General features: G+C 36.1%; 1 protein-coding gene across 1 annotated transcript; it reads left to right on the top strand.

Annotated features, from left to right (window-relative positions):
- The first annotated feature begins 23,086 nt into the window (after positions 1 to 23,086).
- On the top strand, positions 23,087 to 32,046 carry LOC141393105 (uncharacterized). The gene is made up of 3 exons (XM_073966054.1): positions 23,087 to 23,128; positions 23,338 to 23,423; positions 30,476 to 32,046. Exon 3 carries the CDS (start codon positions 30,478 to 30,480, stop codon positions 31,525 to 31,527), a length of 1,050 nt encoding a protein of 349 aa, XP_073822155.1. The 5' UTR covers positions 23,087 to 23,128; positions 23,338 to 23,423; positions 30,476 to 30,477; the 3' UTR covers positions 31,528 to 32,046.
- Positions 32,047 to 72,089: the final 40,043 nt, after the last annotated feature.

The raw sequence follows: 72,089 nt of genomic DNA, 5'->3' as shown, positions 1-72,089 counted from the left end.
ACATTTTTGGACAATTTTATAGAATTGTTTTTAATGGTGTCAGGTAGATTTTAGTCAACGCACCAATGTGCTATCTTTACACATAACAGATGTCGGCCATAAATAGAAAGGGTCGGTAATAAAATAGTGTATGTTTCTTATCACCCGCAACGCAGTGTGTGCGTGGTGTGCATGATGTATTTATGTAAACAGCGTACATTACTAAATGTATTGTCTGTGTGTGTTAGTTTTAAGAGTTGTAAATGTTTTGTAGAATAGTAAATAAAATTTGAGTTTCTTTCGAACCATCGAAGAAGATACATCACCCGCGTGTTTTCGTTCTTGGGTTTTTCCTTAGGTTTTCTTGGGCTGCATTGTAGTGATGAGGCTAGGAGTCGCCTCATCATTTGGTGACCCCACAGTGATTGTTTCGTGTTTAAAAAAAGACACGTAATAGTTCGCGCAGATAGATAATAGCGGGATAAGCGCGTAGAAAAAAAGTTACTGCGTTGTATTTATCCGCTAGGATAGGATCATAGTGAAATGTGATAGTGTATCCGTCTATTTAGTATAGTGTTAGTGACACGTAGTGAAACTTAAAAAAAAGTGACTACGTTAGGTTGGTAACATGTTTATTTAAAGAAACAAAAAAAAATTGAATTTGTTTTCTTAAAGGCGCACAATATTTTTTCGTCAAAATGAATTTTGGAGAATTCATTCAGCATCAAAAGATGTTGGGCGAATATATTGTGTCGCTATACTTAAAAATGAGCAAAATTGCTCAAACAAGTGTAGCAAGAGAAACTAGGGAAAAGTGTGAAGTCATTGTTAGTTCTTTCACAGAAGCCAGAAAGGATTTTTTAGACAATGATAGGGAGCTCCGGCATATGGGAAAATTTCCATATGAAATGCATAGCATATTCGCCTCAGGTGTGCGATATGCAATAAAAAAGTTCGACTATTTAGATCGTCAGATTAGAATAGATTTGGGCTTAGAATCAAATAGGGATTCGTCGGAGTTGCGAATTCTTTCTAGATATAAATATATAGCTGAGATGGACAGCTTAAGTCCATTGGAACAGTATGAAAAAAGAAACATACTGCGCCATTCAAAAACATTGAAAGGAGGTTTAATTAGAGAGTTTGAATATTCATTAAATGCGCTGGAGACTGAGATAAGGAATGAGTTTCTAAGTGTAGAAGATGTCAAAGACAGATATGATATTGCGTCATCAGTACTGATGCAATATTTGAATGAGTTTCCTAAAGAGGATAATCTCGTAGAGAATTTCAATTTTTTACAAATTTGTTACCGCATGGTGAGATTTGGGAAAATTTCTAGAGTAGCACCTAAAGAGGTGAAGGTAAAAGATTATGAAGAAATCAATGGGAAATGGTTTCCCAAGATAAATACTAGACAGGTAGATAGTAATTCAATTAGGAAAGTTGAAAATGTGACTATTCCTGAACTTAAGAAAATAGTAAAGTTTACAGGTAGTGTAGGGGAAACTACGGAAAGGAAAAACGAAAACGTTCGCGCTGATGTTTCGCTAAAGTTCGAAAGTGAAGTCAACCAACTGCGTGAGAAAAATGAGCAGTTGAAGGCCAGATTGGAGCAAACAACCAAGGACTGGCAAATTGCTGAGAAGAAGGCTCGTATGTACGAGTCACGAGCTGCTGATCTTAACGCCAAATACGATGCTGCGACTGCTTATACGAAGGAAGCCGGTGTTGAACTCTGTGAGGTGCATGCAGAATTGGAGCTTCTACGCAAACAAATTAAAGAGGATGCACAGGCACGTATTGAGTTGGAAGGCAACATACAACATCTGCGTAACGAACTGACCTTCAAGGAAAAATTTCACTCAGAAGAAATTAATGAATTACGCACTGGTCTCTCTAAACAATATGAGACCATATTACAACAGTCGTTGCAAGAGTTGCGTGAACAACACGAAAGAAAAATGCGTAAAATGAAAATGCTGTACGAGCAGAAGATTAAGGATCTCCAAGCAGAAACCAATCGTGAGTCCGTTGCAGCTTCACGTGCTATCGAAGAATTAGATGTCTCTCATCAAAATATTGAAAGCCTGTATATTGGCATTAGTAAGTTGGAATCTACAAATGCTGCATTGAACGGCCGAAATTGTGATTTGGAAAAATTGCTCGCCAATGAAAGAAGACGCCACGCTTCTGAGATTGCCAAAGTGGACGCTGAATTACAACAGCTACAAGAAAGTGTTGTCTACGAAAAACTATTGTATGACGAAGAAGTTAGTTGCCACACGGAATGGGCTGTAACCAGCAGGGAGAAAGATCACATCGAAATTTCCCAAAGTGATCTTGAAGAAATGGTACTGAAGAAAGGTACTAAAGAAGTACATATCGGTGGTTTCCAATTTAAACCTAATGCCAATGACAAAGAGAATTACGTCAATTTCCATCGCTCAGGCACCATTGAGGGTGATATCAACAAATTGAGAGTTAGTGCAACATATGAACCTCCGATCAACATGGTTATGAAATCACAAGAAATACAAAGTGGCGCTAGCAAAAAGGCATCGATGTTTAATGCCAATGAAGAAGTTACCGGTTATCGCACAACCAGAGCTGACGCTAGCAATGTTTCAGGTTATCCTCTACGAAGAAAATGGATTTACCATGTAATTAAGCAATGGAAAAGAAGTCCCCGTCCGAGCTGGTTGCTGAAGGTGTTGGGTGCCATCACCTAGAATTAAGTTATAATAATTGTTGCATTCATATAATTAGTTTTAGAATCTAAGTAATGCCTTCAGCAGTTACAAAATTAAATGTAATTGCAATATTACTAAAAAATTTAGTTTGTAAAAGATAAGATACTAATACATACAATTGTTAAAAGATTAGGATCTTTTCACGGCGGGGAGTATGGACAATTTTATAGAATTGTTTTTAATGGTGTCAGGTAGATTTTAGTCAACGCACCAATGTGCTATCTTTACACATAACAGATGTCGGCCATAAATAGAAAGGGTCGGTAATAAAATAGTGTATGTTTCTTATCACCCGCAACGCAGTGTGTGCGTGGTGTGCATGATGTATTTATGTAAACAGCGTACATTACTAAATGTATTGTCTGTGTGTGTTAGTTTTAAGAGTTGTAAATGTTTTGTAGAATAGTAAATAAAATTTGAGTTTCTTTCGAACCATCGAAGAAGATACATCACCCGCGTGTTTTCGTTCTTGGGTTTTTCCTTAGGTTTTCTTGGGCTGCATTGTAGTGATGAGGCTAGGAGTCGCCTCATCAATTTTATTCACAATAATGCATTTTGACACGATGATCAACTGTTTTTGACGTTACACCGTTTTATTCCGCCATAGTCAAAAGTAAGTTGATAGGATCTATTGAAGTGTTTTATCATTTTTTCTTTAACTTTAAGTGTATTAGCAAGCAAAAAATAGTGCAAACTTGATTAAAAATGTCTGGTGCTGACTCGATGAGTTTCGAAGATTTCGAAAATTCGGGTTCGGAGTACGTTCCATCACCATGTGTGTCATCAATTTCATCGCGCTTTTCCGAAGATACCTTACCTGGACCATGCGGAATGGTGGCAATAGAATCGCAGATCGAAATAGTAGAAAATGAATGCAGATCAACTGTACAAGATATGGAAGTAGAAAGCAGCCATGAAATGAAAATATCTACTAGAAAACGGATTGCCAAGAAATCTAGCTGGAAAAAACAAGTAGGTAAAGTTCAGAGAAATTCTGGAAAATCATATAAAACTGTGAAAGGAGTTATGAAGCCAGCTAAAACACTTAATGCACTTGAATGTCCATGTCGGTTAAAATGTCATCAACATTTCAGTGAGAATATTTTGCGAAGTATTTTTGAAAATTTTTATAAAATTGGTGACCATGATTTGCAAAATGCTTACTTATGTGGACAAATTGAAGTAATTGAAAAAAGAAGATCGTATAAGAAGTTTATTGGGGAAAGCCGACGTTCTTGTTCAAGAATTTACAAACTTCCTGGAATAAATAATGTCGGAACGCATGTCTGCAAAAGATTTTTTAAGCAAATTTTACAAATAACCGATGGTCGGATTACACGTGCACTTAAGCATAGAGCACCTGGAAGTGACACAACTACACCAAAATTGGGCCAAAGAGGAAGGCACTTACCTCACAATAAGACCAGCGTTGAAGCTACAGAAATAGTTAAAGAATTTATCAATAAATTTCCAAGGTATAGCTCCCACTATTCAAGAAATAAGAATATTCAAAGAGAATTTCTCGCTCCTACCTTAAATATATCGATTATGTATGAGTTATATCGTGGAACGGTAGAAATGGACAAAGCTGTATCTAAATTCGTTTTCACCAAAATCTTTTCACAAAACTTTAATTTGCATTTTCGAGCTCCAATTTCCGACAGCTGCAAAAAATGCGATTCTTTTAAAGTCAAAATCGAAGCCGCAGCTAATCTTTCTGAAAAGGAAAGGATTACGAGAGAAAGAGATGCACATCACCAAATAGCTGAATCAGCTAGGACTGGAATGCAACTGGACTCGAAACTAAGCAATGGGGAATATGCAGTTATAGCATTCGATCTGATGAAAACTCTGCCGACACCAGTAATTTCCACAGGGGTAGCTTACTATAAAAGGCAGCTGTGGACCTATTGTCTTGGTATTCATGACCTCATCACGAACAAATCATTCATGTATACCTGGAATGAGGGAATAGGTTCACGTGGACCACAGGAAATAGGGTCTTGTATTATGCATTACGTGAAAGCCAATGTAAAATGTAAGAAGTTAATAATGTATAGCGATCAATGTGGTGGTCAAAACCGTAACATAAGAATGAGCACTATTTGCACATACATGGTCAATAATTCGGCATTCTCAGTGGAACAGATAGACCACAAATTTTTAGTGTCTGGACATTCATTCCTACCATGCGATCAAGATTTTGGTATTCATTGAAAAGGAAAAAAAAATATTATAAGGACATTTTACGCCTGATGATTTGGATCGTGTAATCCTCACTGCAAAAAAAAGGGAACCATTTCACTTGGTAAAGATGACAACAGATGATATCAAAAGCATATCCTCAATTGAGAAACTAATATCAAACAGAAAAATCTCCGAAGACAAGACTTCAAAAGTTGAATGGCTGAAGATTCAGTGGCTTCGATTCCAAAATTCGAAGCCATTTATAATTCAATACAAATATTCAAATGAAATAAATGTTTTGTTTCAAGAAGTTGATATTTTAAAAAGGAACTCCAGCAAGTACGTAAATTTTGAATTGGATCCGCTTTATCCAGGAGGAAGATTCATTGAAGCTGCAAAGTTTAAGGATTTACAGAAACTCAAAGAGTTCATACCTCCTATAAATCATGCATTTTATAATAATTTAAAAACAAATTCGAGGGACCGAAGATGAAGATATTCCTGGAAGATCAATAATTATTATTAATATGTATCAATTAAAACTCTCACAGTTATTTTTAGTATTCATCTGAAGAAGTTCTGTTGTTTTAATAAATGAAGACAAAATGGCCTAACCCTCAATTCCTATCAATATATTTTTTTTTAACGAATGCCAAAACGGCCTAAGCCACTTTATTTTTTTATTAACTGTTTAAAACAATCTCTATCTATGTAAACTAATACCTAATGATTAACCTAAACCAAATATTACAACTAATATGTATTTATGATTAATAAAAAAATATAAAAATATTTTAAAAACTTGTTTTCTTTCAACTTCGTTTTTCTCAGAACCATTTCATTGTGGGTTAGGCCGTTTTGGCGCTGAGCGCCTCATATAACAGTTCATTTTTGAGACATTTTATTTTAGGCCTTTTTTCTCAGGACGTAAAAACCTTCTTGTAAAACATTAGCCGCATAGATCTACCTTTTTCAAATGAACTTACTATAACGTTTAGAATAGACAACAAAGATAAAAACGAGCACCACAAATACTATTGATACAAATTCATCTACACAATAGCAGTTTCTTTCGTGTCATTTAATATCCTTCAATGTTTCAAACCTTCACAGCTGCATTAATATGGGAAACTTTATTACGTTTTTAAATAAGTTCGATATTTTCTTTTTGTTTGAAACTCATGTCGTTCACAATAAAAGATCAAATTTTTCATCATACTTCCAAAATTATTACCTTCATTGGGTTGATGCAATTAAACTAAACCGGTTTGGTAGAGCAAGTGGTGGCTGTTTATATGGCTATAAAAAAGAAATTAAAAACAAATTTAAAATCGAGTTTGTAACGACTATTGCTTACCCCTTATTAAAGGTTACTTTCCATGGAAATGATTTTTACCTAATACCTGTCTATTTAAATTGCACCAAATGGAAGAATGATTTTGACCAGTTTGAAGCCTTTTTGTCGAGTTTTGCTCCATCAAACTTTTGCATTTTTGGTGACATGAACGCGAGAGTAGGAAACAATCAGATCTTAGATAACAACATACTGCAAAATATATCCCATATCTATACTCATAGACATTCTAAAGATTCAATCGAAAATTCGCGAGGTAAACAATTGTTAAACATGATCGAAAATATAGGTGGCATTATTGTTAATGGCAGAGTAGATGGGGACATTGACGGAGAGTATAGTTTTTCTGGTATAATGGGTAATTCCTTAATAGATTATTGTATCTGTTCCTCTTCTTTCTTACAGTATATAGATAAATTCAGTATTTCTTTTAAATCATATTCAGACCACATGCCACTATGTCTTGAGTTGAAAATATTCACTCCTACAATAAACGAAAAAGCTGGAAAGTGTTTAGAAAGGTTATATTGGAATAACAAATATAAAGGACAATATGTTCAAGCCCTAAACACTATTTCTCTAGATCAAAGTGTTATCAATAATACAAGTATCGATGAGTTGGTGAATTTTATTACTAATTCAATTAAAACAGCCCAAAGTCGAAAAAGGAACAGAAAGTTCTTTGAACCAAGGCAAAAATGGTTTGACTGGTCTTGCTATCGTCAAAGATCAACAATGCTTAAACGTCTAAAGTTATGTAAAAGAGAAAATTCCCCTATCAACAGATCACTTTATCAGTCTGCGAAAAGCAGCTTTCGTAAGTTGTGCATAAAAAAGAAACATGATTATCTTAACAGTAACCTACAAAAATTAGACCATGTAAATAGTAGCAAAGATTGGTGGAATCTATGTAAATCCTTGAAGAACTCTACAAACAACAGTAAAGGAAACCTAGATTCTGATGACTTTAAGCAATATTTTAGTTCGCTTTTAGACAACCCCGATGAATTTCAAAGCATAAATTGGTGTATACCACTTATTACAGACCCCTTTCTGGACTCCCCTTTTGAGCTCATTGAACTACACAATGTTGTAAAAAATCTGAAATTGAATAAATCTCCTGGTCAGGATGGTATTCCCTATGAATTTTATAAATAGGCTCCCCGTACCTTCCTGCAAAAGTTAATAAGCGTTTTCAATAAAATATTTCTTAGGGAAGAATTTCCATCGTCTTTCACTGAATCTATACTAATACCATTACATAAGTAAGGTGATGTAAATATCGTAAGCAACTATAGGGGTTTGTCTCTCATCGATTGCATATGTAAAATATTCAACTCAATACTGTTAAATAGATTAACAAATTGGCTATCAACTCATAATATTTTAAATGAATTCCAGGCGGGCTTTAGAAAGAACTATTCAACAACTGATAATATTTTCAATTTAGTTAGTATTGTTAACCTAAACCAATTAAAAGCCAAAGCGACATATGCGTTTTTTGTTGATTTTTCTTCGGCTTTTGATTTGATACCAAGAAATAGCTTATTTTATAAACTCTGCGACTTAGGACTATCAACAAAATTCGTCACAATACTAAAATTGCTGTATAGCAATACTAAAAGCAAAATATGGGACGGCAATACTTACTCGGAACATTTTACCGTAAGCTCCGGTGTAAAGCAAGGATGTATCCTTAGCCCAATACTATTTTCTTTATACGTCAATGATTTGCCCAACATCCTTCCGGGTGGTATAAATGTTGCAGACGTCAATGTTAAATTATTACTATATGCCGATGACATAGTATTGCTTTCTGAATCGCCCAATGAACTGCAAGGAATGATCAATGTCCTACAAGATTAGTGCTCTCTATGGAGCTTAAAAGTAAATTTATCAAAATCTAAAGTAATGGTTTTTAGAAAATGTCCGAAATTACCTTCTAACCTAAAGTTCAAATACAATAACCATGACATTGAAATTGTTAATAGCTACACATATCTTGGTGTTGAAATCTCATTTAACCTTTCTTTTAAGAATCATTTGAAAAACAAGCTTTCAATGTCTAAAATGGCAATTAATTCTAATTGGTCAAATTATATGAAAAATCCTAGAATCTCTCAAACAAACAAATTAAAGATATTTGATTCCTGTGCGAAATCAGTAATGGGTTATGCTTCGGAAGTTTAGGGGTATACTAAATATGATGATGTTGAGAAGTTATTTCGTTTTTTCATCAAGAAAATCCTGTATCTCCCTAACAATACCCCAAATTATATGTTGTATCTAGAAACTGGTTTAAAGTCCCTATTTTCCCATACACTAAAAATGCATTTATGTTACATCAATAAAGTCTTAAACCTCGATGCTAATCGACTACCTCGGATTTTAGCTGAGAAAATATTAGAGTTGAACACGTCATGGGCTGGTGAATGGTCATTATTGAGTCAAAATTTGAATTTTTATCCTGTTGACAACAGTCTTCCATTATGTTTATATTGGAACGATGTTATTGATATACTAAACATCAAAGAAAAAGCCGATTTTGAACTGTCTGCTAGAAGTTCCCAGTACCACGATTTATATCCACAACTAGAATATAATATGATCCCAGAACTTACTTCTAATCTTGCTGCACGCGCAAAAAGTTTGATTTTCAAAGCTAGAGCCGGTCTACTTGATCTGAATTCCAGGTCATTTTCAAATCTCACTGATGGAATTTGCTCAATTTGCAACACGAATGAGCCTGAAAATACTCTACATTTTATTGGAACATGTCCAATTTATAAGGAATTCAGGAAAATCCATTTTAAAAGCACTACTCTCAATGAAATTGAAATCATACGTATATTAAATGGCACGAACTTTTCTGCTCTATATTTATATTTAGAATAGAAAATTAATATTGAATGAATTTAACTTTTAATGTAATTTTTAAAACTAAATATTTATAATAGGCAAACAGCATTATGCTATGCCAAAAATAGATTTTAAAGAAATGATATTCAATTGTTTGTTATACATAATTGTTAAATTATCAATCTATTAATAAATAATAATAATAATAAAAACAATTTTGTTGAAAATGTACGTTTGACTTTTTGATTTCAGTACATTATTTAGAAACCGAATTCGTGTTAACCTAAAAACAATAGTACATTATTGAGTACAATTTTTAAAATCCAGGACCTTATGTTACAGTTTTAGCTCTACTTGTTCAGCCAATATCAATAGCATTACATGTACAAACCTTTCATACATTTAAAGGCGGATTTAAATAAATATTCTGATCCAATCTCAATAGTTATCCTCATAACAAATTTCATTTATCGATTCACCCAATACCAATGCTTCAATACTTAGTATTATTTAATACTTCTAGTACACTTATTGTACGACCACCTCTAACAATGAACCTGACAAATCCATAATATATCAAAATTTCACTTCTATTCCTTATCCCAATACCAAATTTATTGCAATTTTGTACTTTCCACGCACTAATGGTATAATTCCACCTATATCCCATCATGCAACACCAAACTGGTACCAAATTTAGTACCTATAGTATTTAAAAGTTTCAAACATTACTTCCTTTTATCCAAAACTATATACCAACCGCGATTTAGTAATTTTCGTATACATTAGTACGAATTTCCAAAACTTCCTCTCTATCTCTGTGCCATTTAGTAATCTTCGTACACTTATTGTACGTATATCCACAACCACATCCATATCTCAGCCCTACACACCAACAGCGGCTATAATACCAAATATCCGAATTCCACCTCTATTCACAATATCATTAATACAATTTCAGCTCTACCCCTTTACACAATAACAATTTGGACCAAATTCTGTGCCATTTAGTAATTTTCGTACAATTATTGTACGTATATCCACATCCATATCTCAACCCTACACACCAACAGCGGCTATAAACCAAATATCGGAACTCCGCCTCTATTCATAATACCATTAATACTTTTCGTATGAAAATACGAATTTCAAAAACTATCTCCAACAGTAATTGCGAATTTCAGGATTCCACCTCTATCCGCCCACCCAAATTTAAATTGTACCAAATTTAGTACCATTTATTACTTTTCGTACCCATCAGTACGAATTTTCAAAACTTCCTCAATCCCACACTCCAACAGTAACCTTAACTCGAAATTTCAGGGTTCCAGCTCTATTCGTTCAACCAAATATAAATTGTACCAAATTTAGTACCATTTAGTTCTTTCCGTACCCATAAGTACGAATTTCCAAGACTAACTCAATCCTACACTCCAAATTTAATTACATTCTAAATTTCAGGATTCCAGCTCTATCCGTTCACCCAAATCCAATTTGTACCAAATTTAGTACCGTTTACTACTTTTCGTAGCCATAAGTAAGAATTTCCAAAACTACCTCAATCCTTCACTCCATCAGTAATCTTAATTCCAAATTTCAGGTTTCCATGTCTATCTAAATCCAAATTGTACCAAATTTGGTACCATTTAGTACTTTTCGTACACATAAGTACGAATTTCCAAAACTACCCCCATATCCCAATCGTACACTTCAATGGTAATATAAATTCCAAATGTCAGGTTTTCAGCTCTATCCGTTCGCCCAAATCCAAATTGTACCAAATTTAGTACCATTTAGTACTACTCGTACACATAAGTACGAACTTTCAAAATCATTTACTTATATCAACACCACTTCCCAACCTTGATTCCTATACCAAATATGAAGATTGTAGCTATATCAGCTCAAAATATACAACTGGTACCAAATTTAGTAACTTTTCGTACACCTATAGGTCGAATTTCCTAAAACTCTTTGGTACATCTTTCTTACTCTCCATCAGTTACTCTCATTCCAAATTTCAGAATTCTAGCTCTTCCCGTTTGCCTAATACAAAGGGTGCCATATTTAGTACCTTTTAGTACTTTTCGTACCCTTCTAGGTCGAATTTCCAAAAACCCTGCCTTATCTCACCCCTACACGAAAATAAATTCTCCCTCTCAAAATGTATTAAATTAGGTTTACCTTGCTGTTATCTACCCACTGATATCCAAGTCGAAATTACAGTCAATCCAGTATGGAACCTTCAAGATACGTTACATCGGGAGGTATACCAAAACATGGACCCATATCGTTCCTGTTCTTCGCCGATGTTTTCTATCCGTTGTTAATCTGGAATACAAAGTGAACTTACTTCAGTATGAACATGTAGCAAAGCCCTTCAAAATAACTAAAATCGGACGGTATCGTTAAAGACCTACCTATTAACAATTTTCAGAATTTGACTTATGTACACAATAAGACCCGAAGTACTAAATTATCGCAATTGTTGTCCGATAAAACTGTTTGTAAATTGAGTTATGGGAAATTAACAATATTCTAACAACGCAGAACAGAAACGAAGACACGTATCGCGGCGTATTCCCCAGAACATGCTCTTCACGGTTATGGGCTCCAAAAGACTTGACGCCTTGATATCAAAAGTAATCATTTTGTCCAAACCGTTAGAATTGTTGATTTACTCGTTTTCAACTTTCAAACCAAAAACAACTTTAAAAAATTCGATTTTCCGGAAATCATGTCTTCTTTTTTGGTCTCTTTTTTGGTGTACTAGGACAAAAATTTCCTTCGAAATACATAAAATCGGACCGTAACATTTTACGTAAACCTTTACACCAGTGAAGACTATATAACAAATGTAAGGCATTTCGTTTCGGTAATGTGGTAAAGTCCTTCAAAATACCGAAAACCGGTCCTTTAAATACCGAAAATCGGATATAGCCCATTTGAATACCAAACATCTTAAGAGTAATATTAACTTCTGTGCCAAGAGACAGATGGACAGATATACAGACATCTTTATACTTTATAGAGGTTCCGAATATTTCCATGCATTACAAACGGAATGACAAAGCTAGTATGTTATGGTGGAAAGTGTTCTTTGTATACCACCTCAAAAAACACACAAGTAAAACCAACTTTAAGTTCGGCTAGGTCTAACAGAGAATCAGAAATGATTGAGTAGACATAGAAATTAATATATCCACCATCTTATAGAGGTAACGTCTGATACGAGTATGGGGACTATATTGTATTAAATATTCATTTAATCTCTTCTCATCGAAGAACAACAGGATTTCTCATGGCATACTAATAGGCTCTTTCATAGAGAGACAAAAGGTCAAATAGATTTTCTTACAAGCTCTTCTGTTGTAAAAAACAGACTTCCGCATAAAAGACGCTTGGTTCTTCTAATATCCTCCAAAAGACCAAAATTTCCTCATATCATACGAATGGGCGTCTTAAAAAATATTGGCAGGAAGTTCATCTTAAAGAATACTTTAACTATTCTCATATAAATCCAGTAAGAAGTGTAGTAGGATCAGTATCACTTCTACAAAAGTCCATTTGGTCTGCAGTGCGATTTCTCTTAAAGTACTTTTCACAGAAGACATTAATGACTTCTATTAGAAAACAAGACGAGAAGACCAGTTAACTTGTATGATATGACCAGTAAATCTTCTAGAAGATCTTACCCAAGAATATGTGAGATATAAAACCATTAGTCCAAAGTGTATTATAAAAAATTAATTGACACAGAACTGTTTCCGATATGCAGTTTGTAATCAACACAGGGATTAAAAGGTTTAAAAAAAGATTTAAAAATTTTTTGAATTAACAAAATTTTGATAAATGTAGGGCAAAATTTGCTAGAATCCGACTCCAACTCCGAAACCCTGGACTAATCATTAAATTTCAGCAAATTGGGATGTACCGTTCTATGGGGGTTAATGAAGTCAATGGTTTGTAGATTTAAAAATGGTTTATACCTTTTTGCGGACATTTGCTGTTTTGACAGTAATTGTCAAAAGATTAATTTGGCTTTAAAGTGCTGAATTTAAATTTTTTGGAATACGTATTTATAAGAGTTGTGTTACTTTTTTCTTATATGCTAAAACCAAATTTCATTTGCAATTCCATTGAAAAAATTTAACAAAATGCGATTACTTCTACGATCTTTATTACAGAGGTTAAGAAAAAAATTGGTTTCAAATTCGTTCGTCTTCATAAAATTGACCGATGCACGCAAAAATAAAAAAAAAAATAGATATTTAAAAATGTCTTATTTGTTTTTATGAGAAAATGTATGCATAGACCGTTGACAGCAATCTATATTTATTCGTAGATGTTTATATATTTACTAAAATCAACAAATAATAAAAAAATCTTGAAGTAAATCCAAATTATTCTGACCCAGAGACCACAAAAACCTTAAAAAATAAATTAAAAATATCTATAGAATTTAAACAATGCGTAGAAATATATGAAACCAAACATTTAAAGATACTGACTTAATTACTTAGCTGGCCCATTACAGAACATTTGTTTCATAAGCCAAACTAAGAAAAGATCTCCACATATCTCTGTTTGTTACTTCGCTTTTTGCAATACTTTCCATTTTTTCACTTGTTTGCTCCATCGAAGCCTTGGCTTGTCAGTTCTGTGTGTAGCGCCATGTGGCCCGTATTTATATGCTTTTTAGCGGGTTCATCATCGCTTATTCTTATGATATGGATTAGTCAACAAAGTCGTTGCATCTGGGCACGTCCTTGTATAGCTGATACAGCTCGTGGTTCATGTGACGTCGATATTCACCGTTAACGCAGATTGGCCCGTAGATCTTTCGAAGAATTTTTCTCTCAAACACACTAAGCACTGCCTTATCTGCTTGCGAAGTACCCAAGCTTAAGAACCATACATTAGCATGGGTAGTATCAGTGTTTTGTAAAGCGTTGTTTTTGTTTGACGAGATGTGGCCATGGTTGAACAACGAAGGTAAAGTAAATACTACAACAAACACAACTCAACAACAACCACATAGAAATTTGTTTTTGTTTGTAATGTTAGTGTCACCCGTATATGTAACAAAACGAGGAAACGAGTCTATAAATTATTGGAATGTAAAAACATATATTTTTTCACATTTGATTGAATATTTGGAAAAACATGAATGGAAATCAGTTACATTATTAATTTGAATGTTTCCATATCATTCCACTAAACGCATAATTTCTCACAAAAAGTAGAATTCTTGCAAACATATTTGCGGTCGCTAAAAATTCATTGAAAAGGGAGAAGTTGTTTCAAACTTTTTTTTTTTTGAAATCAAGAAATCACATGTTTATTGGGCTTTACCTTTTTTAAATTTAACAAAATACCACAAATATTAAAAAATCGTCGGTGTCATGCTGAAGTGTTCCATACGCCATTTTTGACATTTTGAGATAAAGGTACCTTACAAGGTTTTGAACCATGCTCTTTCAGATTTTTTGGTCGGTTTTTCTCTTTCTCTTATAGTTTCTGAGATATTCAGATGCCAGTATGTTCCATATCCGCTTTGTGACCCAAAAAATCTTGTCGTTTTGTTCCATATCCATAAAGCCTGGCGTATGGAACAAAACAACTTTGAACTTTTTAGTTCCATATCCATGTCGTTTGGCGTATGGAACAAAAAGAGATAAAAACGAATTGTTCCGCACCAAACAATGATGGCGTTTGGAACAAAAAATTGCCCATTTTTGCCAAGTTACGAATAATGTGGCGTATGGAGCAAATTGTTTTAAAGGACTTGGTTTAAAAACTGAAGAATAATAGTTTCTAAATCCAAATAGTTTTGAATATTGTATTGTTATATGAAAACGAAAATGTATCAATCGTTTAAACAAAAAATCGCTAGTTTAAAAACAATATTTTGATGTAAGTCCACAAAAATATACTTAAAAACGTCCATTCGACTTGAAGCTAGTATGGACACCGACTATAAAAATGGTATTATAAGAAAAACGCCTTTAAATGTTTTATGTTACCTTAGAAATGCAAAATATCAATCCGTGTTGTCCGATCGTAATTTTTACCACAAAAAATAGTGATAAGTGGAGGCAATCCCTTAAATAAATGTTAAGGAAACCTATAATAATGGTCCTTATTATATTTATATGAAAAACATAAACATTTCATTTAAAGTCCTGATTTTTAAACTTCACAGTAGCACTTCATGTAAGGGAGGTGGAACACGATTGATAAAAAGTGTTTTGGTTGAAATGTGACAAAACGTGTTCCATGTGATACAAACTGCCAAAAACATAAAAAAAAGATTACATGGAACAAATCAGCAACCTTTTACAATTATACAAATTGGCCATAACTTCTAGACTATCACAGATATCTGACTAAAATAAACTACTAGTTTAGTTAAGTAGGACTGAGCTCTTAAATTATTGGATTATTGCACCATTTTTATCCTGTATGGCCGTAAACATTAACTTAAGTTTTTCTCGAATCAGGCAAATGGCGTATGGAACACTTAAGCATGACACCGACGAAATGTTGTACCGCCTCTATAAGCGGTGATATAGTGCGAGCTACGTCGATCTAACTTGAAGGAGGTTACATGTCATCGATAAGAAGAATAGAGAGACATTTTTTTTCGGAACTATATAATTTTTCCTCAAAAAATATATATCGCTAATATACATCGTAAATAGAAATAAAAGTAAAAATGTCGTCAGCTGGGTATTGCTGTTACCTTATATTATTCTACCATGAGATGTGGCTTTGTTTTTAAACTTACTGTTGCCCAATACAATATTTTTTATTTCACAATTGATGTTGTTTGTTGTGTTTATGGCGGTGCCAAGGTAGACGAAGTCTTTTACTACCTCAAAATTATAGGAACCAACTTCCACTGTTGGTCCGAGCTCTATGGACGCAACACCATCAACTTGATTTCTTGTTTTATTTTAGCAGATTCTCTTCTTAAAGGTATATCGTCGGTGTCATGCTTAAGTGTTCCATACGCCATTTTTGACTTTTTGAGATACAGGTTGTTTCAAGGGTTTTCCGGTATGCGCTTTCTGAATTTCTAGTCGGCTTTCTCCTACCTGCTCTAGTTTCCGAGATATACACGGCTCGACAGGAAAGCATAAACTTTTTTCAGTTATGAAATTAATATTTTAAAAACATACAAGTTTAAAAACACATTTCAAAAATCAGAATTTGAATTTTCGATTTAGAAGTATTTAGTTTTTTGAGGCAAAGATGGAAAATTTTTTTGTCACTTTGTTCCATGTGATTTACAATATTTCACATTTGTGTCACAAGTGCGGATATGGAACAAACCGACAAAAATTCTTTTTTTTAAAAAATCTCTATAACTTTTATATTCCAATACATATTCCTCTAAATTTTTGCAAATATGTTCTATATACTATTATTTATATTTTAAGTCAAATATATAAATATTTGCTTTAGCCAGCTCCACACAATTGTGACGCAAAACATTAAAATGCGATTATCTCAAAACGGGCAAATGGCGTATGGAACACTTAAGCATGACACCGACGATATGTTACTCCTTTTGCTGATCGGCCCGTGATGTCTTTATCGTCAGCATAAGCTTTACGTGGCTAGGAATACCTGTGAACGTAGGGTGCTGTCAAAAATTCCAATCATCTGGTACGGGTTCTTCCTGCCAGATGGTGGTAACTAGCTGATCCATGCACTTTATCAACGTCTACTGCTGCCTTATTATTCTTCAGGGCGGTATACATTCGATACCATCTTCTGGGATTGAATCTTTGGTATCTTATGGGTGAACGCGCGGCAAATGTTAGCTCAGTACCTATAACGGGAGTTGAAGGCAGTTCCCCAGGTGACACTACGGGGAGGTCAACATAAGTCCTGGGCTTTGCCATCTTGAAGCCGTTCAGGACCGTTGCTTGGTATCTTTCATCCGCTACGTCACCAAATTAGAGTAATAAATAAAGAAATAGAGAGGAATGAAAATGTGTTCCAGATATATCGCTCCTTGAAAAAGTCGATACTTCATTAATATTGGAATGGATGAATGAACTTTATTAATCACTAAACCAACTTTTATTCCATTGAAATATAAAATCACGTGGCTCTTAAGTTTATTTTCAATTACAAATCTGCTTACAGTGACTTCAAAAAATTGCCTCTATTTCTGATAAATTCAAATTTTAAAATCATTTTGTACGTGAGGTTTTTTCACCAAATCACAGTACAATTAAGATTTTATGTAATGTTATGTAGAAACTCATCACGCTATGATGCGGGGATATGAGGTTGCAACAAAGTCATAATCCTAGTGGACATATTTCAAAATGTAAAATACTAATCAATAAACCCTTTACCGATAATAGTTTCCGAAAAATGGCTGCAACATTTTAAATATTCAGAACAGTTTAATATATTTTATTCTGTTTAATCCACTTCTCAGCATAAGCGTGGCCGTCAAAAGTGAAGAACAATGAAAGTTGAAGTTTTTTATTTTATTTTTCACATTCACTGTAACTTCAACTTACATAATTTATTAGTTTATTATTCAGTTCATTTAAATTATTTTATTAAAGTTAAATAAGTGGATTTTTTGTTAGTTGAAGTGTTTCGGATGTAATTATCATTATTTGTTGTTGGTGTTTTTTTTTTTTTGTTATTTATTTTTTACTCTATAAAATTCCTCATCATCATTCCCCTTAATGGCGGCCATGATGAAAATATTCATTGAGATTTAATTGCAACAATTGTATCCTTTGTAATTTGTGGTAAATCTGGACTTAATTGATTTTAATAAATTATCATATTTTTGTTGTTGTTGAAGCCAAATGAAAAGTGTCATTAATTTGCAATAGCAACAATAATAAAACACATTCACAAATTTAATTCTTAATCCGTGTGAAATATTATAAATATGTAATTCATTTGAGAGGAACTAATTAGAAATACAATTTATGTCAGTTGCATGAGAAACATTTGGAATTTATTTATATTAAAATTGGAGTTCATGTGTATTTTCATATTTCATATGTATTTTCAAATTTATACTATAATTTAATCTTGAAAATTGTACCATGAAATCGCTTTTAAAATCGGGTTAGAATGGTGGGGTGAGTCGTTCAGTTACTTTTGCTCATTGCCTTACTCAGATTAACAAACTATGTTCAAACAAATATAAAAATGTTCAAATCAAATATTTAAACCAAATATTTCCTCTATACATTACAAAGATATGCAATACATTTTATTTCAAATGCCATTTAAAGTTCCATTCAGTCAACAAAAATGTTAACATCGCATTCACCAAGAACAAAATTTCTGCAACAAAAACACATTCATTACAAAGTAGCATCTTCGTTTGTGCCAGTCATGGCTGTTCTGTCGGCATTGGCAAACAAGCCAAAGAAACAACATCAGCCCTAGAGAGTAACTTAAACTTTGCAATCGCGATAAACGGAAATGTAAGATTTCCATTTATATTTCCCGTAAGACATCATTGTAGCAGCGGTATGGCTGATGGCATTAAACGAAAAAAAAAAAAAACGAAACGGAATAAAAGGAAAATATACAAATAAGCTAAGCTAGCAGAAGACGTAGCCGATAGTGAGTGATGTCATGGAAGAAGGAATGGAATGCAAAAAATATACCCGTAAAAGCGACAAATGTTTCAAGCAAAAGTGATAATACCAAATGGAAATCTAAACTTACAAATACGAAACAGAAGTCAGGAGGCTGGCGGCAAATCCGGTAAACGAAGGGGAGGGCGAGATAGAAGACACAAACACTCACTTTGAATGAAATTCGAAAGACTGAGACTTAGTTAAATTGGAATATAACCTTAAGGTTAAGATTACAAGGTAATTTGATTCAATTCCTATGATAGGCGCGTCATGTTTATGGTGAAATGGGAAAATGACACAACTAACAACAACAGCAATGATAGGGAATTTTGTGGTTAGCATATGCAATAGAGTTGCCAAATCTTGTTAATATGATATTTAATATTTTCTGTTCTTAAAGGAGGGGTCACACTCTATACATATGAAACAAATATGCGAAGGTAGCGAAAAATTTAAGGCAGGTGTATCTACTTGTTGAGAGCTCACCTGAATTGGTGCCATTTCCTTGCAGGTAGGTACTTAGTACCTTTGTCGATATTACTGACAATATCGTCAGGAGGCCTTTTTAATGAAGGGACCTTTCTAGCTTATTTTCCCTAAAACGCTAAAACACATTAAAATTTCGGTTGTAGTGGGTTTCTACAAAAATATCCAAAATAAGTTCAGGTTGTTACCGTAGGATTTAGAGGTTTTGGACCATTATAACAGGAAGCATAGATTTCCTACGAAAAATACAATATCGCTATAAACAGGACCACAAGAAGTTCCTTCGGTAATAATTAGTCCAAAATCTGTACTTAGGCGTAAACATTGAACTTTTGTGAGAGAGGTACCCGAAAATGCTATCCAATATAGACCCGCTTGGAACTTGGTGTACATATAGGATAAATCTGTATCAAATCGGTCGTTGGCTGGCTAAACAATTAGCTAATTTTTGAAAATCAGCTAGAAGATCCAATAATAAGGCCAGTAAGACGAAACTCGGTTCTGATTGGCATGGTTAAAAAAGTTAATGTTAACAAGTAAAAGAGGCCTATATTCGGACTGGGCCGGTCATGTGATACCCTACACCACTTCCCCTGGGCCTTGTTTTCCGCGGAATTTATTTATATAATTGCGAAGTCTCCCTTGTTCCTTCGGCGATGTTGTGGGAATATATGGAATGAAAAAACTACCAAACGCATTTAGAAATAGCTTTTGGTGACTTTATCCGATTCGATCAATGAAAAAAATCAATATTTCGAGGTATTACATTAATTCTAATTAAGATTTCGTAAGTTGTCCGAATATGCTCCCAGAATTTTAATTACTGATTAAAATTTAAATTTGGATATTTTTCTGACAAAAGTTATGGTCAATTTTAACCGCCAAATTCTATCCGATCATTATCTACAGTCAATGGCACTATCCTTGACCGAAACTGTTACCTCGTGCAAATATTTGTCAGTATTGAACTATACTGCGACCTCTACCGTGATTATGGTTACCCTTCCCACATTTAAAACTGAGGGATCCCTGCATATACTAGGCTGTAATTCTGTTAACTGACCACGAATATCAATATAATTAGCAACAATGAAAAGGCCAAGCTCTCCTCTTCTAAATAAAACTTACAAAAATTTAACATATTTTCCAAGTCCGGTTCTATGGGGGCTATATGAACAGTAATACCCACAAATTTCTGGTGGAAAGTTTTATGCCATCAACGAAGACTAAACATAATATTTCAGTAAATTCGTTGGGGTATTGAGATCACAACCTACAAAATACGGGGAATCGAGAGGTACTGTTCTATGGGGGCTGCATATATCAAGACGAGGACCTACTCAGACAAATTTCAGGTAGAAAATTGTACACCCAAAACGAGGACTAAATACCAAATATCAGCAATTTCGGTGGGACATTGAGGCTGAAACCTTGAAAATACTTAAAATCGGGAGGTACCATTCTATGAAAGCTATATGAAGATCTGGATCAACCTGTTTCAGGTTGATAGTTTTATACCGCCAACGAAAACTTAATACAAAATGTCGGCCATTTCGGTGGGATATTTAGGCCAGAACCTTCAAAATACCGAAAATCGGGAGGTAACGTTCTATGGGAGCTATATAAAGACGTGGACCTATACCGTCAAGTTTTATGTGGAAAGGTTTATTCCCCAACAAAGGCTAACTACCAAATTTAAACCATTTCGGTGGGATATTGAGGCTAAAACTTGGAAAATATCGAAAATCGGAAGATATTGTCCTATGGGGGCTATATGAAGACGTGGATCTATACCCACAAATTGCATCTGGAAATTTGTATGCCCCCATTGAAGACTAAGTATACAATTGCAGCTATTTCGGTGGGATATTGGAGCAACAACCTTCAAAATACCGAACATCGGGAGGTGCGGTTCTGTGGACCTATACCAAAAAAAAATTCGATGGAAAGTTTTATGCGCCCAAAGAAGACTAAGTACAGCCATTTCGGTGTTATAATGAGGCTAAACCCATAAAAATATTGAAAATCGGGAGGTACCGTCCTATGGGGCTACATCAAGACGTGTTTCGATATAGCCCATTTTCAATACCAAACATCCTAGGAGTAACAGAAACTTCTATACAAAATTAAAAAGCTCTGTCTTAAAATGTCGCACATGGCTACTTCACCTTAGAATTTTATGCTGATCAACAAGAAAATATGTAAAGTATAGGGTCTCCAAAGAATATTTCTATGTGTTACAATCGGAATGACAAATTTAATTATACCCTGCCTATTATGGTGGAGGTTATAATAAGCACAAGTGTGAAAGCAAGGACAATTGTTCCACAAACATCCCAGAAGGGACAAGCGAGACTCCTCTCATATCATTGAGTGCACCCCGGTTCATATTAGTTCAATGATATGGGACCTAATATTTACTAATATTTTTTATAATATAATAATATTTTTTATTTAAGGACATTCTAAGCTTCGCAAACTGGACGCTTGACAATCGCCTTGAAATCAAAACGGAGAAGACGGATCTTTTACCATTCACATGAAAATGCAAATTTCTTGACTTCCATCCACAAATTTTGGCCGTTATTGCATTAAAGCTTTCTCCAGAAGCTAAATACGTCGGTGCAATCCTGTACCATCAATTGGTATGAATAAGGAATAACGAGAAAGAAAGATATTTTTGCACTCTACTCCTGCAATAACTCCATTGGGAAAAGTCGGGAAATCAGACAACAAGTCATACACAAGCTTTATGTGACCGTGATTCTGCTCATTCTAAACTACTGTACACTTGTCTGGTGGCACTAGTCTGATGGCCAAACTATAAAGTGTGCAAAGGGCGGCGTCAATTCTGTTTACCGGAGCAATCAAAAACATCCTCACGCTGCTTCGATCGTGATCCAGGTTTGACTACGAGGACGATTTTAAGCTCCGGTAATTGATAGTCAGCTGAATCCGGCAACAAGATTCGCATAAGCGATTGCATGCCCACCTCTTTCAGGTTTGACTCACTCTCCGTAATTTTTCAAAGCAGATGCATTTGTGTTTATAGTAAGTGGATTTAAGATGGAGGAAAGCATTGACGCAGGTATCTGTTGTGAAAACTTATTAATCAAACACCCAGTTAAGCTTAATTATAGCAGTCATGACTTTAAAGCAGACATTTTTGGTATCAGGAAAGCAGCAGAATTGGTTAATGAACACGAAACCACTCTTATATACTCTTATAGGACCGGTTACTATATGTGTTGACAGTCAGGCGGCTATCTAAAAAGTCATGGATCATTAGCTCTCAAGCTAATTTTCAATAAAATTCTCTAAATGCCACAATTAGGGTCCGATCGATGATAAAACTTTACCAGTTCAGTACTGTGGCTAAAAGTCGCATCGGATTTTGATATAGCTTTAATATACATATTTGGCCGATTTTGGGTATTTTTTGGCCCTATATAGCTACAACAAAATCTGATCAGCTTTTCTAATTTTTTTTAGAAACCGATTTTTCATCGATCGGACCATAATCATGGTGAAAGAATTTTGGTGAAAGTGCGCCTTTGGTCCTGAATAAGTAAGATACATTGTCCCGCAATTTCCCTGCTCGATCAATCACGGATGCTGATTGACGCACTGGCATCTCCTCTACACTTCCCTTAGCGGATACGGTAGTGTGCGGATCGCCGCTGGGCAGTGGTTGTTGTTGGTTTGCTCACCTTGGTACACCTGTATTTTCTCCCTCTCACGGGAATAGTCTGTAAATGTATTTGTAATAGACAAGGGATCCTCTGCGATCACTTAGATCCTATGCGATCACTTGTCGTTTAGCATTGAAAGCGAAAGCACCAAGGCCTCTGTCGCCACATTAAATTACAAAGGTAATTTTGTTGTTGTAATGAAAACATACCAAGCTTAAACTCAATAAAACCTCCTAATTATTTTATACAAAAGAATTGATACCGCTGTGTTTTTATTTCTTTTTGTTTCTCCCACCATTGCTCCACATAAACATTTGGTCGCATCGAGTCGGATTTGCAAAACCTGAGAAGTTGCCCGGAATAATTGTTTTTTCTTTTCTTTTACAAAGGAAAAAAATCACCAACAACGCATCCCCCCTCATAACCTGCATCACAAATTCATCTCCTCATATCATCATCATCATCCAAAAACAAGGTACGTAAGTTCAGTGAATTGTTTTTGTGAGCTTTACAGTGCTATTTTTCGGAAAAAAGTGAAAAAGTGTTGTTTTTTAGTTTGTTCCGCGGTACTGGTCGCCTTTGTTTCACCCTATTACGCGGTATCGTCGAATATACAGTCCACTAGAATTTAATTTCCATACAAATCAATTAAAATTATTTTGAAATCGAGTCGTGTTTGCATTAATTTCCATTTCGTCGCGAAATAATCGAACGTTTTCATTAATCTGTGCTAATTTCTTAATATTTAACACAAAAAAATATACTTTTCTAATTGAAATAATCTGCCGCTGTAGTGTGCCTTTTTTTCTTTTGCTTATTGCAATAATTCCCCACACATTTGTTCTGTTGAGAGATCATATTTTCTAATTCTCCCAACAATAATAATATTCATATTCCCAGTGCCCTTTGTTATTGAAATTCCAGCATACCACCAACATACTTATCTCCCCAGCTCTCACTGTTGGTTATTTTTCTGTTTGTCGTGTAATACAACAACAAGAATACGCGCCTTTTTTGTTTTTTGATAGCGTCCGTCTATGCCAGTGTTCACCAGCGAGCCCGTACTGAGAGCAACTGAGCATACATTACCGTGTGTTTTGCATTGAAAGTTACGATAATTTGCTCTCAGTAGCAGCTCGCTGGTGAACACTGGTCTATGCCCTAATAAACATACCAACAATATTTGCCTCTCCAACTCTCACTGCTTGCTTGGTCGTTGTCGTTGGTCTGTTTGTAGCGAGGTAGTTACATACACACATACCCCCACTACTTGTGTGTTGTCTTTCCCTTTTGTGTGGTATTCGTTATTCACCACGGCACAGTGGGTCGAAGTGGAATATTATGAATTTTAAAATTTAATTTTTTTTAAATATTTTTGCAATTTTATTTGAAATAAATATTAGTGATAAAAACATTTTTTGCATTTTGGAACAAATTCACCCTACTTTCGGCAAATAATAAGCGCATTTTAACGAAGCCGTTTGCGAGAGAAAAAATCGGTTTTTTATATAATTTTAAATAAAAAATCTTTTCTTAATTTGGAAAAACTGCCGTAAGCGTGTCCTAATAAAGTATTTGAAAATATATAAATTAAATTCGGTTAAAGATTCGTGCACCCTACACCAGGTACATATTGAAAAATTGATTTTTGTCGTTATATTTAATATTTTTAATCGAATTTCACCGTTTAAATATTTATAGTTATTATTTGAATATTTATTTACACCTTTTAGTTAAAATTTGCCCCAAATTTTTCGCTTCGTTAGAGAAAAGTGCAATTTCGGTTGTCATTTTCATTTTTCTCTTTCTTATTTTTGCTGATTTTTCAAAATATTTGTGCTTTCTTCTTTCCACCGAATTCGTTTGTGAATTTTCTTTGGGTTTGCTACAGTTTGTGTGGGTTGATCCTTGAATTTAGGTTCATTTCGTGACTTTAAGCCACCGTTTTTCTGAATAAATCGTTGAGTTTTACGTATTCTATCTTCAGTTTGTTGAGATTTATTGATATTTACAGTAGAAGTATAGTCTGACAGAATGTCGATCTCCGCACTGACTCAATTTATTCGCGCTTCTGACAACGTTGTCAAATTTATTGCAAGTTTTAGGCTTAGCAAGCCCGAAAATCATACGGTTTTCAATCTTGAAATTCGAAACACCGAACTAAAGGACTTGTGGCGAAAAGCAAAAGATACTTATGATAAGTATCTTGATCATTTGATAACTGTGGAAGGTGTTAGTTCCCAAGACATTGCTTCTGCCGATGCAAAATTCCAGGCCACTTATGAGAACTTCGAGGAGTGTTTGTCGGATATTGAAGAAAAGCTGCAACGACTTAAGTCGGAGAAATCTCCCCCTCCCTCTCCTATGTTAGGAAATAATAGCACACCTCACAATACTCAGTTGCAGAATGCTCAAAACCATGAATCGTTTGGTAGGGAGTCCAATCGGTCAGCAATTTCTAATTTGAGAAATGAAACTGTTAATAGCTTGAATCCCCAATGTTTGACCAATGCAGTTTCGCATGATATTCAGAATCCCATAAATACTCCGATTTCTAACTGGAGTTTGCCACCTTATGTCTCCGATACAATGCACCATCTCAGTTTACCACCGTGCGATATTGATGATTTTCATGGTGACTTCCTCACTTGGCCAACATTTCGTGACCTTTTTACAGTTATGTTCATCAACAATTCCCGGCTTAGTGACATAGAGCGGCTATGTCATTTGGTTAAGAAAACAAAAGGCGAAGCTAAGGAAATAGTGGCTAAGTTTCCTCTAACTCAAAGAAGTTTTGCTCTTGCTTGGAAAGCCCTTAAGGATACCTATGACAACCAACGAATCCTAGTCAATAATCATTTAAAAATTTTGTTTGATCTTCCATCGTTAACCCATGAATCGAGTTCGGGTCTAAAAACTTTACAGAGAGGCATAAACGGCTGTTTGTCTGCCATGTCGGTTTATGATGTTCCTACGGATCAGTGGGATCCAATCTTAGTTTTTATTTGTATTCAGCGTCTGCCAAAACTTACCGTGACACTCTGGGAACAGAGTCTCACCGATAAGTCGTCCTTATCGTCATGGTCTCAGCTCGATTCTTTCCTCACGGAAAGAATTCAGACGCTCACCTGTTTGCGTGATATAAAAGGTATAGATTCCTCCAAATCTTCGAATCAGCGCAACGTTAAGGCCCATTTAGCAAACACGTCGTCGGATGCGGTAAAATCTTCTTCTAAACATCGTTGTGTCTTCTGTTCTAATCAAAATCACACTCTGTACTCTTGTCTTCGGTTTAAACGGTTAACCTTTGATCAAAAACAAGCTGCTGTGAAGAAGCTTGACTTGTGTTTCAATTGTCTATGTAGAGGACATTCCGTCAATAAGTGCACTAGCACCCGTAATTGCAACGTATGCCATGAAAGGCATCACACCCTTATGCACAAACCAAGTAGATCGGCCCCTGCAGGTAATCCCATTTCGAATGCAACTCCTCCCGCCACCAGTACTCAATCAAATTCTGATTTAGATAATGTTGCCTCCACCTCTACTGGTGCCAATCCGACTGTAATAAACCGTCAAGTTAATTACACGTCTCACAATTCTAATGTTCTTCTGGGTACTGCGATTGTAAATATTGTTCATGAAGGAACTTCTTACCCTGTTCGAGCTCTCATTGACCCAGCGTCTGAGGCTACGTTTATAACGGAGAACCTTCAGCATAGATTAAAATTATCGACACGATCTACCATTGCAAACATTTCTGGGGTAAATGGTTCGTCATCTGTTACCTCCACGAAAAACTGTAGGATTTGTATAGGATCTCGTATAAGTGCTTCAATTTTGCTGAAAGCCGATGCTTTTGTTCTCCCTAAGATTTCTGGTAAACTTCCCTCCTTTACTGTTGACCCTGCTGTGGCACGGAATTTGCCTAATCTTCGTTTGGCTGATCCAAACATTTTTGATAGTCGCTCGGTAGATATGTTGTTGGGTGCGGACGTATATCCTCAAATATTGTTGCCTGGGGTACAACACAACATATTAGGTTCTCTGTTGGCGCAAAATACTGTCTTTGGTTGGATCCTTTCTGGTCCAATTCCCTGCTCCCCTTTGCAGACCTTTACAACTACGTTGAGTTTTAGTGAGGAAGACAGCCTCAACAAAACCCTTCTGCGGTTTTGGGAACTAGAGGAGGTTCCCAAACGCAAAATACTTTCGCCATCAGACAAGTTTTGCGAAGAGAACTATAGGTCCACAACTACGAGGAACTCAGATGGTCGTTACGTTGTAACGCTCCCCCTTCGTGCTGAATTCCCTCAAACATTGCAAATTGGTGATTCGCGTCAGAATGTCCTCGGTCAATTTTTTAGAAATGAGAATTCCCTTTTGCGCAAACCTTCTCTCAAAGAAATGTACGATGCCGTTGTTCGTGAGTATATTGACTTAGGTCACATGTGCTCTGTTTCCCCCTCACAAGCGCCACTTGTTTGTTATTTACCCCATCACCCAGTAGTTAATCTTGAAAAGCAAACATCTAAAGTCCGTGTCGTCTTTAATGCTTCAAATAAAACGTCTAACGGCGTAAGTCTAAACGACATTCTACACGTGGGACCTACTCTCCAAGCTGATTTAGTCTTATTAATCTTAAGATGGCGTTTATTCCGGTTTGTGTTTAATTGTGATATAACGCAAATGTATCGTCAAATACGCGTTCACCCACAACATACACCCCTTCAGAGAATATTGTTTAGAGATTCCCCCAATGACCCCATTTTGGATTATGAATTGCAAACTGTTACGTTTGGGGTAAATTGTGCGCCCTATTTGGCAATTCGTTCTTTGCTCCAACTTGCTGATGACTGTGAATCAGAATATCCTTTGGCCTCAAAAATTCTCCGCAGATGTATGTATGTTGATGACGTCCTTGCAGGCGGTCATGACCTAGATTCCACTTTGTCTGCTCGAGACCAACTTATCTCTTCATTATCCACTGCTAAATTTGAATTGAGGAAGTGGACCTCAAATGAGAAATCGGTGCTTGATAGCTTGCCCCCCAGTCATCTAGTCGACGCCCAAGTTTTATCCTTTGTCGAGGCAAGTAGCTCAAAACCGTTGGGTATAAGATGGAACGCAAGTTTAGATGCTTTTTACTTTTGTGTAAATCCCATCCCTCAGAAAATTAACTATACGAAGCGGGAAGTTCTTTCACATATAGCCAAATTATTTGACCCCGTGGGTTGGTTATCTCCCGTTATTGTCGTAGCGAAAATCATTATGCAGAAAGTGTGGCTGGATAATACGGGATGGGACGATTCGCTTCTTCTTGCTACGAAAAACTCTTGGCAAACTTTCGTTGACAATTATCCTAAAGTGAACTCAATCAAAATTCCGCGTTGGGTTCATTATGAACCACACTCTGTGGCAGAATTGCATGTGTTTTCTGATGCTTCAGAGAAAGCATACGCGGGGGTAATCTATATTCGAATAAAAAATGCGCATGGTGAAATTCAGGTCCATTTGCTAGCTTCTAAAACAAGAGTAGCGCCTATTAAGTCGGTCTCATTACCTCGTTTAGAATTGTGTGGGGCTGTACTAGCATCGGAACTTCTAAAACCTATTTTAAGCGATTTGGAAATTCCTATTGATAAGATATACTGTTGGACTGATTCGACAATTGTCCTAGCGTGGTTGCGCAAAACTCCCACCACCTGGACTACTTTTGTGGCAAATAGGGTTTGTCGAATACAGCAAAACGTAGTAAATGGTCACTGGTTTCATGTTAGGTCAGAGGACAACCCGGCCGATTTGGGAAGCCGTGGAGCCACGCCTTTAGAACTAGCTAATAGTTGTCTTTGGTGGAAGGGACCCAGTTGGCTAAGTCACGATAGTTCTATGTGGAACCTTCCGAATGTCACACCCCTCGAGACTGACTTAGAAGCTCGTAGCATTAAAGCAAATTTTTCATTTTTTTCGCAATATGAAGACATTTTAGATAGGTTTTCTTCGCTTGATAGAGCGTTGCGAGTATTGGCTTACATGTATCGCTTCATACATAAAACTCGCCCCCAGAGTCGACCTGCACATTGTTTTACTAGTCAGATTCCATCTGGGGAAGAAATTAAAATGGTTAAAGTTCGTTTAGCCATATTGGCACAAAAGTTTCATTATGCAGAGGAATATAAACATCTTCTAGATAAGAGTCCTTTACCATCCTCTAGTTCCCTTCTGTCGTTGAACCCCATTTTAGACGAGTCTCGTGTTATGCGTCTAAATGGACGGTTAGCAAACTCTCCCACCTTATCAGAGAATGAAAAGTGGCCCATTGTTTTACCATATGGTTGTCGATTCGCACGACTTCTTGTTGAATACGCTCATTCAAAAACTGTTCACGGCGGAAATCAGCTCATGATGCGTATTATTCGACAGGAGTTTTGGATTCCTCGTGTCAAAACTCTAATCCGCACAGTAATTAATCGTTGCAAGGTGTGCTGGCTTGAGAAAAATCGATCATGCTCGCAGATTATGGCTGCACTGCCTCCCGAACGAACATCGATAAATAGGCCTTTCACTACAACTGGGGTAGACTTTGCTGGTCCTTTTAATATAAAGTCATTTACGGGTCGTGCTTGTCGTATGGCTAAAGGATACGTGTGCGTCTTTGTTTGTTTTTCGACCAAGGCTGTGCATTTAGAGGCAGCATCTGATCTAACGTCGTCCTCTTTTCTGGCTACCTTCTATCGTTTCATAGGTCGTCGTGGCTGTCCTAAGTCCATATTTTCGGACAACGGGACTAATTTTGTTGGTGCTTCTCACGAGCTTGAAAAAGATTTTCGAACCTTTATTCGTGAAAGTCGTGATACCGTTTGTTCTGCTTTAGGTTATGAGGAACTTACGTGGCAGTTTATACCAGCTGGCGCTCCCCACATGGGTGGTCTGTGGGAGGCAGCTGTAAAAAGTTTTAAAAAGCATCTGTATCGCCATGTAAAGTCGTTTTCCTATACGTTCGAGGAGTTTACCACCATTCTAACTCGTATTGAGGCATGTTTAAACTCTCGACCCCTGTGTCCAATGTCGGATAATCCTGAGGAACTAGTAGCACTCACTCCTGGCCACTTTCTCATTGGGGCACCCCTCCTTTCTCCACCGGAACCCTTGCTTGAAGAATCACCGCTGAGTTTAGTTAATCGGTTTAGGAAATTGAAAGCTTTAACGCACCAATTTTGCATCAGGTGGAAAGAAGAATACTTATTTACTTTAAATAATCGTTACAAGTGGAAATATCCCCAGAGGAATGTTGAGGTCGATGACATGGTTGTAGTTCGAAATGAGAAATTACCACCAACCTCGTGGAAACTAGGACGTGTTGTAGAAACTCATCCCGGCAATGATGGAAAGGTTCGCGTCGTAGATGTTCGAACTGGTCAGGGTATTATTAGGCGACCAGTCGTTAAGTTAGTAGTTCTCCCAAACTAAGTTTCTTCTAAATAACTATCATCTCTTGTGTGTTGTCGTGCTCTCCCTTTGTAATAGCCATGGCATCCAAAGAACTTTTTCCCGAAGTTGTCTTGTCCGACTATGATGATGCAATGATGTCCGACCGAGAAGTCGAGGCAGAGATGATGGTCACCAGCCCGGCTATGCCGGAACCGAAGGTCGTTCCAGCTGTTGACGACGTCCCCGCTACCACCACTTCTAACAAACCCGATAAAACGGCTGATATGACGCCTCCTCAAATTGCTCCACCTCCTGGTGTAGCTGCTAAGACCGTGTCTAAGCGCGTAGCATCGTCATCGGTTAATGCGCCGGTCCCCTGTCGGTTATGTACCCAGCTTCACCCGTTGACCAAATGTACCGTTTTTAAAAGAATGTCCCTCGAAAAGCGTGTGCGCGCTGTAGCTTACCACCGCTACTGTTACAATTGTCTGCGTTCGGATCATCTTTCAAAATTTTGTCCGGTCCCCCAACGATGCAAGTATTGCGCTAAAAAGCACCACACGTATTTGCACGAAGATAAGAGTACCAATGTGACTCCGACACCTTCGCGAGCGGTCGTTCCCCGAGGTATCTACGCAGTGCCACCACCCCACATCTTACCGACGTCTGTCTTACCGATAGGTCGCGTATTATCATTGTCCCCAACGGTGTTGGTACGGCTCTGTCTACCGGACTCCACTATCCCGGTGCGTGCACTATTAGATCCTTGCTGTCCGGTAAGTCAGGTTTGCGCGTCGTTGATCACCGAACTGCAATGGCCGACCACGAAAGTAAACGATATGACATATGCAGATTTTTTGATAATGTCGAGGTTTGATTCGGGTCAAAAACAATTTGTGACTGCACGTGTCGCAAACATAACTAGAGGCATTACACCACCGATGTCCGTCCCTACCAACATACGGGAATCCTTTGTTGGATTGGAACTCGCCGATCCCGCCTTTGATCGTTCTGGGCCACTAGCTATGGTATTGGGTCCAGAAATCTATTATAAAATTTTGTCCCCCCGCATGATAACTCAACCGGGTCTTCCTACAGCCCAATACACATCATTTGGATGGGTAATTGCGGGCCCTGTAAACTTATAATTGTAGACTTATTACGTACATGAATACTTTTGTTGATAAATTAACATGAATTAAATAAATGCTCACAAAATGAACTGAACTTACGTCCTGAACTATTATTATCATATATATGCATATGTATTCATTCTAAATATTCATAATTTTGTTGATACACACCTATATGTATCAAGGTGGGCGGCAATGAATAAGTAAGATACATTGTCCCGCAATTTCCCTGCTCGATCAATCACGGATGCTGATTGACGCACTGGCATCTCCTCTACACTTCCCTTAGCGGATACGGTAGTGTGCGGATCGCCGCTGGGCAGTGGTTGTTGTTGGTTTGCTCACCTTGGTACACCTGTATTTTCTCCCTCTCACGGGAATAGTCTGTAAATGTATTTGTAATAGACAAGGGATCCTCTGCGATCACTTAGATCCTATGCGATCACTTGTCGTTTAGCATTGAAAGCGAAAGCACCAAGGCCTCTGTCGCCACATTAAATTACAAAGGTAATTTTGTTGTTGTAATGAAAACATACCAAGCTTAAACTCAATAAAACCTCCTAATTATTTTATACAAAAGAATTGATACCGCTGTGTTTTTATTTCTTTTTGTTTCTCCCACCATTGCTCCACATAAACAAATTACTATGGAAACAAAGATCGCTAGGTTGCACGATGGGGCCAATGACAGGTTTTCGAGGCAACAAATCACTGGGGCAAGCTAGACCTTCCAAATTTTGTACCGATGTTTATAATGGGCTTAGAAACTAATATGCCAAATTTGGTACATATCGGTTCATATATACATATAGCTCCCGTATATATGTTCGTCCGATTTCAAGCAATTGATGGACCAAACACGCAAATTCTGCTCAATTTTTATGCGATTTGGGAAATAACACGGAATTAGTACTACAAATAAGTTTGCCAAGTTATATTGAAATCGGTTCAGATTTTGATATTGCTCCCATATATATTTTCGCCCGATTTTAGGTATTTGGTCACCAATCCCGCTATGTATGTCCAATCTTGATGAAATTTAAAATGTGTGACGGATTTTGGTATAGAAACATTTTTGGCAAATCATATTGAAATCGGTTCAGAATTGGATATAGCTCTCATATATGGTAACATGGGGCGCCTTCGCCACATTTTTTTCAAAATGTTCTCATATCGACATCATTAAAGTTTTTCCAAATATTATTTTTGTTAAGAATATTAGCATGTCTTGACTATAAGTTTTGATATATAAATGATTATAATTTTGTTTTTAAAATATTATTTTTGAGCATTTACAAAATGTCTAAAAAGTGGCGAAGCCTCCCCACCCATGGGGTAGCTTCGCCATCGACATAGGACATATATCAACGGACTCTAAAACTGGCATTTACCATGCTTCCTCCCCAAATATCAACATTATGCATAAAAGGAACATGTTTTCTATTTAATAATCAAAAATGATTCTAAAATTTACAAAAAGAAACATATTCTAGCCGTTAATTGAAGTAGGTACCTTGAATTTGGGCATAAAAATTAAATTTTTGCCAAATGAGATATTTTTAGCACAATATTTGATTTCAACTTCACATTATAGCGTGGTATATCAAAAGCATAAACAATTTAAGTTAAACCTGACATATTTCTCACATTAACCCACAACACCCCTATCATGGCGTAGCCGCCCCACCCCCTACATAGTTCATAATATGAATATATTGACATTTATAATTGCTTTTATCATGCAAAATATTTGGATTTATATTCTTCAGTAGTTGTCTATTAACGGTATAAAATATAATTTTGATATCACAAAAGGTATACAAGATATCACAAAATATACCTACCATAAATATTTTTCGCAATACCCCAAAAACATGAAACCGCGTGCATCAGCAATCATATATTTGATAGAAATGCAAATTTTTGGGAGATGAAAGATCTTCGTTAAACTCACAATTTTTCCTTTAACGGCATTTCTGTAGCAGTTATAATTATCAAGAAAATCGGTGCTGGCGAAGGCGCCCCAGTGGCGAAGCCGCCCCATGTTACCATATATGTTCGCCCGATTTCAGGCAAATGATTGACCAAGCATGCAAATTCCATCAAATTACAATAAAATTTGGAAAATGTTACGGAATTCGGACTACAAATAAGTTTTTTAAGTTATATTGAAATCGTTTCAGATATAGAAATAGCTCCCCTATATACAAATTTCATGGTTTTGTCTGTGGTTTGTTATAAGTTAATAAAACAAAGTTCCAAATTTAGTAAAAATCGGCTAAGATTCCGCCACAAAAGCCAAAGTTTGTCTGTGATATCTTGGAAATTATATATTATTATTATATACATCTATTAAATTTTTCCGAAATCCAATTGATAACATTAATGGGTTTCCGATTATTCTCCAACCAAAACATAAAAATGTCCATATTTTTAACAATTACGACATTTAAAATCAGATTTTTATGAAAAGGCGCAGCTAATTTTTTCACAAAATGATAGTACACATTAATACCTTTCACCACATATATATAATATCCTAGATCTACCTAGATCTCAAAAGTTATACTCCAGAGAACACATGGATAACAAAGCAAAATACTCCAAAAAAGACATAACATCCTTACTCAAAAATACATTTACCACACATAACATTTTTATTATTTGTTAACACTATCTTATTTTACATACCCATTGAAGAGCTTTCCATGTTTAAAAAATATAAAAATGTTGAAATGTTCTTTTTGGCGCCTAAAATGCTTTCACTACTTATTTATAATGAATGTCGGAAAATGATGCATAAGAAAATATGTCACCATTGCCAGATCAGTATGTCGCTATGTGATGTTACCAGATTGATTTATTTTTTTATTTTTAGTGATTCAGAGTCTTGGCAATCGAAATCCGTTATTATCTTTTTCAAATTGTTCACTTCAAAAATTGACTTTTTGCCTCGAAAACCTGCTATTGGCCCCATCGTGGGTTGGTACGGTTAACCTTAACCGATCGCTGTAAAATTTCATATTTAAGGTTTGTGGATCAAACGGAAAAATTTAGAGGGTAGGAAATCAAAAAAAAAATGTCACTCTATGTACATATACCAGATAAATAATCTCACATTTTAATCAGACATGGATTGCATTATCATTTTTATACCCTCCACCATAATGCGAAGAGTATAATAAAATTTGCCATTGCGTTTGTAACACATCCAAATATTCGTCGGAGACCCTATAATGTACCCATCAAAAAGTTTGCCTCCAAAGAGGCTGTTAAATCATATGTACAAGTGATTTGAGTGCATCAAATTATGCATTTTCACTCATTCTTTTTACAAGAGCGTGTTCACGGAAAGCGGTACTCCATTAGCACTGCATTTTAACTAACCCTTTGGGGTAGAATAGGATGCAGTCAAAAGCACGTGTTTTGATACAGCAACTAGGCGGAATGTGTACGAGTCATTGAAAAATATCCCGAAACAAATAAAATACATTTATTATTTGCGTAAAACAAAAATATTAAGAACTTTATTACATTAACACATATTATAAATTTTCTCCATTTAATTCAATCGCAACTATGTGTGTTTCCTCCACTCTCCATTTAATCCAATCTGAATTGTTCTTGCTTCATCTGCTAATTGGCTTTGTGCATTGTCTCCCCATCACCAGTTATGCCAGTTATGATTTCGACATGTACTCCAACAGCACTCTATTGTGAAATTTTCTTCTCGTGAGTTGCCGCAAAAATGTTCGCGAATTAAATATTTTTATTTTATTTTAAGAAAATTGTTGGAAATGTTTACACGTTTTTTTCTTTTGGACGAATTGATATTTGTAGGGATCTACTAAACGAATTGCTTATAGGGACCTCTAAGCAAGTGCTAATAAAATGTAATGAACACTCCGTTCACGACTCCGTTTGAAGTGCATCCAGATGCTGGTAAAATGTGAGGAATTGGTGTGCCTTTTTCATGACTCCGTTGAACCGCATTCGAATTGATGTTGTTAAAATGTGACAAATGGATGTAATTATTTGGATTGCATCCAAATGCGGTTAAAATGTGAGGAATGGAGTGCCTTTTTCACGACTCCATTTTAACTGCATAAAAACTTGCAGTGAACGAACCAGTCCACATTGCACGACTTCCAATTTATTTTGCTGGGTATATATATTCTTGATCAGCACAAAATTCTAGGTCTATACGAGGGCTGAACGATAACTATCTGGCCTAACAATGAAACGCTATTTTGTTGTTCTCTTAAGTCGTCTCCACCATGATTTATATCAAAGTCATTGAATCGCCAGTCAGTGCTGTTCGACGGCTGACCCAGGCGCTGGTTTTAATCGATGTGTGAGAGCCCACATTGTCATGATGATTTGTCTTCTCTTGTTCGTTTTTCGAACTTCTCAGGAGACTTCAGGCAAACAAATTATAGTGTACCACTCAGAATTAATCGTGCTATATTCCTCAAGCCGTATTGTCGCCACACGGTCAGGTTTTCTGAAGAAACAGGCAACCTTTAACTTCGAAGTGCTTCTTACATGGACAACTTTCCTTTTTGTACCCTCCACCATAGTATGGAGGGTATATTAAGCTTGTTTTTCCGTTTGTAACGCATTGAAATACTCATTTGCGACCCTATAAAGTATATATATTCTTAATCAGGGTAAAATTCTGAGTCGATCTGTGCACGTCCGTCCGTCCGTCTGTGGTAATCACTCTAGCATCCACAAAAATTGAGATTGGACGCTGAAATTTTGGGAAAATGCGTCTTTTGTTTGCAGGCAAGTTCGATGATGGGCTATATCGGTCCACGTTTTGGTATAGCTCCCATATAACGGTACCCCCCGGTTTACGGTATTTTGACGTGTTTAGCTACATTTTCAGACCGATTTAGCTAAAATTTGACATTTAGGGTTCTTACGTGCCAATAAACTTATATAAGAAAACTTGTGGACATAGGTCCACGTTTTGGTATAGCCCCCATATAACGGTACCCCCGATTTACGGTATTTGACGTTTTTAGCTACATTTTCAGACCGATGTAGCTATAATTTGACATTTAGGGTTCTTAAGTGTCAATTAACTTATATAACAAAACTTATGGACATAGGTTTACGTTTTAATACAGCCCCCATATAACGGTACCCCCGATTTACGGTATTTTGACGCTTTTAGCTACATTTTCAGACCGATGTAGCTATAATTTGACATTTAGGGTTTTTAAGCGTCACTTAACTTATATAACAAAAGTTGTGGACATAGATCCACGTTTTGGAATATCCCCCATAGACCGAATTAGCTATAATTTGATATATAGGGTTCTTAGTGACCAAAAAACTTATATTCGAAATAATTATGAACGTAGGTCCATGTTTTGGTATAGCCCCATATAACGGTACCTCGGTATAACGGATTTCGGTATCCCCATATAACGGATTTTCGGTATTTTGAGAATTTTACCTACAAGTTTTAACCGAATTATCTGTAATTTGAACATTTAACATTTGAAATTCTTAGTGTCACCACACCTCTCCACCAAAAATTGTCAAGAAAGGTCGATGTATTGATAAAGCTCCCATATAAAAGTACCTCCCGATTTTCAGTAATTTGATGATTTTAACTACAATATTAAACTGCTTGTTCGGTTATTTGACATTTGAAGTTCTTAGTGGTCACAACAAGTGAAAAAGAAAAAGAAGTGGCACAATCTACACCAACAGTCACATGTTACTTGCTTATGCTGATGATATAGACATCATGGGTCGATCAGTAAAAGAAGTAACTGATACCTTTATAAAGGTCGAAGGAGAATCTGCTAAAGTGGGTCTGGCGGTAAACGGTGAGAAGACCAAGTTGATGGTGTCGACGCGCAATGCGTCCATTGAGCTCGGACCGACTGTGGAAGTTGGTTCCTATAATATTGAGGTAGTAAAAGACTTCGTCTACCTCGGCACCTCCGTCAACACAACAAACGACATCAGTTGTGAAATAAAAAGAAGAATTGTATTGGCCAACAGATGCTACTTTGGATTAAGTAAGCAGTTTAAAAACAAAGCCACATCTCGTCAAACAAAAATAACGCTCTACAAAACACTGATACTACCCGTGCTGATGTATGGCTCCGAAGCCTGGGTACTTGCGCAAGCAGACATGGCAGTGCTTGGTGTGTTTGAGAGAAAAATTCTTCGAAAGATCTATGGACCAATCTGCGTTGACGGTGAATATCGACGTCGCATGAACCACGAGCTGTATCTGCTATACAACGACATGAATATTGTTAAACGTATCGAGATGCAGCGATTGCGTTGGCTAGGCCATATCATAAGAATGAGCGATGATGAACCCGCTAAAAAGGCGTATGAATACATGCCACATGGCGGTGCACGCAGAATTGGCAGGCCAAGGAATAGATGGCGCAAACAAGTGGATGATGAGATGACAAGGCGCGGTATTCCAGTGTGCAAAGCAACAAATAGAGAGGAATGGAGATCTCTTCTTAGTTCGGCCTATAGAACAAATGTTCTGTAATGGGCCAGCTAAGTAAGTAAGTAAGTGGTCACAACACCTCTCCATAAATAATTGTCAACATAGGTCCATGTTCGGATATAGCTACCATATAACTGTACCTCCCAATTTTCAGTAATTGGCAATTTTAGCTAAAATTTTTAACCGAACTAACTGTAATTTGACATTTGAAGGTTGTAGTGGTCACCACACATCTGCATCAACAATTTTCAACATAGCCCCAATATAACGATACTTCCCGATTTTCGGTACTTTGAGGATTTCAGTTAAAATGTTTAACCGAACGTAGGTCCATGTTTTGGTATAGCCCCAAAACAAACCTCCCGATTTTTCGTACCTTAGCTTTATTTTTTGGACGAACTTTCTGTAATTTGAAATTTAAAAGCCAACAAAAATTGTTCATTTAAGTTCATATTTTCGTATAGCCCACATACCTCCAAACTAGCTGTTAATGACATTTGAAGTTCCCACGTTATGTACCGATTTTCGGTATTTTGAGGATTCTAGCTACAATTTTTAACCGAATTAGGAGTTATTTGACATTAAAGGCTCCCATCAAAAACTGTAAACATGTTTTATTATAACCCCTATATAACGGTACCTCCCAATTTCTAGCCCACCAAAAATTGTCAACATACATAGTTAGATATAGGCACCATAAAAAAGGGCCTTCCGAATGAAGCATTTTATGTACATTATCTGACATTTTAACGTACCCACTTAAAGTTGGGGACAGAAATGAAAACTAATTATTCCATCTTAGTTCAGAATATTTTTATGGTGGAAGGTATGAAAAGTTCGGCCCGGCCGAACTTAACGCTTTTTTGCTTGTTTTTGCTCGCTTCTTACATGAACAACTTACGTTTGATTTGGCTCGCTTTCGAAGACCCAAACTGCCAATTCCTGCTTTGTTTCAGGGTCCTAAGCATATATCCTGGATTCGTCGGTAAGATTTGCCGAAGAAACAGACGACTATTTGCTTCGAAGTGCTTCTTACATGAACAATTTTCGTTGGATTTGGCTCACTTTCGAAGACCTAAATGGTCGATTGTTTCGTGCTCCTAAGCATAGGTCAAAGATTCGTCATCTGTGACTGTCTTATTAACGTCCTTTGAAGCACAACGATCTTTTTTATTCACAATTTCTTTGAACCAATTCACAGGAGCCTTTTTTGAGCGATTGTCCAATTTTGCTGGATATAACGAGAAAAATCCATTTTTGCGCCGGGTGTTTATGCAGTATCAAACGTTAGTTGATGCCGTTCATGCACGGCATATTTGTTTCTGGCACAACGATTGATTTTGGGCGACCCTCACGACCTTCGTTTTTTGGGCGAGCAGGGTCTCTAGCAAAAATTTCATCACGCCATAACGCGGAAGTTCGACCCACGGCGGATCTGTCCTTCGGGGTTCTTAATATAATCACCAAGGCCTTTCTTCCCCAAGAGGAATTTTCCGTGCCCCAGACTTTCAACTCCATTTTGTTGCACAGTGTTATTTACGTCAAAAGTTGTGAAAAAGTCTTGTTCACAAGTAAATTCCATTTTTTTGCAAAGTGATTTTTCCAAGTCTATAGAAGTTTCCATTACTCCTACGATGTTTGCTATTGAAAATGGTCCACATTTGATAAACGATCCATATTTCGATATAGCCCCCATAGAACGGTACCTACTTGGACTTTGGGGTATAAAACTTTCCACCAGAAATTTGCCGGTGTAGATTCTCATAGAACGGTATCTTCCGTTTTTCGGTATTTTTAAGGTTTTAGCCTTAAAACCGAGATGGCTGATATTTGGTATTAAGTCTTCTTTGGGAGTATAAAACTTTCCACCTGAAATTTCCAAGTATAGGTTAACGTCTTCATATACCCCCATAGAACGGTACCTCCCGATTTTCGGCATTTTCAAGGTATTAGCCTACCGAAATGTCTGAAATCTTATATTTTCTCTTCGTTGGAGGTATTAAACTTTCTACCGGAAATTTGTCGGTATAGATTTACGTCTTCTAATAGCCCTCATAGACCTGTACCTTCCGATTTTCAGTATTTTGAAGGTTATGGGCACAATATCTCACCAAAGTTTGGTAGTAGTCTTTCCACCTGAAACTTGCTGGTAGATGTTCACGTCTTCTAATAGCCCCATAGAAGGGAACGCCTGTCTTTCGGTATTTTGAAGTTTGTGGCCTCAAAATCCAACCTAAATGTCTGAATTTTGGATATAGTCTTCGTTATGGGTATAAAATTTTTAACCAGAAATTTGTTGTTATGGTTCTTCATATGTTCCATTTTCTATCTCAAGTGAATATCACTTGGTATTTTGGAGTCTCAATGGGTAGAAAACAAGCACGCAGAAAATTATCGCTCCTTCAAGGAATAAACCTTAAAGTAGAGGAAGAGCTTAGTACTTTCATAAACGAAATAAAACTAATTGTTCCTATTTATTTCAATATAGTTCGTGGTGGAGGGTATAAAAAGTGCGGCCAGGCCGAACTTAACTTCTAATGGAGTAGTTTCTTGATCGATGGGAACCACAAATAAGGCCTGCAAATAAAAGACAATAAATGCGTCTTTTATTTGAATCAATATTTCAGTCGTTTCGGTTAAATAATGTGACTAAAACCTTCGAAATATCGAGTGTTGTGAGAAATTGTTTTATGGGGGTGTACCAAATATCAATTTTCCCTTGGATAATGTGGCTTAAATTACCAAAATCGGGTGGGACCGTTCCAGGGGGGCTATATCAAAGTGTGGACCTAGACCACGTGTAGGAACGTTCTTTATTCCAATACTACGGGTAGTTACCAGATTTAAGCAATTTCGGAAGATAAAACCTTGAAAATACTTTTGTATAATCGAGAGGTACCCTCTTATCGGGGCTATATCAAAACGTAGACCTACGCCGACAATTATCTGCATAAATATTTTAAACCCCCAATTTAAACAAATATTACACCATTTCGGTAAGTTTTTTTTCCACAAACATCACATAAGAGACTATGACAATGAGTGCACCCCGATTCATAATAACTCAATTTATCGCTGAGTTCGAACGACGTGTCTTTAGACAACATTTGCAGAAAAGCGTTACATGGCTGAAATACTCAGGAAATGTCGCCAACATTACACTGAGGGGTAATTTGCCACCGTTGAACATTAGATGTTGCTCGGGAATTGAACTCGCGCAATATGAGTGAAAGGCTGGTGTACATATCATCGGTAGGATAATGCGACTAAAACCTTGAAAATACGGAAAATCTGGGGAAGTCTTGGTGGTTTTCCCTATCTCTTCTCTGTTTTATAGCGATACACTGCCGCTCACTTAAATAGAATTGAAGGACTCGGGCGTCAATTTCTTTCATCCTAAATGCGCACGACAATTTACAAAGGAGTCCTAAAACAGGCATTTCCAATAGTGAGAAGCATATTCGAATATCCCGAGTGGCAATTTCATCACGATTTTATAAACTTTTGTACACTTCGAGTCATCAAAACTTAAATTTTTGAAAAGAAATGCGGATATCCTGGAGGAGCCGTCATATTCTACAGTGGTAAATATCCTCTAAAATGTATGGGAATGACTTATGCGTAAAATATACGACTAAAGGAGACAGTACGCTTCCAAAAATAAACTTGTTGAAAGAAAAAAGCAAGCTTTGTTATGCATTACACCTGATTACTTAAAGAATCCTTGCCAAAGCAGGATACACGGGTGTATCCTTAATCAGGAGGGATATACTTTTACTGAATATTATTGAAAGTACATGCCACCGTGGTTCAATGGTATGCACACCAGCCTTGCACACTAAAGGTCGTGGGTTCGATTCCCCGGCCAGTCAACATCAAACACTTTTCAACGGTGGCAAAATACCCCTCAGTAATGTTGGCGACATTTTCTGAGTATTTCAGCCTTGTACAACTTCTCTACAAGTGGTGTCTTAGGACACGCCGTTCGGACTCGGCGATAAACAGTAGGTCCCATATCATTGAGCTAATATGAATCGGGGTGCACTCATTGATATGAGAGAAGTCTCCCCTGTCCCGCCTGGGATGTTTGTGGAACAGTTACATACTTCGATTTCAATATAGTGTGAATATGCATCGATGTTCTAATACAATCTTTCTGTATTTCCAAGTTTAAAACGGGGGTTCTATTCAAATGAGCCAAATTTTTTACTTAAATTTTTTACTTTATTTTGTTTTCCTTGTATGTTTTATATACAAATTGGATATGAATGCAAATGAATGACTAAGTTTACTCCCAACACATGAAGCAAAATATAATAAAACTTAAAAACGTCATATCTTGTATAATTCCGAAAAAATGGAGGTGAAAACAATTTTGCAGGGGGGTTTTATTCAAGTGAGCGGCAGTATATGCGGACATTTTGCCCACGTTTTCAACTCGTGACGTGAGGTGATCACTAAATTTTAATCTGCATTATGCTCGTTTAACCATTGCTGAAAAACATTGCTCTGACTGGGACTCAAACTCACGCTTTAAGCAGGATATGCTAACCATTGTACCAAGGTAACATCCCATACATAGTTTGAATATATTTGTAATCCCACATACTTGATTATTCCTTGAATTTGGCAATCACTTTGTGCTTCGGTATAAAATCTTCTTTCATTTTCAATGTACTCCCACTATCCCCGCCCCCATTCCGTACAATATCACTGCATATTGAAATTGATGACAAGGTTGAGATAAAAGTAAATATGAGGGCGTCTACAATTACCTCCTTACCATTCGCAAAAAATCTCCATTCAATTTCATTGATTGGGCCCACCAAGTATTTGAACTTTATTTGATTTTATCACTGTGGTGAAGCAAATAAATATTATCTCATTCGAGAGGAGGAGGATGAGCAGGGCAAAAGTTTATTGGCAAATTTTTGGCAAGGACTTCAATATGCCGCGATTCAGAAACGATATGGGAATGGTTTAAATGAAATTACATTGCAATAGTTTAATATTGTTGGTTACACACAAATGATATACAAACTTGGGTAAGATTTCCCGATATGGAGCGTTAAATAAATAACGGAACAATGTAATTTAAAAGTGAAAATCGTATTTTGTGGCATACACATTCATAGTTGTTCTGTTCTGGTGTATGTATTTTGTTTTTCTCCTTACACATGGAGGATTGCACGTGGCAGGCGACCAGACAGGCTGTCTGTATGTAGCCTTATGAATTCTTCCTATCGTTGAGTGTATCTTAAAACCTTATTAAATGGTATTTAAGATGTTGTAATTTAAGATAAACTTTCAGTTCATAAAAATTAAGTACTCTCGCAAAAATTCCATTTCTTTTACGGGCTTTTTTGTTGCTATGTTTTTTTCTTTCTTCTTTCGTTTTCATTTCGCCATCATTTGCTGATGTTGTGATAATATTTATTTGAGATGCTACTTTTCGTATGGCGGTTGGCTGTGTGAAATAAAACCCCTTGTGTGTTGTTTGCTTTGAGAGCTTGTAAGCATGCACATGCACATACATACTTACGAACATGTATAAATTTTGTTATTTATGTATGTCTTAGAGCAACATAACGCTTTGACAGTATTTAGTCTTTGATTCATTATCCTTGATGCGATTAATTTTAAATAATACCCATATAACGCAGGAATTCATGATTTGAGGTGTTGAGTTAGTATTATCGAAACCTTGAAAAAAGTGTAAGTCGGCTGGTACTGCCATTCCTTGAAGACTACATTAAAAACGTGGATCTGAAACAGCAATGGAAGGAAAATGTACCCACACCCATCCAAAATGGAACAGGTACAGCCGCCAGGTTGCTGCCTTCCTAAGGTGAGCCACTTACCGCGTGCATAAGAAAATCTACAGATTACTTATTCTCGCACCTATGACCTATGAGCCGTATGTTTCTGCATTGACTGACAGCGTCATCTTCTTCGCGACGGGTTGCGACGGGTTGCTGTTTCACAGAGGAGCACAGGTTACGATTTGGAATCGGCTGACTGGGAACTAGCAACATTCAAAGATGTCTGTTCTCTTTTGAATTTAAGTCGTATGGTTTCTTTTTTCCTACCAACTGTTTCACCTACATAACTGTGGCTATTATTGTTGTAGCACCGCAAATATGTTCGTTAGTATATTTTACTCAGTTTTTTGATTCTGGTTCCTCTGTATCCAATATGAATTATAACTGGCCTAAAACCACTCGTAGCTGGCATTCTTCTGCTCCCATGTATGGGATATGGTCTTCGAGTACGGCATTCACACTGTACCATTGCATTGCCTGTGCTACTATATCAGTACGAATGCTATTCAAGCCTACCTGATAGGCTTATTGATCTAGAGGTTCTCATTTATATCTTTGCACCTCCTGATGTGCGAGTGAGGGAAGTCTGTCCACTAGATCGTGGCAGGAATGCTCAACACACAAGCATGTTCTGCATCGACAACATCTTGTTGGGTTAATGTACCGTTAAAGTCTTCGTCTCCGCATGAAGAAGGTCCACTGGTGTCATGAGTAGGCACGCTGTTGCAGGTTTAAATATTTCTTTCAGATTTAAATTTGCATACCCGACTGGCGCCTGATAATTTACCACAATTCATATTAGTTCAATGATATGGGACCTTATGTTTATCGCCGAGTCCGAACTGTGTGTCTTACGACACCACTTGTAGGAAGTTTTACGTGGCTGAAATACTCATTCATGTAAAATATTACAACATTACACTGAGGTGTATTTTGATAAAGTTTAAAATTTTATGTTGCATGTCTTGGAAATCGAACTGCAGTCCTTCTATGTGCAAGGCGGGTATGCGTACCACTGTGGCGCCCAGGATAACTTATCGTAAACCGGGCTTTTGCTTGATAAGGAATCAGTCAACAAGGTTTCTTTGTCAGCACCCCGAGTGCTTTCGGCCAGCGACTTGAGAACCTTGTTCTGAACTTGTCGCAAATAGCTGTGGCTTCAGCGGACGACTCACAGTGTTGCCGCATCCATACAAATGTGGACAAAAATGTAAGGCGTTGACCTAGGTTGATGCATTTTTTCACAAGTACTTATGAGGGCACAGGAATGAAAATTATCAACTTTGCTCAATATCGGTTCAGATTTGGATATAGCCCCCATATATATCGTTCCCCGATTTTGCTACAACTCGGTCAATTTTAATCGAATAGCCTTCAAATTTCATATGTGATCTTTTCTTAGGCTCCTGAGTAGTTTCACTGATTTTAGCAAAAATCGGTTCAGATTTGGATATATATTTCCCCCATCTGAAAATAATTAGTTTTTGTAAATAACGTTGGTATTCGTTGATTGGCGCAGTACCAAAGTTAACACTTTTTTATGTAAAAATAAAATAGACTTTGTGCTGTAAAATATACAATTTTTGTTGTATTGTGTCGCTGCATAAATATAGAGAAGTGAGGCCAAAGTTATTATGAATCGGGAAGCTGTTAATGAGTACTTTCATAATATTTACAAAAAGAACGATGAAATTTGTAAAATTAGCGTAATAAAATCAATGTTTTTATATATATATATTAAAAATTATTTTTTACAAATATTTTTTTAAATATACATAAACTTTTAAAAAAATGTCCAAATATGTCCACCTCCAAATCGAATGTGATAGATAGTACTAATAAATACAGAAGTCAAATCGTGCTCAAATTTGCTAGAGTTAAAATAAAGTGAATTTTTCTATTTTAAGATGGGAGAATTTTTTATAAATACCTGTTGTGACTGTACGTAGTATCAAATTGAAATAGAACAGTAATACCCACATCTATCAACCAATTTTCCTTACAATTCATATTTAAGGGTTTCAGAGTGTAGAAAACAAGTATGTATATTTTTTTGAAAATAGGTCAATTTTTTGTCATAGCCCCCACATAAAAATACCGTCCGAATTTAGATATTTTGTGGATTTTAGCGACACTTTATAACCGATTCGGCTGAAATTTGGTATTTTGACTTCTTGGAAGATATGAATCCTTCGTACCAAAAATGTTTAATATAGGTCAATGTTTTGGTTTAGACCCCACAGAACGGGACCACCCTGTTCAACAAATTTTGGCAGTTTTTGGTCATTTTGGTCGATAAAACGTAAGAATTGCTGTTTGTACAAGTATACTATAAATAATAAATTATTTTAATACAAAATGGACGTTGAAATAGTTTTGGCCAGAAAAATAGGATTTGGGACCATTTCACAATTGGTTCAAATAGAAAAAAATTTTAGTTTTTATTTTTTATCAGCTACTTAATAAAAAATATGCAATGCAATTTTCGCGATTTAATATTTAAAATCAATTTTTATCAATGGCTAACAGATCCCGGTCCGCGTTGCTGACCCGTCGAAATGAATTTTATTGACAACTTTCTATGGACTTTATGCTTGACAATTCAAAACAAGTAAGAAAAGTCTATAGTCGGACGGAGCCGACCATGGGATACACTATACCACTATCCCTGGACAATAGCTCTCCACGGAACTTCTTTTCAATGATTGTGAAAATTTAATTACCAAATATCAGAGATGTAATGTTTAATACTTATGACCAAAACCAAAAAGTTATCTAGCATGACAAATACATTTTTGTAGCAGGAAAGGAAAATTTAGTTCACATAAACTAAAATGTAATGAAACCCACTTATGTAGTACTACTTTTTCCGTTGTTTAACCGCTACGTTACTGAAATTTTTACCAACTTCACACAAAAGTTTCAGTCCATTTAACCCGCTTACTCGTAGTATTATCTGATCTTCACGTTGGTTTATGCGCTTCCTCTTCATCATAATCTCAAACTTTGTTTAAAATTTTGCGGGTTATTATTTTGACCTACAGAACCGCTACAAAATTGGTTCAAATTTTGTTTTTGGTCCATTTCATCCCCTGAACATTTCACGATCATCACCAAAAACTAATCATTTCTATTCTGGCCCGAACCCTACCTCCTTAAAAAATTCGTTACAATCGGTCCATAATTGCGGCCTTCAGCTTGTTTAAAAATTTTAATGGACGGACACACAGCGCTAAATCGCTTTATCTCGTCGAGATATGAATTATGGCATACCAAATAAGGGTCTAGGACGAATATTTCGTGGTGTTACATAAACTTTTGGAGAGACAATATGTAGCATGGGATAAAAATGTGATTCTCTACACAGAACGCATTATATAAAGCAGTAGGCCCGTTATCTAGCAAACACTTTATTGCAATTTACATCAGAGGAAAGGTCAGTAGTTTTTTTCCATATGTGGGCTACTTTGCGAAATGTATATGTCCTCAAGGAATTAAAATATCTACCAAAAATAAAATTTTTATATTTTTCATACAAAAGTAATGGTCCATTTCACCCGCTAAAGAATATCAGATCATCATTCAAAATTGTAGGCATCTTTTTCGACCTATACTCTAACCCGGTGCAAAATTTCGTGATTATTGATGTATAATTGCGACTTCCAGCGAGTTTATTATTACACTACAAACAAATAACGGAATATATTAGGCTGTAACTCTGTTACCTGATCATGCACTCCAGCTTTTCTAGATCGGGGAGAGCAACCACCGATGTCTCGAAAATTAATTTGCAAGCCGATGCACTCATAAGTTTAGCACATAGGTATTGCGATTATAAAACAGAAGGCTCCCGAAATTCGTCTACAAATATATAGCATCTTGGACCATGGGATATTCCTGAATATTTTCTGAAAATTACATGAAATTAGGTTCAGTAGAAAAATAATGTATTGAAAAGATTGGGCGTTATCATCAGTTTTCAAGATATAACATATTTAAAAAGGTGGGCGTGGTCCGGTATTTTGACTCTAAATATGTACCTAGGGTACACACAACCACATTGCATCCCAACATTTATGCTGAAACCGATATAATCATATGTTTGGCTTATACATATAGCTTTTAAAAGAAAGGCGTGGGGAAGGTATCCCACCTCCTCCGAAATTCATAAACATTTAGTTTTGCTGCAATGTTGATGGAAATCGGTGCAGTAGTATTGGAGATATAACATTAAAAAACAGGCGTGGTCGGGTCTTTAGGCCCCAGAGAAGTACTACATTGTAGATTAGTCCGTAAATTTTTAAACCCTGGTTATATTTTTGCAAATATAGGGTTTTTTTAAAAATATCGCATAGGTGAGGTACCCCGCCCCCTCTAGAATTCAATAAAATATGTAGCCTGTTTCGGGGGCTATCCCTGTACATTATCTGACAATTTTGGTAAAATCGGTTCAGTAGTTTTTGCACAAAAACTTAAAATTGAACATTTAAATTGAAACGAAAGGTGAAAAAAGTGGACGTTGTAAAATTTTCTTTCCATAAAAACCTATTTTGGCATTTGATTTGTATTCATAAAGATATTGCGTTTTTTTAAATATGGCAAAGGGAAGTACCCCGCCCCTTCAAAATTCAAGAAAATATGCATCCTATTTCCACCGGGGGCCATCTCTGTACATTCCATGACAATTTCAGGAAAATCAGTTCAGTAGTTTTTGTACAAAAGATTAAAATTGAAAATAGTGGGCGTAAAAATGGACTTAAAAGTGGGCGTGGTCAAATTTTCTTTGCATAAAAACTTAAGTTGGGTTATGGCGAACGTTTCAAAGAAGAATTATCCAAATCGGTCCAGCCGTTCTCAACTGATACCATCACCAACGAACGACATTTGATTTTTATTTATATAGATTGTACTCCTCGATTTTCTTGACATTTTTTTGTATTAATCTACCATTAATTATAAAAAGTCCTATTTCGAGCGGGATTCGAAAAATATCTATTTTTTCTTAATTTTTTAAAATTTGTCAATTCAATTTGTCCTTTATACCAATCCACTATAGGTAATTTGCCCTGTTTTTGAGGCAAAAAGTCGATTTTGCAACTTTTAATAATAATAATTTTTTAGTTGGCATTGAAAAAAGAACATTTCAAAATTTATTAATATGAATGTTATTTTTCAAAATAGCGTCATTATCGCGGTTTAAATTGCAGTCAAAGTGAGAATTTCGAAGAAGAACAAAAAAAATATATATTGTAAGGCATATTTCAATGTATTTAAAACCGCGGAATAATAAACCAAATATAAATATATGTAAAATGGAATAGATTGGCAATTGCGAGAGGAATTTATTTAATATATAATATAGCTTAAACATTTTGCGTAGCGACCAAAAAACACAAAAAGTCAGAAATAAATATTTTATTTTTCTTAAACTCACTTCATATAGACTTATACTAAATTGGCCGTGTTTGGCCGTGATTTTGCCACCTAGAACACATTACTGAAAGTCTTCTGCAGTGGTATTACTAGGTTTCAAAACCCGATTTTGTCCGTTTTTTGATATTTATGAGATTTTATTAGGTTTCTTCTCAATAAAAAGTCTTAAAATTGTGGAAGTTTGGTTTGAGGAAATAAATAATAAATGTAAAAAATATTGTTGTTTACAATTTCATTGCAAATAAAATAAGTAATGGTGACAAATTGTTCGGTATATCCGTGGTTTTCTATAAACGGCGCGGTAGTAGTAAGCATTATTTTATCTCTCTATTACATATTAATCACTGATACGGTTTAAAGGAGTACTAAACTCGTCTTTATTAACGTATATTCAAAAAATACACAAAACTGTAGTAACAATTCATTGGAAAATCTACTCGCGGGGGCAAAATTTTTTGTTACTTACTACCGTGATCGTTTTCATCAGTTTGTTGTGTATAAGAAAACTAATGAAAATGGCATTGGAAAAAATAGCTTTGTTCGTTATATACGTAGTTGCTTATAACCGTTGTTCCTTATATCCGAATTTATCTGTAAAAATCTTTGTTTTATCTCACTTTTACACATAAATAATTTAAAAAGTTAAAAAATCCTTCAATTCCGCTGTTATTAATTTTTGTCTCAAAAACTGGGCAAATTACCTATAGTGCAATGATAACATTTGTTATTTTACGAAAAATTAAAAAAAAAATAATTTGTTAACATTTGTTTTGTTGTTTTATTTAGGAATTTATCTTAAACATCGTAAACACGTAATTACACTATGCAACACTGAAAATGCAAACAACTTTTAGTATACATTTTTTGAAAGTACATATTTAGACTACAAAAACCCTAGTAGGGTTTTGTCCTGTCAGATCCAGTTCGGATTTTATGGCCTCATCTAAACCGGGCTAAATCTGCACTTTTTTGCATTTATCAGGCCTTTATCTCAGAAATGATTAGGAATTTGGCCTTTCTGTTTTTAGCAATATTGTAGCCATAAACTAGAAGAACTTATCTTTTGAAAAAACCACATAAGACAAACTCCATCTAGGGCATCAACATCTATAAAATATAGAAAATTTTACATAATTGCTAAAATTCTGGTCAGTATCGGCTAAACTATTGGGAGTTGAACCAAGTAACCTTTTGCAAAAATCTTCCAAATAAAGTTCTCAACAATTCTTTAGAACATTCTGAAACTCTAAAATGCTTACTTCATGTTCTTTCAGCGGTATTTTGCATCATATCTTTTACAACACATATTTCAAACACAGTTCACACAAAGAGTTTATTCTCGCCTTTCGGATTTCACTACATTACTGACATTTTTATTAAATCGTCGTTGAAAAATGTACAGAAAACAACGGCATAGAGGCATTTTCCAATCATGATATGTTCGTAAGAGTTGTGTATTGCACTCCAAGGAATATTTTACCAAAACAAAATACATATTCAGAAAAAATTAACGGTTTTGGAGATACGGTGCGAAATGTGTAAAAATTGTGGAATTTTTGCATATATTTTGAAATTTGAGGCAATAAATGTAGTTTTTCGAGTTCATTATTTCTCCCAATATTTTATTGTTGTCCTTATCTACAAATTTGCTTCAGAAGTCAGAAGAAGATTCGAATTGGTTTCAGAGATATAGTCCCGAATTTCTGTAAAAACTCAATATTTAACCATGTTTAGATGTGGCCATAAAATACGAGCTGGATCTGACACAGCAAAACCCAACTAGGGTTTCTTGTGATTTGGGTCTGTACTTTCAAAAAATCCTCAGTTCGAATTGTTTGCACAAGATCACCTTAAAAATGTTGCACAGTGTTATTTTTCGATGTTTAACATGGATTATAAATTATTGTACAAGCCGGACAATAAACTTACTAAACTGATGATCAACTAACTACAGCAAATTACAAATTAAATTAAAGTGATATTTTCTTCAGAAGATAATTATTTAAATACGAAAGTGGTGTTGAATTTGAAATATGCACACAAAAAAAACTTCACTCAGCAATACCCACTAATGCTGGTCCACTAATTGCTAAAGCATTCTTAACATCGCAAAATGAAGAAGTTGTTTAAGATTTTTAAAATAAATACCTAAATCAAATTGTTTTTCTATTTTTATATCCTACAGGGTATTATAAGGGGTATTATAAGTTGGTTTTGGCCAAAAAGTTTGAAACGCACCGTCATAATGGTCGTAGACCCATGCATATGTATAACAAAATGAATGTCTCGACGAGCTGAGTCGATCTGGCTATGTGTGTCCGTCCGTTCGTCTGTCCATCTAAACTTTGTAATCACGCTAATGGTCACGATTTTAATCCAAATTGGGGTGTTAATGAAGGTCCCTGAGGGGAAGAAGCCTATTGATTTTGGTGATGGTCGGATAATATTCAGGGGTCGCGACGCGTCGTCATGGGGCAGCGAATACAAGTTGTTACAACAGAGATAAAAGCGATTTGAAAGCAGGCCTTAGCATTTTTCCGAAATTTTGTGTGCGAGGTACCTGAAGGAGTTGACATATATAGTCCATATTTAAGCCCGATCGATGTCTCTTAGAAATAGTACGATGTGCAAAGTATGGACTAAATCAGTTACTGCCTTCAGGAGATATCGTGGACACAAATGTTCCGAATATTTTCGATTTTTGTGGGAGAGGTCTTTAGGTACCGATATGGCTCACCTTCGAACTTAAACTAAGTTCAGACAAAATATTACGATGGCCTATTTTTAAACTGAATTGGCAGATCCGTTCGAGAGTTATCGTGCGCTCCAACCACTCATTGTGCCATAGGTGATTTTAACAACTTCCTATCTATTTTCTCAGGAAGTATGGACTTGCCCCAGACAAAACTCCTAAACTGAACTTTTCCGAAATTTTGTGTGGGAGGTACCCGAAGGAATGTACCGTTAGAGCCCATATTGGAACCTCATCTAAGTCTGGTAGAAATTTCATAATGTGCAAAGTATGGACCAAATCGGTTGCTCCCTTCAAGAGTTATCGTGCGCACAAATTATCCGAACATTTTCGAACTTTTGTGGGGAGGTACCTGAAGGAGTGGATCGATACGGTCCATCTTCTAACTTAAACTAAGTTCGGACAAACTATTACAAAAGCCAAATTTTGGACCAAATCGGCTTATCCGTTCGAGAGTTATCGTGCGCACTAGCCAGTCTGTCTGAAACGGATTTCGTCCAAACATTATTGGGGTCTAAAACCGTTATTTCGATGAGGCACATTTTGCCCGTTTGGAAGTGTATATGAGGAAAAGTCAAAATTTTTTAGTTTCCATGAAGCCAAGGTTTGCACTATTATAATACGCGAACTATTGTAGTTTGCCAGTAACTATGACTATTGCTGGATTAATTTAGATGTTTTTGTACAAAGCTCAAAAAATTACAAAGCTCAAAACGTTGAATCTAAACAGGTTTTATACATTGCTATTCGATTTCTGATTAAACCATTCAAATGACGGACATCTGTCCAAAGTAAAAGTTGGAGAACACAAAATGAAGATAACACTTCTAATGTATCACTTTCCAAAATTTCCACTGCATCCACCATTTATGGATGCTGACATTTTGAAGCCGGATTTCAGGTGTTTTTTGTATTTTTTATGTAACTGGGACGCGCATTCGGATATTTCGAAAAACCAATTATAGGACTAAAGAACTCGCGATTTCGCATAATCTGATATGTATATTAAATATGTAGCCCAGACAGAAGCAGAGTAATCTACTGCCAAAGGCCAATATTTAGTGCGATATTTTTTCTAAAAAACCTATTTTTTGGGTACAGTATTTACAATATCGTTTTGAGTGTGCTGGTACCCCGCGATATTTTAGTTTTTCGACGATCCTGATCATATGAATCACAGATCGTAAAAATCCACCTACTAGAACGGCGGAAATGGCTACTGCAAAAATTGAAAAATTTGCGAAAAATGTTTTTCAAAATATCGCTAACTAATTCGCGTTTTATGTGGATCGTTTCCATTTCAAAGAAGAAAGTGAATCATCACTCGCGTTTGTGCGAAAACAGCGGTTTGAAAAATTTAGTGGCATGGGAGCTGTCTCCGATTTATCCAAAAAATACTGTGTGATGCTACATCCACGGTTCTTGATGGATTTTATTGAAATATGTTTAGATCGATGTATTTTTTCACGGTTGATAGTGAAATCGGATGCGCATAAAAAGTGTATGCACTTTGTGCAAAATATAAGCGTAATACAGTTTGTTGCACACTAAACTGCAGACGATGCTACATCTTAGCGGCCAAAGTAAATCCTGGCAAATGTGTACAAATTAAAAGAGAATAATTCGCTGTATTGGTAAACCGCATGCGCATCAAGTGATTTTGAGGATTTCGCGATTTACACGCATTTCAAAATGAACATTACCCGATACAATTTTATTTCAAGATTATATCCCATTTAAAGGAACCCAACATTTATTTGGAAGATATCCATATCTTCTGCTAGATGTTAGCGTGTTTTCGAGAAGTGATTAGAATAAAAAATGTGATTTATTGCGTGGAATTTAACTAAAATAGAAGAAAAACTCCGAACTATTTTTCTTACATTTTGTTCAACTAGCTCACAAAATAAATTTTAATAAATATTTTCTCTTACAAAAATTTTATAAATTTCCTCAATATATTTTTTGTTTTTTGCTATAATATGCAAACCGCTAAACGGATTTGTATAGTTTTGGTTTCATTTGAATTTTCGCAATGTTTAGATTACGTACATATTTTTTATATATTTCTCAGATGCATAAACAGCTTGAATTTTATTAAAACAAGTTGTAAATTACCAATAGTTTTGAATACTTTCCTAATTTCCGCGAAAATTTACAACTTTTTCACTAGGGTTATGGGACCTAAGTAACCATATAGTATGTAGGGAGCCCCTAATTAAGAGAGTATCTCAATATAATGATTAGAGTCTTTTAAAGATTTTATCTTTTTATCAGAATTGAAACCGCCATAACTTTTGCGCGCAACAACCAAAATTAGTATCTCGAACAGATTTAAGAATGGGATTTTTTTCCCAATCTATGTACCAAAAATCATTCATGTAGCTTAAAAAAAATTTTTTAATTTTTTTTTTTGTGGAAAACTAAAAAATTTTGTCTTTTCTTCATATACCCTCGTTAGCATAAGTGCTGAGGGTATAAAAAAGATTTTTTTCTGTTTGGCCAATATTATGAGTATTTCTTTGCATATAATTTTTACTGAAATCGATTTCGTTCAAGGCGCGATATACCTGGAACCTTTAGTCAAAAAAATCTGAAAATATACTAAAATATTTTCATTATTATCATTTTTAGAAACTGTCCGATTTCACTCGTAAATCCCCACATACTTTATAATGTATCCAACGAATATTTCGATTTGTTACAAACGGAATGACAAATTTAATTATACCCTCCATATTATGGTGCAGGGTATAACAACATTCGGAGGCTGGAACTTTTTTCAACGTCTCGATTTCAATTGACCTACACAAAATTATAGAAATTTGACAGGCTTGGAAATTGTAATGTAATCTAACAGTCAAGGCGAATTTAACAATGTGATCCAATAGTTGACGTTAGGTTGTAGTCTTCATTTGCTGTCAAATTTTTTTTTGCGCCAAATATCCACAAAAGTTAGAACAAAACGTTAAAATATTATTCGCGAAGCTTAAACAAAGATGTTGTACACAGATATTTTTATAGAAGCGAAATATTTGTTATTTATTTTTGATTAAAAATATGTTTTGACAGCAAATGAAGACATAGGTTGCTATTATTGTATCACCTTCTTTCTTACACCATGCTAACAGTAATAATTTATATGTCAAAGGCTGTATTTACGCACACATAAATATTTCCGAAAAGTATGTTAACTTTTAATTAAAACTTGTGCTGATGCTTTGGCTGTTCGGTTCTTTGCTTTTTTAACGTTAGACGTTAGTGTTTGTGCGGTTGATTGCCCACTCTAACTCTATACGAGTACTTTGTCTGTCCGTACGTTCGCCTGTCTCTTTAATTCTTTGTAAGTGCATATCTGTTTGAATCAAATACAAATAAAAACGTTTGTTTTTTTTCATTCCTCTTATCCTCCGACAGAATAGTACGAAAACGGAACGAATAAAATTATCTTTTGATATCATAAAAATTAATTTAATTTTTATTTTCATTTGAAGAGTATTTTTTGCTATTCCTCGCTTTTATTTCCTTTAAACTTTTAAGTTTTACGGCCACAAATTTTGCTTTTTTGTTTTGTTTAATTTCAACAACTTTACATTAAGTTTTACTACTTTCATTGGAGCATAAAATAGTAACGTTTATGAATGTCGACATAAAAATAAGAATAGGAAAAATATGAAAAACTTAAAAATTAGCCAGCAGTTTATTTGTCAAGAAGCACGAACAATTTAGAACTACGGCACATTATACAAGAATTTAAAAAAGTTTTCGAATTAGTTTTTTTTGTGCGTATTGTGATGGTCATTTTCATGGTAATGGTTTTCGAGAGATTTTTTTAAGTACACCAATGTTCGTTGTTCTAGAATTTGCTATAGGTATACTAGAGGGATATTTATTAAAGAAGATATATGTGATTACTGAAAGATCTAAAGGACTCTTGTAAAAGTTCAACATCAAAACCATATCATTTCAACACAAGAACATATGTTCTACTTTAACATCCTGAATAGATTTTTGTTAATTGAAATCCTTTTTAGATTTTCTTTTTTTTTTCATTTTACAAACTATCAACTCTCAATGGAATCATAAGTTTACAAAATCACTTACGAACTACTTTACCTTAAGTTTAACTAAATGTAGTTATCTTATGCTTCCTTCTCTCAACCGTACCCTTCTTTTCATCTTTTTTTTTTTCGAATGTCTCCACATGCAAAACATGTCTTCTTTAGTTTAGTTAAAAAACTTTTTGACTGAAAATGTTTGTGAACATTTCACTTATCTCTCTCATATGGGACATATTATCCTTTCTCGTTAAATGATAAAAGGAATAACTTTGTTAAAACTTGTTGCCAAAGCATATACGACTTTTTATATTCTTATTAATATTTTGTAGAGTAAAAAAACATATACACACATACAAAACTGAAAACTTACAAGAAAAAGCCCCCAATGGATTTTGTGTGATAAGACGACAACGAACACGTCTGTGCTTGACAGGATGTGGAATATAATTGATAAGGGATGTCGTAAATCTGAAGAAGTTTATAATTAAAAACAACTTTGTTGTTGCAAAAATTTTATTGATTTTGTTAATAATTTTGTACTCAATGCAATTACGGACTATACAAACATTGTCTGCGTGGAATTTCATTTGAAAAATTAGTCTCCAGGAAATATATTTGGCCTGACGAACTTATTTTAATGACTTCTTACAAGTAAAAACGTATCAATCGGCATTGCCGACAGACGACCCAGCAAAAAACTTATTACACACGTCCCTATCAACCCATTATTCTAACAAGGGCATGTTGTCAGCAATAAGTAGTTGTTTTTTGGCCATTAAAATTAGTATTTAATCTTTGGCTACGGACCTTTTCCCCAAAAATTATATTATGGGGGCTTTTAGTGAGTTCTGGTCTGTTTTTAAAAGTGTGAACTTGAGACAAAAATATAGAAACTTTTTGAATATATGTGTGATTTTCATACATAACAAGTGAGCAAAGGCTATAGTCAGGACGGGGCCGACCATGCCATACCCTACACCACTAGCCCTGTGCATAAGCTTTTCACTGGTAAACATTTCTTTTAGGGAATATAATCCGAATACCACCGAACATAATATACCTCTTTCTCTCTGGGACCCCATAAGCAACCAAAATTTCGTGACCATCCGATCAAAATTGAGTAGTGTGATTGCAAAAAAATGGAAGAATTGTATGCATTACCCACTATTGTGGTATCTCCCTTGTTTGACCATCTTCGTCAACCTACTTTACACCAATGAATACCCCTACCAGAAGCCGACATATTCACAAAGAATAAAACTTTGAATTTGTCTCCACATGAGTTTTTCCCCATTCCGACCCCTAAATATTATCCGACTATCACGAAAATCAATAGGCTTCTTCCTCTGTGGGACCCCATCAACCCCCAAAATTTCGGGACTATCCGATCAAAATTCCAACCTGTAGCGTGATGGCAAAAAATGGAAAAATTTGATATATAACTGACTTTTGCGATATCTCGGTTGTTTGCCCACTAACGCCAACATACGTTGCATCAATATAAAGGAGATTTTTTCTTCTTACATTGACGGGATTTCCTTTTAGAATACTCCTACCAGAAGGGGAGATATTCGCATAAGAAAAAAACGTAGACTTTTCTCCACATAAGCTTTTTGCTTATTCCGACTCCCGAATATTATCCGACCATCACCAAACTTAATAGGCTTCTTCTTCTGTGGGACCTGAATCAACTTCCAAAAAATTCGTGACGATCGGGTCAAAATTGTGATCTGTAGCATTATTACAAAAAAATCGGAAAATGGGATGCATTACCGACTATGGCGGTATCTCTGTTCTTTGACCACCTACGAAAAACCTACTTTACATCGTTGTAAAGGTGATATTTTCTACTTTCCTTGCCAGGTTTTGCTTTTGATATACCTCTTAAAGAAACAGAAATATTTGCTTTGAAATAAAACATTGACCTTTTCTCCAAATAAGTTTTTGCCCATTCCGACTCCTGAATATTATTCAATCATCATCAAAATCAATAGGCTTTTTCCCCTATGGGACCCCCATTAACAAAATTTCGTGACGATCCGATCAAAATTACGACCTGTAGCGCGATTTCGAGAAAATTAAATTGAAAAATGGGATGTATTAGCGAGTATTGCGATATCTCCGTTATTTGGCCATCTACGCCAAGTTACTTTGCATCATTGTAAAGGTGGGATATTCTACTTTCATAGTCAGACGTTGCTTTTGGAAGCTCCCCAACCAAAGCTGTGATTATAGAACGGTACCTCCTGATTTTCGGTATTTTGAAGTTTATGGCCTCAATATGCCTCCGAAATGGCTGAAATTTGGTATTTAGTCTTAATTTAGGGTATACAATTTCCATATATAATTTGTCGGTATAGGCCCACGCCTTCATATGGTAGGTATAGGTTTACCCCTTCGTATTGCCCTCATAGAACTGTACTTCCCGATTTTTGATAATTTAAAGTTTGTGGCTTCAAAATTCCTCCGAAATGGTATTTAGTCTTTGTTGGTAGTATTCAACTTTCCCCTCAAAATTTGTCCATACTGGTCCACGCCCTCATGTAGCGCCCATACAACGGTACCCCCTGAATTTCGATATTTTGAAAGTTAAACACATTGTTTTACCGAAATTGCTTGAATTTGGTATTTAGTCTTCTTCATAAACGAAAGGTAAATAATGTTAAATTTTACTTCAATACAACTCGGCCGGGCCGAACTTGACGCCGTACTTACTTGTTTAAATAAAAATTTTTTATTTAATTTTTTATCAAATGAGTTATATTTGTATGAAGATTGGGTAATCATTTGTACAGCAAATTTTACCGAGAAACAACACAATTGTACATTTGTTTTCCTTTTTCCTCAGCTTTTTCATAGAAAACAACATTAGTATAAATGTGTCATCTTGTGCCAAAAATAAAACGCAACGCAAAGATATCTTTGCGACGTCACCAAATAAAATGGCAAATCCGCAAGATAACTTTCGCAGGGTGTTTCTGATTGGTCCAAACTTTGCACATGTATTATTTAATCCCGTTGTGTATCAGGTTGGAATATGGGCTATGTCGGTACCGTTCTGCGGGTACCTCCCACACAAAATTTGTGAAAAGTGCAGTTGATGACTCATCTCGTATTTACTTGAAATTTTGTTCAGAATGTTGTTTTCACGGTCCCTATTAAAACGATACAAATTTTTGGTGTAAGTCCATATCTTCTTAGATAATGGTCCAAAAGCTCCAAAAAACCCTGTCGACACATACTAAGGTGGCTAGTGGGCAAGATAGCTCTGAAACTTTTTTTCAAAAATGTCTTCCAAACTTAGTTTAACATAATTTTCGAGTAACTTATGAATCCGAATTTTGCTTACTAAAATTTGTTGGTACATCTCAATGTTTGGTATTGGCTCACATTACGGTACCTACAGATTCCACAACTTTGAAGCAAACCCGTGTTAAAAAATCAATATATTTTACATGCGGCATAGTTATTGTGTTTGCTTCTTTTTGGTCAGAGGCTGAGGGTATATCTCCGTCAGCACAGCTGACTGATACTTTCTGACTTGTTTTTTTTTTATCAAATCATTTGTTTTTGTTTTGGGAAGAGTAAAAGTGAATAATATTTAAAAACTGATATCAGTCATACGTACTTCTTCTGGGTCGTGGCGAGTCGTATTGGAGAAGAATGCACATGGCCCCAATGGTCAAAAACTTCAAAAGTAATGAACATTTCTAAACTTTTCAGTTGTCAATTTATGAAAATTCAAGGCGTAGAGTGAAGTTGTATCATTTATTAGCAAACGCGGAAGTCTGAGGATCGTAGGGATTGGGTCCATAACAGAATGATAGATACTGATCTATTGAAGTTATAACGGGTGGTATCATTGGAAATTCTGAATGCTATAAACTTAAACAGTTTTAGAAGGCTCATCTACCAGGAAAGGGAAACGCCAGTACCAAAAGGAAAATGTACCAAAACATTAATTGTTTGCCAGAGCCCATTAACATTACATTATAACTACCGTGCTTTATAGTATTCCCAGTGAATTTTTGATTGTATTATTGTTCTTCGGACAATAAATAACTTTTTCTGTAATCTAATTGCGTTATAAACAATTTTTTTTACAAATTTTTGGGATATCCCTCATGCATACTAGCAAAGTCCAATTGTTTTAAATGATTTGATTCTTATTCGAAATTATATTTTACAAAATATTGTAGAATTGTGCATAAAATGCAACTAAACCAAGCATATGTTTTGACCATTAAATTTTAAGGCGTGTTATGTATTTTCATATTCTTTTCAAAATGTTTGTTGTATACCGTGTCAAAACATTTTATTTTCTTATATTTGAAGCAACGAACTATAAAAAATTTAAAAAAAAAATACTTAATTTTACTTTCAAAAAATATTTTAAATAAACTTTTCTAAAACGTGCAAATTTGTTGCAAATGTATTGGCCACCACTGTATATGAAAAAATTTACTTTTTAATCCGAATTGTACCTAGTCATTTATCCACCGGGGTGAAAACATAAATGCGATATTTTGCATCCGGCTATTAATGTCTTTATTTTCATGCAAGCTATATCGGCTGTTAGAGCCGATGAGAACTGTTGCTTGGGATATTGTGCTACTATTTTCAATCATCTGTGGTAACATCAGACTGCAAGAAGGCAGCAACAAATAAGGCAGTGACATTCTAGCAACGTCGAATTATATTCATACACAAGGCTTCTTGGTCGGTCGTCAGATTTACCAAATAGATACCACTATTGTTTCACCCCCCAGCCTTCGATTTCCATATTTGCGCGTATATATATTTTCCCTTAAAAACGGTTCAAGAAAACGGTTTTTTTCTAGAACTGCAACTAGCAAAGTTTTCATAAGCGAGTTAATTTAATTTGATTGACAACTCTATAAGCTTTTTAATGGTATACATATAAGTTTAATCTGTTACTTAAAACCGGTTCAAATATCGATTTTAATGTCGGAATATCCGGTTCAAAAACTGAGATAACCGGATCTATCCTCCAAGAAAATTTGTTATTAACGTGTTCAATAACGAATATACAGAAAAACAAAACATAGTTTAATTCTGAACCAAGTCCGAATAAATATCAAAAATGACAACGAAAACGGGACAAAATCGATTAGTAGTCAAAGAAAACAGTACCTAAAATCTTCTGAGTAACATTTTTGTAGAATATTTGGATGCTGAAAAATCTCATCTTGTACTTTCACTACGGTTCAAGAAATAAAGGACGAAAAGGACATGAAAGGCATTGAGTTAGAAGAATGAAATGTTCTACAAAAAAATTCGCCAATCGATTTGACTGAAGACATGTCACCTCAAAGCGAAGGTATAACAACGCCAAACAGAGATATGGAGCTATTTTCCCAAGTATTATAGGGAAAAAAATCAAAAACTTCATCGCGCGATATCTCAGAAACTTGACCTATGGCGAAAATTTCCGTTTGGGTTCTTAGTATATTCATCAAGGGCTTTCATCTCCAAATGAAATTTTCAACCCCCCAAAAATGCTGCTACACAGTGTTATCAAAACAAATCAATAGTATTTTGCCAAATATACATTGTTGTTATGTTAAAATAAACCTTAACTTAATTGTGTAAATAAATTCTACAATATTCAAACATTAACAATTCTAATCTCTCTATTTTCAGATAATCCCAGTTAACCACAAACAGCCCCATTGATGTGTACAAAACAAAGCCGATTGCATTAAATTTCATTGGAAACTCAAAATGGCATTCTAAATCGTTGTAATTAAACAATTTAATACTTTTTTATTTGTCCTTCGAATCCTGTTTGGTAGACGATTGAAATTTACACTACTCCAAACACATACACACATTCCAATGAGCAGTGGACTGACTCATTTTACATTCCATCCAAATGCAAATAACATCGAACAGAGAGAGTTACAAATGATGTTGGTCATGATTGTTTAAATTGGAGTTGCAATGGTCGGTCCTCATGCTGCTGATGTTGTTGCTGTTGTTGTTGCTGATTCTGATTATGTTGCCTGTTTAACTTTGCATGTAAAACAAATTGTATTACGAGCTTAAAACAGCGTAACAATACCAGACCAAAAATAGTAACATGAAACTGGCAGCCAGTTGGGGGGAAAATTGCAAAACCATGGGGTTAAGTGACACAAAAGACCAATCCATCAAGAGCGTTTCGTTTGCTATATTCTATTGCATATAAAAATATATGTATATGGGTTATTCCATTGCCAGTAGTATACACATACTTATAACAAGTCCTTTCCCAATTTTGCTATCATAATACCCATATGTAAAGAATGTCCATGGACCCCAATGACATACGCATAAAATTGACGACGACGACCAGCACTTGAGTGAACTTAACAAATGTCATTTCACATGACTTTTACTGGACAAGAAAAATGTATCCTGTTTGCGCGTTTGTGTTGTTGTGTTTGCGTGCGAGTTGCACTTACAACATGACCAACAACAACATTTACAAGTTACAAAAAAGTCCTTGGCTTTGGTGGTATCGCATTCTGTTACACGCCTCTGCATGTTGGTGGCACATGGCGCACATGTGAACAATAAAACAATGCAAGTTAAAGTTTTTTTTTTGTTAAGTTTCACGTATTTGTTCTCGTCGCCGGACGTTGTCCTGCAACAAATGGTGACACTGCTTCTTCATCATGTTTTTTTCTATGTTGAACTCAGTCAATGAGCTAACAAGTTACGATAGGGAATGAATGGACAGTGTGCTCATAAATACATTTTGGGTATACAGTCGGACCTCAATTATCCGTAATGGTCGGGACGGGAAGCATTACGAACAATCGATTTTCCCGGATAATGGGGTAACACTGCTTCTTATACATATATTTTTAATCAAACAAATATGCGTTCTTTAGTGTGTTCTTTAATGTGTATTAAAAATACTGAAACTGTTCTAAAATAATTCTCTTGTACATTGAAACTTGGTCGAATGAATTATAATAAAAGATTCCCAGATAATCGAAGTTCAAGAAGAACGGATCAAAGCCTGTACTTTTTTGGAAAGAAACATACCACATAGTTGTTCGGAGATTCAAAATAGAAGACGTATTATATCTATCTATATATGCGCTTTCTTCTTTGGTACTAGACGGAACATTATCTATCGTAGTTTTCCATGGCGAGTATTTAAATACACCTGCCCTTGGATGTCTATTGAAACTCGATTGACTGTGTGGCTAACAAGTTTCCAAGAGCTATTCTGGAGATTAGGATTCTGCATACTGACTATTCTCAGTATGCGTACTGGTAAGTTGCCAAATAGTTTGTAAAATTAATGTATCTCTCTAATTTCAGCGGAAGAGATATCAGGGCTGTAAAGATGAAAGGGAGCCTACACAAGGTCACCACCTTCTCATCTATCTACATGCCTTATAATTCTAGTTTGTAATGTCAATGGTGAGCATTCAACAAATGTCAGAGGTGAGTGCAACAAGGGTAATGAAAGCACTTTTCAAAATAGAACCAGAGGTTATCAATATAATCATTTTAAATAAAGACGAATCTCTACTTATTGACTGGAAAGTATCAAATGTGGGCTCCTGTTCCAACCACCTAAAGATACTTTTCACAAATAGGAATCCACGGAAAACTTGCTGGGGCAAATTCAATGAATTAGCAAACTCAAAACCGAATTCCTTGTTATTGACTGGATAGTATGAAATTAATGCTCCTTTTTCGACCACCGGAAGATACTTTTCCAAGTTTCTATCGATGGTATTCGGCAACCAACACATAGGAATCCACGGAAAACTGACTGATGTTAACAATGCAGTGAAGCATGTTACAAAGATTCTGTGGATAGCTATGAGGCCTCCTGCCCACTAACTCACGCAAGTGGTCAAAGTATCTTGCTAATCCCCCGAAGGTTAGCAGAAGGCGGATATACAACAAAGCTAATAAATCGAAGTTGTCCACAGATTTGGAGTACTTTAAGTGTCTTTCAATAACTACAACAGCAAAATTAGACAGTAAATAGAGGGAGTTAAGAATGTAGCCAGATTCGGTGGGGTACTAAGTCATGGTGTTTACTGTGAGCACCTAGGAGCGGAACCCTCCTACAACCCTGTTTTTCTATGGATCAGGCACCTGGTTGATAATGCAACTCCACATTTTCAGCTAAAAATCTACCCGCGATTTGGGTTTAAATTACAGTCACTACGATGTTCCCACAAGGGCCCATACCAACTGACAAGCTAGATAGGAGGGTCTTGGAGCACCCGCGGTACCAGAATATAGCCTCCGGTCAGGGTTCCTAGCCAACGACTACTACCACTTGGACTCCAAATAGCCGCGGACTAGTGAGCTCCACAACACAACAATAAACGAGACGAATCTCACGGGTGACTGACACGACATCCACAACGAAACACGACGCCGCACCAACGCTCCCAAATCACAGAGATGATATGAGGGAGGATTACCTCCACTAAGCCAAGTCCTTCTCCTATTAAACACTTGACGTGCAAAATTACTTAAACAAATAAGGGTTCGAATGTTTTCATGTGCCCTACTGAAATATCACCCCACCCCTTCATTCATTATACCCATATATGTTAAATCTGTAATGTAATAATAGTAGGAACATTCAGTCAGAATATGCCTCCAGCCGTTGGTCATCCCGCACCCACATAAATCTATCCCGCGCGGGCCTCTTACTTATAAAAATGCATTAAAAAGGTGAAACTGAAATCTGGGCGGTTCAGTAGGAATGTTTTTCACGAAACCCAAATTTTGTCATTGTTCGTCCACTAGTCGGTTCACATATCAGCAGCACGCTTCCAAAGGATTGCACTGTGCCGCCTAATATCCCCATCCACCAGATCATACGACCCGAGCCAATCATCCTCAGCCAGTTGGGAATCACGCTTCAGCTTATACAAAATAGCCCTACATCTCGCTTCTAGCTCAAAGGGCAGGGCGTCAAATAATACCTACACGTTGACACAACAATAACTTTCTCCGTACCAGCCAGTTGGGAATCACGCTTCAGCTTATACAAAATAGCCCTAAATCTCGCTTCTAGCTCAAAGGGCAGGGCGTCAAGTAATATCTACACGTTGACACAACAATAACTTTCTCCGTACCATAGCCGACTCAGGTGTGGCATTCCATACAGGTGCACCATATGTTTCGCAGGCAACAAGAAGCCCGTCATATATCATACGCACATAACTCCTGCTCAAGTCCCAGTCGGTCCCCCAGACACTTCTGACCATACGAGCAACAGCTGTCAACATATCCTTCAAGCAATCAAAATGTGGCAGGAAGTTAATTCTCTCGACCATAGTTATAACCAGGTAATTAACTTGATTGACGTACCGTATGCCATTGGTAAACAATTTTAATGTGAGGAGGGCGACTATGTGCTAAACTGCGTTTCAGCAGCAACATCAACGTCTTCTCACTCGCCACCTCAACACCCACTCGGTCACTCCAGACCCCCACGATACCCATACCCTGCTCACAACGACGTTCCAACTCGATACCTTCAATGATGATAAGCGGGTCATCAGCGAACGCACATATGTTAAAAGTGGTCACTAACTCCAGAGAATCCATCAAGAGGTACAAAATAAAAGGACCACAGATGGATCCCTGTGAGCAGCCTCGCTCCACATCTGCCCAGGTCGCCTCCTTGGCGCCCATGACACAAAATTTTCGTCCACTGAAGTAACCGATTACCTACCCAGCAAAAATTCGGATCCGTTAGTCATTATGTAACCCATTACAAAGTAATGTAAACCAAAGTAACTACTTATGTTACTCCTTACTATGTTATGATTATGAGCAGGTCGTCTACAACTACCTGATTAAGATCTGGTATTGTGTCGTTCCCCAAATACTGGGATCTGATGTTTGCGAAAGCGAAAACGCCAGTTCAGGCACTCTGTAATCGCTCGGATCTCCGCTTGATGGACCGTATTGTGTATTGTGATCCGGCAAACGAAGAGATATTTCGGCCTCTGGTTCTTCAATGAAAAGACCCAGTCCCTTACTCCCACCTAGCATGGAGCCGTCTGTATAATAACAGTTTCAAGTCGGCTTTTGTGCTAGAGTTCCGCCGATCCAAAATTCTCTGTCTGGAATTAATGCCTCGCATGAGGCAGCTACAATTGTTTCAGGTATACGGCCCGAAACAATGTTATCCATTGATTCTCCCGTTGTTACTCGTAAAATGTTTTGATGGTATATTATCCACTCGTCCGTCGCTTTAAGTCGTATAGCTGCGACGCACAGTGCGAAATATTAGCACTTTAGCGGAACTTTACTTATAAATTTTAAAGGAAAGGGCGTAGATTCCTACAATGTTGCAAAAATGACTCTTATATTAGTGGACAGTGTGGGGCTCAAATTGGGCCACATAGGCCCGCGGTTTACCTTAGCGTTCTTGTAACGCCGGCTGCCGTTTTTACGTTTTACATTCATTTTTCAATCGATTTTGATGCAAATTGGTATATTCAGTTTTCAGCGGATAGAAAACTTATGTACACAGTATTTTCAATATAGGTTCGCGATTAGGTATAGCCATAGGCATTGAACGCTACCGGTAGATGGGACCTTTTTTAAATGTTACAGACACATTTTCCAATGTATTTGGTTGTATTTTGGCATTTTATGTTCTTCGTAGATAGAAAACCACTGTGCGAAATATAAGCATTGTAGGTACGCGTTTTTGGTATAGCCCCCATATGACGGGTTCCTTCATGTTAGGTATTTTAAATGTTGAAGACCGATTTTGATGCAAATGTAAATTTTAAGATATTAGCGAATAAACAACTTCCACACATAAAATCTATCAACATAGGTCCACTTCTGGGTGAAGCCCCACAACCCTACACATCCATTAAGGAGTAAAATGTCAATAATTTTTTGTTTTCATTTGAAGCTATAATGTTTATTGGTCTATTCAGCAGGTCTGTACCATTAATTTTATTAATAATGTCTCTCAGATCAAGTTCAGGTTGAAACTGCATAACAATTTTTAACGTATATTGGTACTTGTACCACAGCATCCAAAAATGTTGCACTATATATAAATCATCAATATTTACAGGTCAAAACTATAAAAAATTGCGGGAGGATTCTTAATTTAACAGAAATCATCATTTAGAATTAGTGAGTCCATTTCTTCAAAACACAGTTAACAATGACGTTCATTGCCGCGTTTACCTTCCACTTTGGAAAATGCAATTAAATGAAATTTCCGAAGTCACTTTAAAAAAACTTGAATTTCTCCGAAGACCACACGTTTCCGAGGCTGTTTTATGGCTTTGCGAACAGAGGAGACCTCAGAAGTATTTTAACGTCGTCTGCATAGCAGACTGGGTCCCTCATCGGTTAAAGTCCTTAATAGGCTATTAATGGTAGTGACCCATAGAAGTGGGAATAAGAACCATACCACCCCACACACCCCCCCCCCCCCCCCCCGGGGCGTATCCTGAGCAACTTTGTCCCTTATTTTTACGTCAAGTAGCCCTCAGCTTATCCTCCTATTCCTTACCATGTGGCTTATTCAGTCTTGTTCTTAATAATGTTATCGACTATATGTTCCATGGTTTTAAACAGGAAGGATGTTAGGCTTATCAGACGATAAGGCTTAGGAATTGCGTATCTTGCTTCCCAGGTTTGGTGATAAATACTTCGCTCGTCTCCTGCCCGGCTTTTGGAGTATACGCACATTTTAAGCGCATGCGTTGAAAATTCCAGATAGTTTGGACGCATTGCAGTCCATCTCTCTCTGGAGTAAGGCCGGAAATATCTCATCCGGTCCCGCTGCTTTGAAAAGTTTGAAACTCTTGATGGCATTTTTTACCATCGCTTCATCAATTTTTGGTGCTTCGTCTGTAACATATTCCCTAACTACCGGCATCCATGCGTGCACCGCAGTGCTCGGCGGCATATGCGTATACATCAAACCCACAGCGTGTCCTGGATTGTTTCCATTTTATTTCCCATATCAGTCATCATAATCTCGGTTTGTGTATGCGTTTTCGATAGAACATTTTTAATTCTTGATACATCATTAACGCTGTCTAACCTGTTCACGGAAGAGTTTCCAGGAAATGCGCTTTGCTATTCTAGTCATTTTGTTGTATTCTTTATGTTTTTTGTGATAGTTGTCCAGAATACACCTAATTTTTTACGTCGAGCTCTGTTGTAAAGCCTTCGGACCTATTTGCATTTGTTACGAATTTCTCTTGTCATCCAGGTTTTTCGTAGGCAGATTTCCACTCTCGAAGGGGACAACTTTTTCAAATGACTTTACTAAGGCCTCCGTTATAATGTTGACATTTCTGTCTACATCTTTCGTACTTTAGGCATTTCATAACTATCGTGCTCTAGCCTTTCTTTTATTATTTTTCCAATATATTTCCAGTTGGTTTTTGGATTTACATCGGAAACATTATAGGTTTCGGCGGTGGCCGTGTTAGTTCAAATCTTATATACCGATGATCCAAGAAGGAGTGCTCTTCCGAGACATTCCAATTCTCCACTTCGTTTATAATATTTTCAGAACATAGTGTTATATCTAATACATCTTCCCTAATCTTGTTAACAAATGTGGCTTTATTTCCTATGTTAAGGGCTATTAGGTCGTTACTATTCACAAAATTTAAAAGGGATTGGTCTTTACTTCTTGAGATAAAGAACCAAAAAGGCCTGCCGGCACCAACTAAATTGGGTAGTACCTAAGATAACCCTCGAAGGGAGAAACCGTTTTGGTTCAGCAGTTGTACATCGTATTATATAGACATTAGAAGTATTGTGTGTTACTTATTGTCTTTAAGTCCGAGGCTGAGGTAATATCAACTCTGTTGGCCCAGCCGACTGATACGTTTTCACTTGTGCCTCTTGTCTCACTGTGCTCCTTTTTTAACGACAACAATTTGTGATTAAATGCAACTTAAAAAATGTTACTCTCACACGGATTCTCTTCAGTGTCAACTGACACTTTTTGTTGCAAAATCCATTTATATTTCACTATGCGTTTTTATTCACTTTAAATGTTTTATGAGAGCATTCAATGTTTTTTTTATTTTTATTACACGAAAAAAGAAGAAAAGTTGACACTTTTCGTAACCCTCTTAACGGTGGTAAATTTTTGCCAAACGCAACAACACGGACAACATGACATGGGGAGCTTTTGTAGCGATAGTGGCCATTGTAGAGGCAGTGGCATTGGTCACAACGTACAGTTTGTTGTCCCACTCTTCGTTTTTTAGTCTTTCTTTGAAAGCTATTGTAATGCCATTAACTTGGCCGGTCCTTCCTTAGTGTTGTTGTTATTTACAATTAGGGTTGCCTTGACATTTAACTCATGATGATAACAACATCAGAGAGAGAAAGAAGAAAAGACAAAAATCCCAGCATATACATACGATGTAACAAAAATGTAATGAAAAGGACAAAAAAAGGAACAACAGTACCAACTGATATTGTTGACTGTGTTGTTGATGTTGTGACATTGTAAGTCCTTTACTCTCAATCATTTGTTCAGTGGACCGACAACGACCCCTTCACAATGTTACCTTTTTGGTGTGTTTACTTTATTTTATTGCTGGCCAGTTTGGTCAATTTGGTCTTAACCAAGGTTGGCTACAATTTGGCACAGTGTGGAGAAGCATACGTTTTTACCAACCTCAAAACACTATTTGAGACGTAATCTATCAACAACCACCCGCCAACACTGTTACTCATTTTGAAATATTCCGCCTTTTGGTCCTCTGTCATATTCGTTTAAGTGACATATGAATGTTTTTGACCATTATTTTATCACACAGTTACCGAGTTTAACGGAATTTCATTGTTTTCTTTACCATTTTTGCTGATTTTTTTTGTTTATTTGGAAAATATTTCATTGTTATCCTTATTTACTCTCCATTCTGGCCATTTCATTCAATTGTTGCAGTTGACACTAAAAAAGAACGAAAAAAATGGCCAAGCAAACAAAAAAAAAAAAAAACAAACACACAAACATGTCAAATAGTTAGGTCTCGTTGTTGTTATTTTTGTATACTTTTTCTTCTGATTTCTTTTGATTATTTCATGTTTACGCTTCAACAGTTCTGGTCCCTGACCAGTGGAGCCTATTTGTGTTTGTTCGGTTCCTTGATTTGCACTTGGTCTGTGTGACATGTTTACATAGTTTTGATCTATGATAAGCAATAAAAATGTCGGCTTTGTTGAGTGGGGGCCGTCAATCATGTGTAACAACAGCCACAACTTCTTTGCCAAAGAGTAAACAAACATTCATGGGACCCTTTGTTTTGGTAGTTCTTCTCCATGTGGGCGTAGGAGGTGTACAGACAGGCGGCACAACTATATAATGTCATTTCTCAAAAATTTATGAAGTGTTGTTATTGGAAGGATAACAAAATTGAACATTTGGGGTCAGATTTGTTTCTGTGTTTTTTGTTGAGGCAAGCTTTTAAGAGAGGCAGGCACATTTCATGAATGAAAAAAATACAATAGTCTGAAAATTGTTTAATATCTCAAGGTTGTTAAATAATTACATGTGCTGAATTGATTCTCAATTCTTTTGAGAAATATTTTAAATTTTACAGCATCAGCTGTGATGCTTTGCTAAAAACTAGCACACATAAAAGTTCGATAGAAATTTCATCCGATTTTTTGTTAAATATTTGAAGGTTTTTGGAAATGTGTATTTTCGGTATTTTGTGGGTTTAGCTAAAATTTTTACGGAACTAGCTGAAATTTGACATTTGAATTTTCAGTGTTCACGAAACGTCTTCCATAAAAATCGTCAACATATTTCCATGTTTTGAGAAATATTTTAAATTTTACAGCATCAGCTGTGATGCTTGCTAAAAACTAGCACACATAAAAGTTCGATAGAAATTTCATCCGATTTTTGTTAAATATTTGAAGGTTTTTGGAAATGTGTGGCAAAATGCAGCATTTTGAAGGCCACTATGTGGAGAGGGTATAATAAGTTGGCTTTCGAAATAATGGTCGTAGACCCATACATATATCGACCAAAATGAATGTCCCGACGAGCTGAGTCGATCTGGCTATGTGTGTCCGTCCGCAATTTTAAGCCCGATCGTCACCAAATTTTGGTGATGAAGTTTCCGAAGGAGAAGAAACCTATTGATTTGGTGATGGTCTAATAGAAGACAACTTTTAATTTGGCTTTGGTTGGGGGCCTTCCAAAAAGCAAAGTCTGACTATGAAATCCCCAATGATGTAAAGGGGGTTGGTGTGGGTGGCCAAATAATGGAGATATCGCAATAGTCGGTAATACATCGCATTTTTTAATTTTTTTATGGGGGTCCCACAAATGAAAAAACCTATTGATTTTTGTAATGTTGGATATTATTCAGGGGTCGGAATGTGAAAAAATTTATTTGGAGAAAAGGCCAACGTTTTATTTTCAAATCGAATATCTATCTTCTGTAAGTGGTATATGGAAAGAAAATATCTATCACCTTTACAACGATGTGAAGTAGGTTCTCATAGGTGGTCAAACAACAGAGTTATCGCAATAGTCGGTAATGCATCCCTTTTCCATTTTTGTGCAATCACACTGCAGGTAAGATTTTGATGGATCCTCACGAAATTTTGGGGTTGATGGGGGTATCACATAGAAATAAGCCTTTGCATGGCTGGCTTACATCCCACTTTTCCATTTTCATACCCTCCACCATAGTATGGAGGGTATATTAAGTTGTTTTCCGTTTGTAACGCATTGAAATATTCATTTGCGACCCTATAATATATATACTCTTGATCAGCGTTATAATCTGAGTCGATCTAAGCAGTCCGTCCGTCCGTCTAACATCCACAAAAATGGAGATAGGACGCTGAAATTTTGGGAAGATGCGACTTTTGTTTGCAGACCAAGTTCGATGATGGGCTATATCGGTTCTCGTTTTGGTATAACCCCATATAAGGGTACAACCGATTTCAGGTATTTTGAAGTTTTTAGTCACATTTTCAAACCGAAGTAG

This window comes from Musca autumnalis, unplaced genomic scaffold (genome assembly GCF_047663935.1).
Source record: "Musca autumnalis isolate F117 unplaced genomic scaffold, ASM4766393v1 scaffold_2, whole genome shotgun sequence".
Taxonomy (NCBI): Eukaryota; Metazoa; Arthropoda; class Insecta; order Diptera; family Muscidae; genus Musca; species Musca autumnalis.
The sequence above is the reverse complement of the archived record's forward strand: the minus strand, read 5'-3'. Positions and strand labels throughout refer to the sequence as shown.

Bases quoted from the DNA above. Each gene is read 5' to 3' on its own strand.
- LOC141393105 (XM_073966054.1), top strand. From the start codon at position 30,478: ATGGCATCCAAAGAACTTTTTCCCGAAGTTGTCTTGTCCGACTATGAT.